Source organism: Notolepis coatsorum, assembly GCF_963971535.1.
Source record: "Notolepis coatsorum genome assembly, chromosome: 14".
Taxonomy (NCBI): domain Eukaryota; kingdom Metazoa; phylum Chordata; class Actinopteri; order Aulopiformes; family Paralepididae; genus Notolepis; species Notolepis coatsorum.
Window position 1 is genome coordinate 99,655,935 of NC_140178.1, and position 72,089 is coordinate 99,728,023.

The window sequence follows — 72,089 nt, forward strand, 5'->3', positions numbered from 1 at the left end:
CAGTTATTGAGACTAAATTTGTTTAAATATGGCCACCAGTGATATTATAGGGGACATTGAATCCTTGTGTTGATTAAAGCTCCATGAAATGATAAGGTAGCAGTCCCTATAAGACAAGGTGTTGCTATTCTTTCATCGACATCATTGCATGGTGCTGTAATTAACACAACACAAGGATTCAATGTCCCCGATGACATCACTGGTGGCCATTCAAACTCATTAACTCTCAATAACTGTCAAACTAAATGCATGTGTGCAAAACCGTTTAGAGTATGTGTGTGTGTGTGTGAGAGAGAGAGAGATTAGTGTGTGAGATCATGTGCAATCAGCATTGATTTTTGGTGAAGTGTCCCTTTAAAAATTGAGAGTTAACACCAAAACTGAAATCGTCAAGAGTCAAATCTGGATGTGGAATTCATCCTCTGCTGCACATATTAAGCAAATGAATCCCGGACTGGCCATCGGGAGCACTCTGAGTTTTCCTGGTGGCCTGGCCGCGTGAATATTTTAGGCAACCAACTTGCGGCTAGCCACGCCCCCGCGGCGACGCGGCAGAACGGAGGCGGAGCCCTGCCGCGGCAGCATTATGCAGTCGTAATTCCCCCTATTTTAACATTGACGGTTAGCTCAACTGGTTCGCCGCCTTGCTGTGTATTCTGCGGTGCTTTGGTAACAAGTTCGAATCCCTTCAATTTTTTTTTAATTTTTTTAACGTGCATTCTTTCGCCGGTTAAGTTTAGGCATTGTTTCGGATTTGGTTAAGGTTAGGGTTAAGGTTAGGCATTGTTTTCGGAGTTGGTTAAGGTTAGAAGGGTTAAGTTTAGGCGCTGTTTCGGAGTTGGTTAAGGTTAGAGTTTGTCGCAGAGAATGGCAATAGAATGCAGCCTATTTCCGCACTGCAGCTCTTTCGCGCTGCCGCGGTCACACGGGCGTAGTGGCCAATCAGAGAAACGCTGAACACAAGTTGGTTGCCTAAAATATTCACGCGGCCTGGCCGCGTGTAGTCTTTTACCAACAAACTTACATTTTTCCGCTATCTAATTGGCCACTGACGTTTCTGGTCATGTGACATCTGCGCCAATCGTGTGACGCCTGTTTCTATCACTGGTTAAGCTTAGGCACTCTTTCGAAGTTGGTTAAGGTTAGAGTTTGTCTTAGAGCAGGGCGATAGAACACCAGCCCTGATTCCAAACTCTAACCTTAACCAACTTCGAAAGAGTCGCCTAAGATTAACCAGTGATAGAACTAGGCGTTAGGAAGTTTGCAGGCTGTTAGAGGCAGAAATAGGCACAGAAACAGGCGTCACACGATTGGCGCAGATGTCACATGACCAGAAATGTCAGTGGCCAATCAGATCGCGGAAAGATGCAAGTTTGTTGGTAAAAAAATAGACGCGGCCTGCTAAGTGGCCTGCAGCTTGTTTGGAAGAGGAGGCAGAACATGACAGAGTTGTGGCAGCAATATAGGCTATATATATATATATATATATATATATCATTCATACAGAAAACATGCAACATCTATTTCTTCAATGAGACATTCTCAAATGAAAACAAAAATACAGTAGAGATATGTCGATAATCAATCCAAAATATTTATTACAACCAACTCATCTGTAACCAATAGGAACGCAGTCAAGAGGGTAATGTTATACAGTCATGGAGCATAATCACTGATGTAGTCAAGAGGGTAATGTTATACAGTTATGGAGCATAATCAATGATGTAGTCAAGAGGGTAATGTTATACAGTTATGGAGCATATCCACTAGCAGAGAGTTATCTGAACCTCAGGGCCAGAAAAGCTATTTTAATAACTGAATGAACAAGCCAACAACGTTACCACTTCCCTATGTTTACATGTGCCTATAAATACCAGTATTTATATTCAAAGAAGTGTATTTTCGGCTCGGTTAGGTCTATACCAATCTGCTGAAGCCTCTGGCTCTCGCCAATAGGTCTGGAGGAATTATCTCTGGGTTTGAATTGTCTCTGGGTTTGAAAGGGGCGGTGTGAGCAACGTCATGACTCAAATAGGTGTCTGGGCCAGAGCATGGCGGACTGGCGGAGAGACACAACCCCTAACCCGAACGTCATGAGTCAAATAGGTGTCTGGGCCAGAGCGGAGAGACACAACCCCTAACCCTAACGTCATGAGTCTGGGACAGAGCATGGCGGAGAGACACAAACCCTAACCCTAACGTCATGAGTCTGGGCCAGAGCATGGCGGAAAGACACAACCCCTAACCCTAACGTCATGAGTCAAATGGGTCTGGGCCAGAGCATGGTGGAGAGACAAAGTGCCTCTCCGGGGGGGCGCGCAAAGCATTGTTCAGACAGCATTTGAACTCCTGTGCCAATCAGACTGCTGCCAACAACTCCCACTGGCACAGTTATCCCAGTTTTTCCTTTTACAAGAATTTCCCCAGACCCCTCAGCAGGAGCCAGAGATGTAGCCAGCGAGATTCGGTCCATAATCGTACTGCCTCCAAACTGATTTTGTTTTTGTTCTATGAGTCATCTTTTTTTTAATCCCAAAATTAAATAGCCCGGCTTGGCTCCGACTCCGACTGGCTTAACAGTGCAGGTTTAAATATGACTGGCTTAACGGTGCAGGTTTAAATATGACTGGCTTAACGGTGCAGGTTTAAATATGACTCGTTCAACAGTGCAAGTTTGAACATGACTGGCTTAACAGTGCAAGTTTGAATATGAATGTCTTAACAGTGCAAGTTTAAATATGGCTGGCTTAACAGGGGTACCCAGTAGTATTCAGTAGTACCATCACCATCTCAGTTATCCCTGTATGTCAGGGCTCACAGCCAGCTACTGCTACGTGTCTCACTGCTGGAGAGACCCTACACCTCAGGGCTCACAGCCAGCTACGTGTCTCACTGCTGGAGAGACCCTACACCTCAGGGCTCACAGCCAGCTACGTGTCTCACTGCTGGAGAGACCCTACACCTCAGGGCTCACAGCCAGCTACTGCTACGTGTCTCACTGCTGGAGAGACCCTACACCTCAGGGCTCACAGCCAGCTACGTGTCTCACTGCTGGAGAGACCCTACACCTCAGGGCTCACAGCCAGCTACGTGTCTCACTGCTGGAGAGACCCTACACCTCAGGGCTCACAGCCAGCTACTGCTACGTGTCTCACTGCTGGAGAGACCCTACACCTCAGGGCTCACAGCCAGCTACTGCTACGTGTCTCACTGCTGGAGAGACCCTACACCTCAGGGCTCACAGCCAGCTACTGCTACGTGTCTCACTGCTGGAGAGACCCTACACCTCAGGGCTCACAGCCAGCTACGTGTCTCACTGCTGGAGAGACCCTACACCTCAGGGCTCACAGCCAGCTACGTGTCTCACTGCTGGAGAGACCCTACACCTCAGGGCTCACAGCCAGCTACGTGTCTCACTGCTGGAGAGACCCTACACCTCAGGGCTCACAGCCAGCTACGTGTCTCATACTGGGGAGACCCCAGGTGCAGGGGTGCGTTGCTCATGGGACGGGGTTGCACGCCGTGCAACCGGCTCTGTGAGCAGAAGCACGCGCACGCACATGCATGGATGTGCACACGCGTGCACACAGGAATGCGCTGCAACCCACCTGGCTACTTTGCATAACAATAGCGCAGGTCGTCGGGTGTGTTCAAATACGTTCTCAGATACATTCACACAAAACTTGTGAATGAAATGTGTTACATTCCATTCGTAGAGGCAATTAGGCATTGTCTTTAGTCTGTGCGTACGCGAGGGAACATTTATGCGCATGCGCGGGAGCGCGTGCACGCGCCCGGGAACGCGCGTCCACGTGGCGTCATTAAAACACCGTGCAACCAGCTTTGAAATCACCAACGCACCCCTGCCCAGGTGGCAATTCATTCAACCTATCAGATGTGTAAGTCTACCATAACTCCAATGTAATGGAGCTGAATGGCATTGGGCTTGTAGCGCTCAAAGTGTTATAAAAAAAAGACATAAAAAAATGTATTTAAAAAAATAAAGATAAATAAATCCAAACAGTGGCGTGTAGATTCTCTGTTGTGTTTGTGCTTTTGGTGCCACAAACCCAATGAATGGATAAACAGCATTCTAGATAAGTGGGAAGTTTTTTGTTTGTTTTGTTTTTATTATTTTGGGTGAACTGCCTCTTTAACCTTGCACTATGGAAGATTGGCACCCTGTGGCTGTTAGAGGTAACTGCACCTTGTTAAATTGCAACAAAAAAGCCTTTCTTCTAGCAGGGTAACTGAGGGCTCCGTTTGTGTCGTTCACATCTCATGCTCTAGAAGTGAGACTGTGTTTATGGGTTTTCCAGCACCGGTCATACCCGACCGGAAGAGAACACATGTTTACTGCATCACTGTTGGGAGGGTTCTGTTCAGCCCAACACAGTGATTTATCTTGATAAAGAGCTCACAGCCAGCTACGTGTCTCACTGCAGGAGAGACCCTACACCTCAGGGCTCTCAGCCAGCTACGTGTCCCAAGAAAAAGTTCCACAGTGCAGGTTTAAATAATAAACAAACGTGTTATAACACAATCGGCATAGCCAGGCTTTGTCTATAGGGCTCACCAGTAGATTCATTGATTTTCATTGATCCAATAATGGTTAATTTTACAGATTAATGGGGGTGACAGTGGCTCAGGAGGTAGAGTGGTCGTCTGGTAATCGGAAGGTTTGCGGTTTGATTCTGGCTCCTCCCGGCAGCATGTTGAAGTGTCCTTGAGCAAGACACTTAACCCCTAACTGCTCCCGATGAGCAGTCTGGCAACTTGCATGGTTGTATCCGCCGTCATGTGTGAATGGGTGAATGTGTTGTAAGGCGCTTTGGATAAAAGCACTATGTAAAGGCATTTACCATTAACAGATGAAGTTGGACCTGCACAATTGGACTACATGTGGTGCTAGGAAATACTGGATACAATCTTAATTTAGGTGTAAGATCACTAATTGAAATGTGTCTTTTGGCACATCCTAGACATACCAGTACATATTATTATTTCAGAGGTTGGAGGCCAGGGTCATCCACAGTGCAGCTTTCCCGGATCAGTTTTGGGGGTTCAGTGCCTTGCTCAAGGGCACTTAGGCAAGAGATAGTGGGCAGCTATAGATGTAATGCCAGCTCAGGTGGAATACACCCTCCCGTCTGTGCCGGGGATCGAACCAACGACCTTTCGGTTTATTTTGCTCATGATCTCTCACACGCCACCAAAGTGCTACACGGTTTTGCACACGTTAATTTAGTTTGACAGTTACAAGTTCGTTTTTTTTTTTTTATTATTATCTTTTTTCCCCCTCCCTTTTCCGATTTTTCTCCCATCCCACTGTTAGTCGTTATGCCAATTCCCAGCCCCCTTCCTGGTTGTTGCGCACTCCCCCCTACTGTTGGTCCGAGAGGCCGGAGACTGTCACATGCTTTCCTCAGACGCATGTGCAGCCAGCCGGCAGCCAGCCTGGCAGCGCAGATTCTCACCGGGAGAGTGTAACGGTAACGTGTGGAAGGTCACACTACCTCCCTCCAGATCCTACCCTCGCTGTGCAGGCGCCCCGACCGAACTGTAGGGGTCGCTGTCCACAACGCCCAGGACCCACCCATCAGCTTTCCCACCCCTAACACTGCCAATTGTGTTAGTATGAACGACCAGCCAAGCTGATAGCAACGCCGAGAGCTGGATTCGAACCCAGTGTCTCCAGCGTTGATGGCGAGCGCCTTGCCCACTACACCACCTAGCCGCCGGTTACGAGTTAGTTAATGAGTATGTCCTCCAGTGATGTCAACTTGGACACGGGATCATTGTGTTGTGTTAATTGCAGCTCAATGCAATGATGTTGATGAAAAAATTAAATACCAATCCGTGTTGCAATCCCCATCACTACTTTTTCCAACTCCATCATTTCAATAAGCTGTTATTAACACAACACAAGGATTCAGTGTCCTCAGATGACATCACTGGAGGAGATATTCCTCACAAACTCATAAAACTCAACTGTCCATGTGTGCAAAACTGGCAATTTTGGGAAATGTGCAACATTGCTCGATTAGCCTATGGCAAAAATCATAATCACGATCATTTTTATTGATATTGAAATCACGGTTATTAAACACGATAACTCACTGATTTGAGAACGTCATACGATGACTGAATTTGTTTTACCTTTCTTCTCAACCAAAGGCTGCCTTTCTCTCATCGTCTACAAGTTACCAAAGATGTTTCAAAATAAGGGGGCTTCAAAATTGCCTGCAGCTTGTAGATGGTAAAATAATGCATGATGTAAATTTAGTGGACTTAAAGGTGCTATAGATAACATTGAGCCACTAGATGTCGCACTAGAGCACCAGCATTTGTCCAATCAGGTGTATTCCACGTGGGGAAATGGGAAGTAGGGAGCAGATTATGGGGGGGGGGGGGGGGGGGGGGGAGAATCATTTAATTCTGCACCTTTTAAAATCTCTGTGGAATCCAGTGTGGATGTATTTTATTTGGTAATGATTAGTCTATACAATTTTGTACCTACTATAGCACCTTGAAAAGAGAAGATATAATATATATATACTGTATAAGAGATACTTCCTAGTTCCAATTACTGCTAGTCATGTATCATGTCTCTAACACGGACAAAAATATTGCCTATAGAGATTCAGAATTAGATTCAGCCTATTATAATGGACACATAGCCTTATTATTATTATTACCGCAGATCACTTGAACACACTGACCCGGTAACGCGGTATTATTCCATTGTTATAGTTAATTGCATTGAAATACATCACTGCGGAACACGAACAATAACGACAACAAAGAAAAACTGTATTGCTGCTCGACCGCGTTGACCTACTGCCTTTTTATTAAACACAATACACTCCAGACCCCCGATTCCGTGGCCTCAGGACTCACAGCGGGGAGTCATCTCTTTGACAATAATAAATACCCCCCCCCCATTGATTTATTACACCGGGCGTGTAAAAAAAAAAAAAAAAACGAGGATGATGATACGTTTGAGCGCGTGCCTGCTCACACACTACAACCGTTTATTACAACCGATTCCGTGATGTGTGAATCCGTGTTCGCGCGCGCGCTCACACACGCACGCAGACCGAACAGAACACTCGAAGCGAATGAACGACGGAAGTACACGCACACACACACACAAGGCAGGAAAGGAGCGAGAAGGAGGGAGGGAGGAAGGCAGCGAAAACGAAGCGGAATTAGTCAATGATAGAGAGAGAGAGAGAGGGGAGGAGAGAGGGAGCGAGGGAAAGAGAGAGAGAGAGAAGGAGAGAATTGAGGCGACACGGTTGTTCTCCCTAGGTGGACGTGGCGGGTCCGGTGATAGAGTTTGAAGTCAGGCAACAACAACTGGCGGAACCGGAGAAGAAGAAGAAGCCATGAAGAAGCGGTCGGCGCGCAGGTAACCGTCGCGCTATGTTGCAACCGTCGCTGCTTTTTTTTTCTCTCGTTGTCGGTTGGTTTCCTTTCCTTTTCCACCTCTTTCTGACAAGCTGTCCTTTCTGACTCGACTGTGCACCGCTGGCCCCGCGGCGGCTGCTGCTGCTGCACAGATTGCATAAGATATTATTTGACACTTTCTTTTGTCTCCAGCTGTGCATGCGTGTTGCATGTAAACCAAGTGTCAAGATGACAGTTGTATCGTCTCTCTGCATCATCTGTTCTTCTTGCTCTCACTTTATATTCGCTTCCCCCTGCGTGCCAGTGGACGCTAGCCGCGGGTAGCTAGCCTCCATGCTAACATGAGCTGGTTTAGCTCAAGGGAATTATAAAAGAAGGAAGGGTCGTCACGTCAGAGACTACCAGCGTTCTATCGTGCTCTGCTTTGGTGTCCGACTTTGGTGCCACACTAGTTCTATATTGAAGTTAATATTCAAAATATACAAGCTATCTGAGGAAATATACATCAACCAATATATAAAACGCTAGCTGTGAATTGAAAATGGGGGACCCTGATGTAAAGGACGAAATTATTTCTCTGGTCTGCATCCCCTTAACGACGTACTGTATTTGTATTGTACCCATTCTGTTCAATAACGTTTTCATTCATTAATTCAGCTAGTAAATACTGTGACAAATTGCAGATGATTCTGACATCTGAGGTAATGACCTGTTTATTAAAATGACAGATCATAAACTAAAACATTATGAATTGAAAATGGGTGGACCCTGATGTAAACAGGACGAAAGTATTTCTCTGGTCTGCATCCCCTTAACAATTGTGTGTATTGTGAGCCGTGCTGTATTTGTACCCATGCTGCAATCTGTTAAAGTTTTCAATCAGATGGCTGGTGCTGGTCAATGTCGGCCGAACTAAACATAGTGACGCCGATGACTCTTCCTTCTCTTTCTAGTCGCCTTGGTCTAGCTAGCAGGCGAGCGGCGGCGGAGCGACGTGAGTGTGATAAACAAGATGGCCACTGGTTAGCCCCGCTAGCTCGACATGGCACCTTGCCCTGTCTTTGTATGCCAGAAAAGCTGTGCTGTAAAATGCAGTTTGTCCCCCATTATACACCTCTCCTCGCTTTCAGCCATGACGGTGGCTACTAAAACTGTCTAAATAAGAAGAAGAGGAGGCCATTTTTAGCCATGCCTAAAAAAAACCTATTCGACTAGAAAAATAAATCACCGCCAGTTCCACTAGAAGTACACGGTTGCTTTGCGTGGCGACTTGAAAAGGCTACCTGGCTGCTAAAACAACCCCGACAGGTATGCATTTGTCCACAAACAACAACGCACGTTTGGTTCAATCTCCACCTTTTTATTTTATTCAAGACTTTATGCAGTCTTTCTGTTTTTTTAGCCCCGTTGGTTCATTTGGGAAGTGGTTTCTTTTTTGGCACAAGTAGTTCTTTTGACGTTATGTCGTCTCTGCCAAGTTGTTATACCAGCCTTCCTGCAAACTTTCCCCGAGAGCTGCGCAGCCAGGAGGCCACTGACTTCTGCACCGCGGCGTCACACACATGGCACTTTATATAAGTTGCTCTGCTCTACTTTTTTGTTGTTGTTGTTGCCGTTTACTTTTTTGAGCTGAATATATATATTGAATATGACCATCGGTGTTATGATACTGATATTGAATAATAGGCCTATAGCCTACTACGTGAGAATAGCCATTTTAAGATACTGGCAGCTCTTTTTTGTAAAGTCGCCTGGTATTTAAAAATGTTTGTGGGGGGGGGGGGGGGGGTGTATCATGTCAGTCTACATTTGTACTGACAAACGGGATAATTGGTGTATTACATTTAGACAATTGGGACAACAACGTAACACAACGTTAAGACAAACGGGATGATGGTAATGGCTGCCACAGTATGCATTAGGAGGACAACGTGACAAATGGCTTAATCACAACAGTAGTAATGAACGGTTATCTCTCTCCGCTCCCCCTCTACTCTAGGCTAGTGCCCGGCAGGTGTGGGTGGTGACCCCGGCTTAAGGTCTTGGAGACCCGGCGTGTCCCGGCCCATCCTGGTTGCCAGCGGCGTGTTCCACCTATCTTCCCCTCACGTCTCTTCATATTGAACTGCCAAAGCCCCCCGCGTTCACAGCAGGGGGAGGGAAGAGGAGAGAAGTGAAAAGCCTCCCGGATTGACTTCTCTCTATGACTGAGTTGGAGGCCGAGTGTTTGACCCTGGGCCTGGGGCCCTCCATGGTCTTCGACTGTGGCTCCCAGCCCGGCTCTCTCGACTCCTCCCTTCAGGAAGTCGACTGCTCCGACTGCTCCGACGACGACGCCACCTCCACCCTGGCCCTCCTCTCGTCCGACTGCCCCACGCCGACGCTCAGCTCCCTGGCCGCGGAGATTGCGGAGCCCCTGGCGATGCTGCCATGCATCAAGACGGAGCCGGAGGACCCGGACCTCGACCCCATCCTCGAGACCATCGACCTGTCGGAGATCCAGCCGCTGTCGACGGCGGAGCTGGGCCGGGATCAGATCAAGATGGAGATCAGTGGCCTGGACTACATCAAGTCTGAGCACCACGGGAGCAGCCTCCACCACCACCTGGGCTTCCATCACACCGACGAAGTCACAGAGCTGGACTACAAGTCCCACTATGAGCCCAGCCTGGTGTTTGACTACATTACCCAGGTAACTTTGTGATTCAGAATCGGCAATCCTTAGTCAAAATACGTCTCTGCACATTGGGCCGGGTGACCAAAATATCATATCACAATATTTCCCAGAGTTTTGACTGTGTAACGGTATAGTTTTCCAGTGCAAATTACAATGTAATATGACTTTTTTAACAACCTTTTATCTTGTAATATAATTGGTCCTGTATCATTCAAATGGTCTTATTTTCTTTTACTTTTTAAATACTGCTGCAAGGAATCTTTTTTTGATTCACTTATAAAAATATACATTTTGGATATATTTTTACAATATCTATCTATATATATATATATATCGCGGACAACGGTATAGTAAAAAAAAACATACCTTTGCATCGATTCATGGCGCCATATTCGGTATGCAGTACATCAAATGTTTTTGACACACTTTCTCATTGAACTGAATGAGAAAGTGTGCCCAAACTTGTGACTGGTACTGCTCCTCCCAGCCCCATCTGTACACCTGTATATCTGTTACACTGGTACTGCTCCTCCCAGCCCCATCTGTACACCTATATATCTGTTACACTGGTACTGCTCCTCCCAGCCCCATCTGTACACCTATATATCTGTTACACTGGTACTGCTCCTCCCAGCCCCATCTGTACACCTATATATCTGTTACACTGGTACTGCTCCTCCCAGCCCCATCTGTACACCTATATATCTGTTACACTGGTACTGCTCCTCCCAGCCCCATCTGTACACCTATATATCTGTTACACTGGTACTGCTCCTCCCAGCCCCATCTGTACACCTGTATATCTGTTACTGCTCCTCCCAGCCCCATCTGCACACCTGTATATCTTACACAGGGGTACGGGAGAGGAATAACTATCACAACTAGACAGGGGTGTAAAGTACTTGAGTAATTGTACTTTGTTACAATACTTAAGTACTGTTTTGTGGGATTTGTACTTTACTCAAGTATTATTAGGTTTGTATACTTGTACTTTTACTCAAATTACATTTCAGAGGGGGAAAAAACATACTTTTTACTCCTTACATTTAAAATGCAGACCTACAAAGTACAAATCTCGCAGGTCCAACTATTTTAATTAGTATATTTGTTTCTCTGGCCGAACTAACGTTAACGTATGCTGATTGGTCCTTGTGCAGGACTAGAAAGCGGGGATCTTTGATTAAACACCTGCTATCAGAAGAATCTAGACAGAAAAAAGTTTTTACCTTTTAGTACTTAAGTACATTTAAAAGTAGAAACTTTTTTACTTTTACTCAAGTGTGTTTTTAGCCAGATACTCTGACTTTTACTTGAGTAAGATTTTGAGACTGTACCCATACTTTCACTTAAGTATAATTTCTGGGTACGTTTTACACCCCTGCACAGGGGTATGGGAGAGGAATAGCTATAGCAACTAGAGAGTAGAGTCCCACACACCGACTTCACCTACAAGCTTTATTAGGTACTGCGTTTAGTTTATGATGACATGCCATAATCGAATGCCAGCTGTGCCGATATCTCTTATCTCTTCCCTTATCGTGCAACAAGTTAACTTGTCAATAATTGTTGTCCAGAATTACCCTGCACAGAAGTAAGAAATGTGTACAAACGTCCACGCTTGTATACACTAGGGCTGGACCGTATGACCTGAAATTCATATCACCCTAACATATACACTAGGGCTGGGCAGTATAGCTGAAAATCATATGACCCCAACATATAGACTAGGGCTGGGCAGTATAGCTGAAAATCATATGACTCCAACATATAGACTAGGGCTGGGCAGTATAGCTGAAAATCATATGACTCCAACATATAGACTAGGGCTGGGCAGTATAGCTGAAAATCATATGACTCCAACATATAGACTAGGGCTGGGCAGTATAGCTGAAAATCATATCACCCTAACATATAGATTAGGGCTGGGCGGTATGATTTAAATTTTTTTTATCTGCCTCAAAATGTAAAATATCGGCCCAATTAATCGTCCGATCAATACTTGGGTGGCGATTCGATATGTATTGTGATTCTACAAATATTTCGATATTACACCTGTCTCTTACAGTCCAAGAGACTGCACATGTTATACACCTGTCTCACAGACCAAGAGACTGCTCATGTGATACACCTGTCTTATAGACCAAGAGACTGCACATGTGATACACCTGTCTCACAGACCAAGAGACTGCTCATGTGATACACCTGTCTTATAGACCAAGAGACTGCTCATGTGATACACCTGTCTTATAGACCAAGAGACTGCTCATGTGATACACCTGTCTTATAGACCAAGAGACTGCACATGTGATACACCTGTCTTATAGACCAAGATACTGCTCATGTGATACACCTGTCTTATAGACCAAGAGACTGCACATTAGGGTTGGGCACCGAAAACCGGTTCTAATAGGAACCGGTTCCTAACTTCCGGTTCTGGAACCGGAAGTAACATATTTGAATTTCGATTCTAAATTTCGATTTTTTTTTTTTTTTTACTTTTTTTTTTTTTCCCTTCTTTAATACCCTATTTACAGTACAGCAACCAAATTAAACTGTATCAAGTCAACTGAAAATGTGAATAGTATGATTTTCTTTTTGAAAAAAAAAAAAAAAAAAAGAATCTCCTTCGAAATAAGCTGTGACCTGTTTTGACCTGCACCTCAAAGAATCGGAATCGAGAATCGTTTAGAACAGGAATCGATATGGAGAATCGGAACCGGAATCGTTCAAATCCAAACGATGCCCAACCCTACTGCACATGTCATACACCTGTCTTATAGACCAAGAGACTGCTCATGTGATACACCTGTCTTACAGACCAAGAGACTGCTCATGTGATACACCTGTCTTACAGACCAATAGCATACACCCGTCTCACATACCAAGAGACTGCTCATGTGATACACCTGTCTTATAGACCAAGAGACTGCACATGTGATACACCTGTGACTGCACATGTGATACACCTGTCTTATAGACCAAGAGACTGCACATGTGATACACCTGTCTTATAGACCAAGAGACTGCACATGTGATACACCTGTCTCACACAGACCAAGAGACTGCACATGTGATACACCTGTCTCACACAGACCACGAGACAGCTCATGTTATACACCTGTCTCACACAGACCAAGAGACTGCACATGCCATACACCTGTCTCACAGACCAAGAGACTGCACATGTGATACACCTGTCTTATAGACCAAGAGACTGCACATGTGATACACCTGTCTTACAGACCAAGAGACTGCACATGTCATACACCGGTCTTATAGACCAAGAGACTGCTCATGTCATACACCTGTCTTATAGACCAAGAGACTGCACATGCCATACACCTGTCTCACAGACCAAGAGACTGCACATGTGATACACCTGTCTTATAGACCAAGAGACTGCACATGTCATACACCTGTCTCACAGACCAAGAGACTGCACATGCCATACACATGTGTCACAAACCAAGAGACTGCACATGTGATACACCTGTCTTACAGACCAAGAGACTGCACATGTCATACACCTGTCTTATAGGCCAAGAGACTACACCTGTCTTATAGACCAAGAGACTGCACATGCCATACACCTGTCTTACAGACCAAGAGACTGCACATGTGATACACCTGTCTCACAGACCAATAGACTGCACATGCCATACACCTGTCTTGTAGACCAGTGTTTCTCAACTGGTGGGTCGCGACCCAAAAGTGGGTCGCAGGGCCATTTTGAGTGTGTAAAAAAAAAAAAAAAAAAATTACAAAAAAAAGTAATTTTTTTTTTTTCACTACCTATCTTTGTGAAAGTGGCTTCTCAGCTCTGGTCCAGCTGAAGACAAAGCGGGGGAACAGATTGGACATTGAGCATGACCTCAGAGTTGCTTTGTCTACCATCACCCCAGACTTTGAGACTCTTGTCAGGAGCAAACATCATCCCCAGTTATCCCATTAGTTCCCTGCATGTTAAGCTAAGAAGTCTGCTAAGAAGGATATATTATTTATTATTATTATTATTTTATTTCATTGTGTTTTTAGCCCTTAGTTGCACTTTTGTTGCAACCCCAGTTATCCCATTAGTTCCCCCAAACGTAGGTCTGTTATGTTAAGCTAAGGCTAAGAAGCATATTATTTATTATTATTTTATTTCATTGGGTTTTTAGCCCTAGTTGCACTTTTATTGCAATCCCAGTTATCTCATTAGTTCCCCCAAACTTAGGTCTGTTATGTTAAGCTAAGAAGTCTGCTAAGAAGCATAATTATTTATTATTATTATTTAATTTCATTGGGTTTTTAGCCCTAGTTGCACTTTTGTTGCAACCCCAGTTATCCCATTAGGGGCGACAGTGGCTCAGGAGGTAGAGCAGTCGTCTGGCAATCCGGAGGTTCCCGGTTCGATTCCTGCTCCTCCCAGGCAGCGTGTCGATGTGTCCTTGAGCAAGACACTTAACCCCTAATTGCTCCCGATGAGCAGGTTGGCACCTTGCATGGTTGCCTCCGCCATCGGTGTGTGAATGGGTAAAATGTGAGTAACAAATTGTAAAGCGCTTTGGATAAAAGCGCTATATAAAAAAGCAGCCATTTACCATTAGTTCCCCCAAACTTAGGTCTGTTATGATAAGCTAAGAAATCTGCTAAGAAGCATATTATTTATTATTATTTTATTTCATTGGGTTTTAGCCCTAGTTGCACTTTTGTTGCAAACTCAGTTATCCCATTAGTTCCCCCAAATTTAGGTCTGTTATGTTAAGCTAAGAAATCTGCTAAGAAGCATATATTATTTATTATTCTTTTATTTCATTTTTAGCAATAGTTGCACTTTTGTTGCACTTTTTTGTGTTTATTTCATGTTTTGAAAGATTGCGTATTACTGCAATTTTTTTTTTACATAAATCATAGTGGTTCAAAATTTTGGGTCACGACTTAATGACTAAGGAAAATGTTGGGTCCCGAGGCTAGACCAGTTGAGAACCACTGTTGTAGACCAAGAGACTGCACATGTGATACACCTGTCTTATAGACCAAGAGACTGCTCATGTGATACACCTGTCTTATAGACCAAGAGACTGCTCATGTCATACACCTGTCTCACAGACCAAGAGACTGCACATGTCATACACCTGTCTTAAAGACCAAGAGACTGCTCATGTCATACACCTGTCTCACAGACCAAGAGACTGCACATGTCATACACCTGTCTTATAGACCAAGAGACTGCACATAATAATAATAATAATCATAATTCATTACATTTATATATCGCTTTTCTAGACACTCAAAGCGCTCCCCACAATGTAGGGTGGAAATTGCCTCCTTCACCACCAATGGTAGCACTAGGGGCCTAGGGCTGTCGCTAACGACTATTTTGTTATCGATTAATCAGTTGATTATTATTTTTTTTGTATCTCTCTTTCTCCGATTTTTTCTCTGTTTTCTCCCCGTCCCAATTTAGTCGTTGTGCCAATTCCCCCCCCCCCTCCCCTACCTGGTTGTTGTGCACATGTTCTCCTACTGGTCGGTACAAGGGAACCCTGAAGTATCCGCACGCTTCCTCCGACACGTGCGGCGACAGCCAGTGGCTCTTTTCTCACCTGGCAGCGAGGGCTCTCATTGGTGAAGTGTAACGCATGGGAGGTCACGCTGCCTTCCTCAAGTCCTGCCTCCGCTGAGCACGCGCCCAGACCTGACCTGTAGGCGTCGCTGTCCACAACGCCAGTTTCCCACCCACAGCTTCCCTCCCCCTAACCCAGCCAAACGAGTTAGTATAGCGATCAGCCCAAGGCAATGCTGACTCCGGGAGTCGAGGCCGCAGCCTCTTGCATTGGTGACGAGCGCAATCTCCGCTACGCCACCTGACTGCCTGTTCATCAGTTGATTATTTAATCTATTAACCATTAATTTACCAGAAAAATCTATTTCAATTGAATATTTCAAAATGTTTAATGAGTATCCTCATCCTTTTTAGCTTTAGATTAAAAAAACGACCAGCCAGAGAGATTATTACCAGCCATAAATGGCTTTTTAGTAGGGATGCCCCGATCACGTTTTTTGCCACCGATCGTCGTGAGCCATATCGGCCGTTACCGATCCGATACCGATCGTTTTTGATTAAAAAGAAATTAAAAATTATTTTATATAATTTTTATTTTTTTTTAATAAAATATATATATTATATAATTAGACTTGTACTTGTATTATCTGCGAGACATCGCCACCACGCAACAAGTCAAAATGCTCGCTATCTGCAAACAGCTCCACTGTCTGTGTGTACTCTAGTAGCCTCCAGCTACCAAAAAGGATTCTCCGGCGCTGCAGCGGGACCCTATTGGTAACGTTACTGTGCGTTGGTCATTTCACATTCAGCAAGCCCTCAGCTCGAATACGCATTCAATCAATGTTATAAGACATTGATATCAGGAGCTATCTGTAGCTACTGCTAGCCGGCTAGATGACGTTAAGACAACTATTTAGTTCAATCGGACATTTCGTTTTGAACAGTGAATTAACGTCAGCTAACGCGAGCTAACGGAGGTATCAACATGCACTACAAGACTTGCTGGAGCATTTGTTGATATCAGGAGCTATCGGTAGCTAGCCGGCTAAATACCGTTAGACAATGCCTACTAAAAGTGAATAGTTGACTGGGTAATTTTGTTTAAACAGTAACGATAGCTAGGTAGCTAACGTTAGCTCAGGTCGAATGCACTATCTAGACTCAGCAGAGGAGGTCCGCCTGTGTTTACAAACTCTACACGGGTACGGGCGGGGCTAGGGAGGAGGAGCAGTTTGCAGGTCCTGTGCGTCTGAGACAAGCGAGTGAGATATCCACTTGATCAGTTTCCGCGATCGGCGAATATGACTAATTATCGGAATTCCCCGATCGCATATTTATACTAATTATCGGCCGATAACGATCGGTGGCCGATCGATCGGGGCATCCCTACTTTTTAGTATATTTCCATGAATTATTCTGCGTTATCTCTCCATTCCACGGTCTGGTAGTGCTTGTGCCAGCACAGGAGATACGATTAAAATGTATTTTTTATATATAGGCTATATACATATTTAAATCAATATCTTCCTTTTGAATAAAATAGGCTCAGGAATCAGGATGGTTAAAGCTAATTAGCTTAATCCATGTGAAAACGAGTAGCATATAGTAAATTGTATGCACACACACACACACAAGAGGGAGAATAGCTTATAGCAGACGTAATGATCTTACACTATTTTTGCTAATGAAGTGAAATATTTATTATCAACTATCAAGTTCGTTTTTATAGTGTACATTTTGGCTACTTCATTGATCATCATTGAACGTACAGAGAGGGAGACCCCCCCCCCTTTCCTCACTATTAGAACTCCATGATGAAACTGAGCTAGCTTAGCTTAGTTAGCACTAGCAGCTAACGTTAGTTAAAAAGGTTTTTAACCGCGACGAGCATACAGTAATGGCGAGGATATAAAGCATGTTAAAGACTCATTTATTGGACCCGTTGCTCGTGATAGAAACTGCGCGACTCCCAAGAGGAGTTATCACAGGCTATAGAACGCAGGGCTGAAGAGCTGCCAAGCTTCTTCTAAACTGTAAAGTGTGGGTATCAGCAAGGCTCAGCTCTCTCTTCCAGCTGGAGCGAGACGCGGAAGTTATGTGACTGTCGAGTCCTGGCTCTAGGAAGAATCACGAATAGTGGTCTAAGAGAAGTTAATTCTATTTTGAACATGATTCACTCCGCATTAGTTAGATTACACGTTGCGCATGTTATGACTTTGAACGTCTTCCATTTCCACCTCAAAAGGCACATTTAACAATACGACGCGTCGATCATGAATATGCAAATCGAAAACATTTACTCGTCGACTAGGTCAACAAATCGTGACAGCCCTAGGTAGCACTAGAGATGTTCCGATACCATTTTTTTCCTTCCCGATCCGATTCCGATACCTAAGCTTTGGGTATCGGCCGATACTGATCCGATACCAGTGCATACATAAAAAAAAATATTATATAAAAGTTTTAAATTTTTTTTTTTTTTTTTTTTTAATACAGCTACTGTTTTATATATACTGTTTTTTAGTAATAACTATAAAATAATGGTATTTATTCAACAACAGGTGATTGTATAGATTAGTATTAGTATCATTAATTGACAACTATCTCAATGAGTTCACCCACGGAATGGTTGTTGGGACATTGATTCCGCACGGACGTTATACGTCTTTGCGCACTTCCTCCTCTCCAGAAGGCTCCGGTTAAGTTAGCTCCTAGCAGAGCCTCTGTTGTGATTTTTAATGCACAATAAATATTCAACATTCTCTTTTGAGACTCCGCCTCAGACTCTTATCATTTGGCACTAAAAGCTAAACATTGTCACCGATATGGCTGTCCGCAACATGTCATTAATTGTGTGCGAGAGGTCGATCAGTTAGCCACATTAGCGTGAGCTAGGTTAGCGTTAGCTAACGTTGGATGGAAATACAAACAATGTAACGTTACTGATGAAAAAGTGATTTACCTTGGAATACTCCTGTGCCAACTTGCTGTACTTTGCTTGCACGTCTGCAGCCATTATTGCTGGATTATGAATAGGGATGGGTATCGTTAGGATTTTATCGATACTACTACTCTTATCGATACTGCTTAACGGTTCGGTACTTTATCGATACTCTTATCGGTTCTTTTTGATTCTTTTGAAAGAAAAAAAAACAATTAATTAGAACAGAATCGACATGCTTTATTATTCTTTTATATAACTATATTAATATAAATTAATATTATTTCTTCAGCAGCAACAGCAGCAGCAATGTTTTAAATGTGTCTGAATTATAGACTTTTTATAATGAACAACAAATGTAAGATAAAAAAGTTGGAGTCATACAATACTATTTCGATTGACAGTCGATCTGCCAATTACGTCACACCGCTTGCACCCACCTCTTCTTCTTACCACCAATCGGAAGCTCTCGTTCGTTTATTTACTTCCGGATTGTCAGCCATTATTCTACTCGGAGCTCAGGCTAATAACGTTAGTTCCCCGCCAGCCACATTGACAAGTACCAGCGCTTATACATTACTGGCAAATGTCTTGTTGCACTTGTGGCAACGAGCGTTGTCCGCATCGACTTTAGTAAAATAGACCCAGACTTTTGAACGTTTCGTTCTGTCCGCCATGATGAGAGCATAATTATCGGGCCAATATCAGCAATTATGACATCATCCCGATAAACCCGATAACGTTATTGATAGCTCCGATAATATATAATACATTTTTTGGTTAAAAGAAATCCGGTGTGGGTGGATTTGGATGAAGGGCGCTTGTTTTTATTATAGCCTCCTCCCATTTTGCCAGTACTGTGGTACGATTGATAGCGTGTGGTTTAGGAACAGGGAGTTTTTCACAAATCCAGCGCTCCCTTTCTTTACAGACATTACTGGCAAATGTCTTGTTGCACTTGTGGCAACGAGTGTTGTCAGCATCGACTTTAGTAAAATAGACCCAGACTTTTGAACGTTTCGTTCTGTCCGCCATGATGAGAGCAGAGCTGTCTGTACTCTGCAGCACCCGTGTGTGTGTGTGTGTGTGTGTGAGTGTGTGTGAGCACAGCCCGCTCCTCGCGCAGGCAGAGACACAGAGGCAGGAGAGATAATGTTATAGAAAACGGCCAACAAGATTAGTTTGCGACGTTTAAATTCCTAATTTCTCGAGTACCGATAGCAGTACCGATGACGTCGGAGCTTATAAATACTAAAAAAAAAAAAATGTGACCAAAAAATAAATATATATACATTAAAAAAAAAATTATAATACAATAAATATCGGATATCGGTTATCGGCTTGAGGAGCATAAAGTTATCGGTATCTGTGTCAAAAAATCAATATCGTGCATCCCTAATTATGAATAGCCCCAACATTAGCCAAGGTAACATTAAAGCTAAAACTAGCTTTCGGTTAGCGCTTCAGCTAATGCTAAATAACACCAGCAAGCGAACCCATCAGAGCTCCCCGTCAACACCCCTCTCTCGGGACGATGGCACTTAAGAAAGTATCTGCTGTTAAAATGACAAACAGCATTGACACTTTAATTCACGGTCGATTAAAAACATGTTTGTTTTATAATGCTAACACTCACCGCAGTGTTGTTGATAAATGACGTCATATGGTATCGGAGGCTAGCCTTTCGGCGTACTCGCCGATACCAGCATTTTAGGCGGTATCGGCGGCATTTCCGATACTGGTATCGGTATTGGAACCAGGGTTTCCGTTAGAAAAAATTGTTGCCGGTCTCAGGGTCCGGTAGATTTTTATCTACCGGTCAAATGAGAGAAATTCCGGTCAGAGTTTATTGAGCTTAAAAACAACAGGCTATATAAAGAATGACATCCTCAAGGCATGTAGATTTATAATATTTTAACTTAAAGCTAGGCTACTTTTGCGTATACAGTCATTATATTCCAAATAAAATAAGTCCAGAGACTCCGTGCTGCTGCCGACTTTAAATCAAATAGACCTGTGTCTGTGGGCAGTCGGCCCGACATTAATAAACAGCAGTCTGTTATAATCACATTTATGAGCTAACGAATTCCGTTATATTGGACATTTGTATTAATTATATCAAGCGAAGAACTGAGAAATTTGGCAGAGAGACGGCAACATTATCGTGGGTTTGCGTGATGTATATCTCCACCTAGTCCCAACGACTTGGTGCTGGTCATAATGTCCGGTGAAAACAACTCCCTCCAAGCACAACTTGACCACCCGAACCGTACCAAAACAGGCCAAAATTAAATAGCCCATGCGACGAACGATTCATTACATTCGTTTCATCGTTGCTCCACCAAGCAGCCGGTCCAACAATATCAGCGCGAGCGCCGCAGTTAGTTTGCAAGAAGCATCCAGCTGCAGACCCGCAGAGCAGCTTTCCAGGTCTGGGGACCGCACTGTGCCAGCAAAGCTGGTGGGTTCTGTGGGTCTGCAGCTGCATGCCTTCCGCAAATCCAGCAGCAAGCTCTCGCTGAGCGAAGCAACGACAACAAACGCAATGATTGTTTCGTTCATCGCATAGGCCACCCAACTCCAGCCCATCCAAATACAATTCAAATAATCAAACTGTGCCCAGAGGGAACTATTTTCACCGGACACTATGACCGGAGAGATTAAATTTGTCGGACTTCAACAGATTTTGCCAGTCAAATACCGGTAATTACCGGCTAACGGAAACGCTGATTGGAACTACTCTAGGTAGCACCCAACCTTGGGCTACGCAGGCTCAATGGCTGCCAAATTCCTATGACAGCCGGTATGTACAACATCCCTGTCGGTGTCCTTGAGCAAGACACTTGACTTGACAGAAACCAGGGGTGCCACAAATGGCTGACCCTGCACTCTTGAGACCTTTGGTAAAATTATGTATGTGTGCCTTAGAGGAAATAAATACAGTCTGTGTAATATGGTAATCGAGCGCTCTGAATTACAAGATTTCGAGAGATTCTCTTCTTATTTCTTTATATACTATTAATGCCATGTGTGAACGATTTAGTTGGCCACAGCTTGACACCATATGTACAGTGCAGGTTTACACAATCGTTCCTACAAATAGGGCTGGAACATGTACCAAATAGGAAGGTATTACTGTCATGGATCAATGTAAAGGTATAGATTTTTACTAATATTTAACCACATCACCTAGCCCTACCTACAAGAGAGGGTGCTCTGACCCCTTAGTCTGACCGTTTGTGATAATGTCTCCTAATTTATATCCCCCTGCAGGGCTGTACGGTAACTTTTTTTGCACATAGCACTGGGTTGGTCGTTTTGTAGCACAGGCCAAAATCTTGTAGCACGAGTATAAAACGTCTCTAAAATCTTTAAAAACAACCACAAGTAGGGCAGTTCATCACTTAAATATGTATGTGACTGGCAAAGGACATGGATCTTGCATACAGGGCACACAAAATCCAAACCAGACAAAACATTTCTTTATTTGCCCATAATGGTAAATTGCAGGGACATAACTGTATACAAGACATCAATATGTTACGCTTCAAATGAGCAGTGTAAATCTGTTTAAATTTGTCATACAATATTTTTTTATTGAGTGTGTAAATCACTAATGGAACAAAAACAACAAACTGTGTGTGCTTGTAGTACTCCTTGAATGAGATTATCACACACACCAGAAGAAGTACAAGGAACTCTGCAAAAAGTGCTTTATAAATTAAATTAATTATTATTACCTTATTTGCATATTGTCTCGTTATTAGATAGATACTTTATTGATCCCCGGAGGGAAATTTAAGTAGCCAGTATTTAAGTATTGAAAAACGTCCTAATAGTGGGCTACGCGGCCTAATGCATGGCTGTGCTCTAGTTCCTGTTGTCCGATCAGCTTGTTCGTTGGCTTTCCATTTATAATGATTCGAACCTAGACCATTTCACATTCTTTGTTAGAAGTGTCCGTGTCCCCGTCAATCACTGAAAGGTAGCGGCTTCCTCCAATTTCCTCCGCCAGGTCCAACTTCATTTCATCGGCTATGGTCTCGGCTATCATTTCTCCACATCGGACGTGGTTGTCATAAGATGTACTGATGGTTGTCAACTTGTCATAAGATGGACTGATATCCGCTCCGTTCTTCTTGCAGAGCAAAATTAGTGGCTTAAATGTATTGAAAGGAAGTTCTTCTTTAGTGATGCAATAGGCCAGGCCACATTTATTTTCATCTTCACTTCACAGAAAGTTTCGTTTAGATTGTTCGCTAGGAATTATGGGATTTGGTGTTTGATGTATGGACTCACTCTACGCAGACAGGGACATGGTTTTTAATCGCACGATACCAAGTAGAATAGCGTGGCCCATCGATTCACTTTACACAGGCTATCGCACGGGTGCTACTGCAGTAAATTCATTCATCGCACAGACCGCTTTTTTCGTAGCACGTAGAGCTGCCGCGGTATTGATATTTTCCTTACCGCACAAATTTGCGAAATATTTCCTACCGCCGCGGTTATTACCGCACAGTGCGCACAAAAAAAAAAAAAGTTTGAATGCATTTTTTTTTTTTTTTAGTAGTCTACTCTTATAGCCTGCCTCTAGTCTAATGGCGCTTTTCCACTGCATAGTACCTACTCGACTCGACCCGCTTTAGGCACCTGGTACTTCGTTCCTTTTCCACTGCAGCCAGGTACTACTCCGTTTGTCTCCGTGTGGGGATGCAGGCGGTGCCGCTCGCTTGTGTACACTGAAAGCTCCGTGGGCATAGCCAATTAGCCATGTCCGAGGGCTTGCAGCAAGCCAGAGTTTAACACAGTTTAAATCAATCAATCAATCAATAACAACATTAACCATACTCTCGTTGCGTCTATTCTGCCAAAGCTAACGTTACCTCTCATTGTGTATTCTACCAAGCAACCCGGGTTTAACGTTACCTCTCGTGTATATCGGCTGGCGGTAGTATTAGGCTAATAACGACAACAAACTTAACACATCAGCGATCTTGTTGTGACACTAAACTCTCCGCTCGGTGGTAAATTGGGTTGATGTCGGTTTTGTTTCATCAATAAATAAGGCAGAATACACAGTGAATCCATTATTTTTTGTTTATTGCACTTGGTTCTGTCGCAAACAAATCCTGAATGAAATGCATCCTTAGCGAGGCAGTAAAGATGGCGGCGTTCTGTTTTTGTTCAGAGCCTCCAAACTGTGACGCGTCTCTCTTCTGACCAGTCAGTGGTCTTTAATGTTTCACATGACTTTTCTGGTACCACTTCTACCCAATAGGGTCGCTTGGAACCGAGTAGGGTATATCTGCAAAGCCGCAAGCCAACTTTATTATTATGATAAAAAACAGCCTAACTCTGCGGTGAGCGTGATGCAACAGCGATACCGCGGTAATGCGGTTATCGCGGCAGCTCTAGTAGCACGTGCAACATGTATGTCGCACTGTACAGCCCTGCCCTGGCATCCTGTGGCAAGCGCAACACACCAAGGTAAAGATGCTGGAGCAGTATTCACACTTGTCTGGGAGAACGAAAGATGAGTCAATATTGTCAGTCGAAACTGAGGGGTATGCCGCATTCCACAGTGTGAATGAGAGCACTTCTGCTGTCAAGAGTTCTGCCAACCTGTACCCTGCATCTGTTATTGGGAATGAATAAATGTCCACAATTTAATAAGATATAACAGTCCATTTAATGTTTTTAAGTGCTGCAACTCAGAAATACAGTTACATTTGACACAATATGCTTCAAATAATATTGTGACAATAAAAATACACATTTCAAGTGTAAACAAGATACAGCTAGCTACTTTTATCACTGTCAGTAGCCTAGCTATATCTATTCTATTGTGATGGAATATAGTCATGCATAATTTATGCACCTTTAGTTTATTTCATTTATAAAGGACAGTGTGTAGGCCTACTGACAATCATTTGCAAATAGATGGGTGCACCAGATTTAGCAAGAAGCTATAATTTCCATAACGTTACATAGCTATTTAAATCATTAGCCTCGCCCTCTAGCTGTATCTATTGTGATCACCAGAGATCATCGTTAGAGAGTTGGTGTGTTTTGGGAAGCACAGTCCTTGTTCCTGACATGGCTTTTGAAGTGATCTTCACACGTGTTTTTGCGGGTCCAGTCCCCACGGTATGTTGACAGAATTTGCAAAACGCCTTATCGACTGAAGCATAAAAGTCATTAGGATACTGCTCTGCTCTGAATTGAGGGCTTATTGCGGAATTTCTTAGCTTCTTGACGGTGTTAACACCGAAGCAGCGAGACGCTTGGACACTGCTGTGTTGTGTGTAACACGCAGCGGTCCCCGCCTCCCCGGTCATGTTTGCTTTGCAACAAACGTTCCACCCAAAAACGGAATTTCAGTCCAGATTAGGCCAAATTCGGCAATATTCCACGTTTTGCAGTTGATTCCATTTTTATTGGTAAATTCCGTGATTCCGGCCGCGATTCCATGAACACTACTCTATGCACGCGAAGTAGCCGGGGAATAAGCAGAATGAGACCGATTTTGCTCCATGACTTGTTTTGTGGGCTGTTTCGGACAAATGAACAAAATGGCGATGCACGCTTTTTATTTTTATTGCCATTCTCTGAGTAGCATTGATGATCAATAAGGAGGATTGAACTAGTGGGTGTTTTGTGCTATGTTGTGAAATTAGTTTGGTCAATTGTAACTTAAGTTCCATGGTTGTGAACATGTAGTGTTTACTTGGCTCCAGTGTCATCATGTCAGAAGATGGAACAGTATTGCACTGCACATGGCGTTTGTTTTGGAAGAGTGGGTGTCTGCGTCATCATTTTCACAGTTTGCGTATGTCCACACTACTAGGCAACCCTGGATTTAGCTAATGAAGACGGGGACTGTACTGTATTGTGGACATGAGTTTCAGTCAGTTTTACAAGTGTTGCTACTAATGATGAGAAAATCAGTTGCCATGCAGTATTTTTGTAGATTTATGAACTATCAAGCAGCATCTCATGGATGATCTCTGTGTGTAGCTGATGTTGTACGAATGTTGTCTGGTAACGTTGGATAGATGTTTGTTGTGTTGAGAGAGATATATAATTAGAATGTAAAATTGTTAGACTGCACACGGAAGACCACTTGGAACCACTTAGAAAGAGAAGAACAAAAACACGGGTAAACTGTTTTCATCCGGTTAATGGCGGCAGATATCAAAATAACCGTTATGCACATGCCTGGTTTTAGCCACCGTGTGAAGGACTTGTTTTAGCTGCTGTGTGGAGGACTTGTGTTTTAGTCACTGTGTGGAGGACTTGTGTTTTAGCTGCTGTGTGGAGGACTTGTGTTTTAGCCACCGTGTGAAGGACTTGTTTTAGCTGCTGTGTGGAGGACTTGTGTTTTAGTCACTGTGTGGAGGACTTGTGTTTTAGCTGCTGTGTGGAGGACTTGTGTTTTAGCTGCTGTGTGGAGGACTTGTGTTTTAGCTGCTGTGTGTCAGGCAGGCTTATACTGTTATATTACCGCCACATGCTGTGATGGTGTTTCCCTTTTAGAATCCTCTTACCATTCGCTAATGCCTGTAAATCTACTTAAAGACATACCCACTTACCTGTCTACAATCTCATGAAAGCCTTAGCTCCCTGAGAGAGATGTATGGCAAGGATGAATTCCATTTCCTCATTTCATCTCACAGTATTTCAACTAGGGATGCCCGATCACGTTTTTTTGCCACCGATAGTTTATGAGTCATATCGACCGATACACTGCCGATACTAGGGGTGGGAATCACCAGAGGCCTCATGATACGATATTATCACGATACTTAAGTCACGATACGATAGTATTGTGATTCAAAATATATTGCGATATGCTGACTGAGTATTGCGATATTAATATTGCGATATATTGTGATTTATTACCTTTTTTCAACTGCAGTGTATCAAGCATCCTTGACTTCCAGGGACAATGATGTAAATAAGTCATTGGCTTTTTCGTTCCTATCCTTGACTAAAGCAAATATGTGATGTAATAATCTGTATATATGTTTTGTTGTCTAAATAAATACCTACCTATAGGGGTGGGACGATACATCGATATATCGATCTATTATCAATAATCAAATGGGATCGATTCAACGTAAAAAGATCGATTCATATTGCGATACTCTTATTGTACAGCAGAGCGAGAGCAGGGCTTCAGAGCGTCTATTTTGCGACCCGAAGTCTGTGCAGTTTTCCCCCTGCAACGGGTCAAATGCATCTAACATGGTTTGCATCGTCGCCATTCCTTTATGCCCACGTCGCGTGGGCAGATCTCAATTAACGTTAGGTTAGCTGCTTAAGCTAACTAAGGCAAGCTAACCGTGAGAGAAGAGGAGAGGGGAAGGAGGAGGGGCGCGGGCATTCTGTGTGTGTGTGTGTAAAGACCAGTGATGCCACAGATTACTTGTAAAAGTAATCTGATTACTGATTACTCCTTTAAAAAGTAATCTTAGTTACTTTACTGATTACTTGATTATCAGAGTAACTTAGTTACTTTGAAAGTAACTAGGTTACGAAGTCGTCGTCCCTGCTGCTGCCACAACATAAGAATGACAAAAAAAATTTAGTAAAATGTACTAATAGGGCAGGTAGGCCTATCTATAGATCTATAGATTTCACAAAAGATAAATGGTCAATAACACCACATGTAGGCTGATATGTAGCCTACCTTTGAGGCCTGCCCTATTCAGATATGATTCTAATGTTCCTAGTGAAACGGGGGAGAGGGGTGAGTAAACCAGTGATTATATCTCAGTAACAGAATCTTCTCAAACCTCTTGTCAGAAAGTCTGTTCCTTCTAGGCGTGAGCACCAACCCTCTCAGACTAAAAAGCCGTTCCACAGGAGCACTTGATGGGTTGGAGTGTTATACTTCAAGAAAATGTTCTTTATGTTTGAAGGTCTATCCAGTATCTGAAGCTCATGCTCTTAAAAAACAGTCTAAACGGTACTGCTCCTCCTATGCTATTATTTATTATTATTGTGTGCTACTGACAACCTACATACTGCAGTATGGTGTTCCATGTTCATGAATAGTGCAATGCAAAAGATGTTTAACTCAAAGGTGGAACATACCTGCACTATGGCATCTGGAAGGCCTGCAGTCGTGTCCTGCAGGGTGTCCTTCAGAGCGAGGGTCTTCTGCATCAGCACTTGTGTGGGTAGTAAAGTTTAAATCCAGTAAAAAAATCCAGTTTTTGCTGTTTGGCTGGTGCACCTCCGAGTCCTGTAGAAGTCGATGCGTCGGCTTCGGGTTTTTTTCTATCCGTTTGGTCGTGCTGTGATGTGATTCCAGATGCGGTAGACAGTATTTGAATGTTTTTTTCACCCGGCTTAGCTGATACAAACGTGAAGTAGACTAGTGACTGAACTTCCAGTGCAAGCGTTACCAGCGTGAGCGTCTCCCTGCTAGTGTTGTCACGATACTGGAATTTCGACTTCGATACGATACCTTGAAAAGTATCTATACTTTCGATACTTTCAATACCAATTTTTTTTTTTTTTTTTTTTTTTTATAATATATATATTTTTTTTAACAAATTTTGCTTTTGTTGCTGGTTGATTCTCCTCAGCTTCTCTCTGGTACTATACGAGAAGATAAATACACTTTTAAAACCCCTTGTTTATCTTTAGATCAGAGAGAGAGAGAGAGAGACTGACGGAGATTTTAGGTCTACTGAGCGCACCTTTCTAGTTATGACCCGAAAACAAGGGTACTAGAGAGAGAGAGAGAGTCTACTGAGCGCACCTTTCTAGTTATGACCCGAAAACAAGGGTACTTGAGAGAGAGAGAGAGAGAGAGAGAGATTTCTCCGGAGCTATGCTCGGAGCATTTATTAACGTTACATTTTCAACAACATTGCTGCTAATTGGACACTTCATGGAGGCAGGGTAATGTTGTGTCGAGTTCATGCGTGTACTGTAGAGCCATATGAAATCCGTTTTATTATTTTCCAAATTCCATTTTATTTTTTCCCAAATTCAATTTTTTCCGTTTTAATATTTCAGAATTCTGTATTTTGCCTTTATGCTCATTTTACCATCAGAAATAGTGTCTAATAAGTGGGAATGAATAAATGTCCACAATTGAATAAGATATAACAGTCCATTTAATGTTTTTAAGTGCTGCAACTCAGAAATACAGTTCAATTTTACACAATATTTTTCAATTAATATTGTGACAAAATAAAAATACATATTTCAAGTGTAAACAATAGATACAGCTAGCTACTACTGACATTATCACAATGACAATGTCAGTAACCTAGCTATATCTATTATATTGTGATGAAATATAGTAATGCATAATTTAGGCACCTTTAGTTTAGTTTATTTCGTTTATAAAGGACAGTGTATAATGGCAATCGTTTGCATTAAACAAATGGATGGGTGCACTAGATTTAGCAAGAAGCTATCATTTCCATCTATAGTCCTATGTACTGTAACGTTTCATAGCTATTTAAGTTTATTTAGATTATAAAGGGCAGTGTATAATGACAATCGTTTGCATTAAACAAATGGATGGGTGCACCAGATTTAGCTAGAACTTCTAGAAGCTATAATTTCCATAGATAGTCCTATAACGTTACATAGCTATTTAAGTGTATTTAGTTTATAAAGGGCAGTGTATAATGACAATCGTTTGCATTAAACAAATGGATGGGTGCACTAGATTTAGCTAGAAGCTAAACGTCCTAACGTTATAGCTATTTAATCACAATAGTGTCGCAAGTGTTTTTGCGGGTCCAGTCCATGGAACGTTGACAGAATTAGCAAAACACCTTATCACCGGAGGCATAAAAGTCATTAGGATACTGTTCTGCTCTGAATTGAGGGCTTATTGTGGAATTGTTTAGCTTCTTGACTATGTTAACACTGAAGCAGCCAGACGCTTGAGCACCGCGGCTGCGCCTCCCCGGTCGCGTGTGCACCAAACGTTCCACCCAAAAACGAAATTTCAGTCCAGATTAGGCCAAATTCTGCAATATTCCACGTTTTGCAGTTGATTCCATTTTTATTGGTTAATTCCGCGATTCCGTCCGCGATTCCGTGAACGCGGATTTCATATGGCTCTAGTGTACTGGTGTAGGATGGGCTCCGGCTCCGCTCGACCTAACGTTGGAAATGGGGTAGTTGTGTCGAGTTCATGAGTGTACTGGTGTAGGATGGGCTCCGGCTGCGCTCGACCTAACGTTGGAAACGGGGTAGTTGTGTCGAGTTCATGCGTGTACTAGTGTAGGATGGGCTCCGGCTCCGCTCGACCTAACGTTGGAAACGGGGTAGTTGTGTCGAGTTCATGCGTGTACTGGTGTAGTGGGCTCGGCTTGACGTTACTCCGTTTCCATGAAGTAATAGGTGGCCAGCTAGCTAGCATTAAGCTAACGGAGGAACGACAGCTAACGTTAGCTAATAATAGCGTTGTTTACAAATTGAAGACAGGGCTGCGCTGCCCGGCTGTGAGGGGGAGGAGGCTGCAGCAGCTTGTGTCTGTTGCTCTGAGCGAGGAGGAGGCGGAAGGGCAAGGCTCTGGCAGCGCGTCTGTCTGTCAACAACTTGCGGGAGCAAGCCAGCTGGTACCGATACTGCAGAAAGTATCGGTACTTCGGGAAATGAGTATCGAAGCCGTTTTAAATATTCAGTATCGATACTTCGATATTTTTGACAACACTACTCCCTGCTAGCTCGCTATGTTTTGCAGCCTGATAATAACAATAACAGCCGCGCCCACCAGCATGGTACAACACGTGAGGTTGCGTGCTGTGACGTCACTCCCAATACAAGGAAAACCATAGGAAAACGGCTCCAAACGTATTTTTGACTGTCGAAAACGAAAGAAAATACTGCATTCCGCCTGCATTATGATGAGATAGTAACGAAATAGTAACGCACAGCCACTTGGACAAGTAACTGCAATCAGATTACTGGCTTGTAAAGATTAACGCGTTAGATTACTATTTTCGGGGAAAAGTAATCAGATTACAGTAACGCGTTAGTGGCATCACTGGTAAAGACCAAATGAAGTCAGGAGTATTATTATATTGATATTATTTACCAGGGCTGCAACTAATGACTAATTTGGTAGTCGACTAATCTGCCGATTATTTTTTCGATTAGTCGACTAATCGAAAACCAATGTAAACAACAACAAAAAAAAATGATTTTTTTTTTTTTTTTTTTTTTTTAATTACCTATCTTTGTGAAAGTGGCTTCTCAGCTCTGGTCCAGCTGAAGACAGAGCAGAGGAACAGATTGGACATTGAGCATGACCTCAGAGTTGCTTGTCTACCATCACCCCAGACTTTGAGACTCTTGTCAGGACCAAACAACAACATCATAACATGATGATCCCATAGCAAATTAAAATAATGACTCATGAAACATTTGAATTTGGATCTTTAAGCCACTTTAAATGAAAATGTATTTGAAGAACAATACAGCAATCACTCATAACAAGATAAATAAATTAAATAATACAAATTAAAGTGGAAGTGTACTTTAAATAACTTTTGTTTGCTGTGTGTGAGAGGAGTCCGTGTGTGTATGTGTGTGTGTCTTACTCTGATCGCTGTGTGAGTGAGAGGAGTGTGTACTGTGTAATTTGTGTATGTGTCTTACTCTGATCGCTGTGTGTGAGTGAGAGGTGTGTACTGTGTAATTTGTGTATGTGTGTGTGTCTTACTCTGATCGCTGTGTGTGAGTGAGAGGAGTGTGAATGTGTGTGTGTCTTACTCTGATCGCTGTGTGTGAGAGAGAGGAGTGAATGTGTGTGTGTCTTACTCTGATCGCTGTGTGTGAGTGAGAGGAGTGTGTATGTGTGTGTTAGGGATGCCCCGATCGATCGGCCACCGATCGTTATCGGCCGATATTCAGTATAAATATGCGATCAGGGAATTCCGATAATGAGTCATATTCGCCGATCGCGGAAACTGATCAAGTGGATATCTCACTCGCTTGTCTCAGACGCACAGGACCTGCAAACTGCTCCTCCTCCCTAGCCCCGCCCGCACCCGAGTAGAGTTTGTAAACACAGAGGAGGCGGCTCCTCTGCTGAGTCTAGATAGTGCATTCGACCTGAGCTAACGTTAGCTACCTAGCTATCGTTACTGTTTTATTTTCTCCGATCGTCAAAACAGATCTCACTCGCTGAGTTCTGTCTCAGACACCGGGAGCTGCACACAGTGCTGCGCGTCTTCTGCTCCTCCTCCAGCTCCTCCTGCACGCATGTAAACACGGGTCTAGTCTAGTCTAGTGGGACGGGACCTCCATGAGCTAACGTTAGCTACCGCTACAAAATGACCCAGTCAACTATTCACTTTTAGTTTAATACATGATGAGGCATTGTCTAACTGAACGGTATCTAGCCGGCTAGCTACTGATAGCTCCTGATATCAACAAATGCTCCAGCAATAGTCTAGTTATCTAGTACTAGTGTATGTTACCTCTGTTAGCTCACGTTAGCTTAGCTCACTGTTCAAAACGAAATGTCCCATTCAACTAAATAGTTCACTGAGGCGTTGTCTTAACGTTATATTTCCGGCTAGCAGTAGCTACAGACAGCTCCTGATATCAATGTCTTATAACACTCATTCGATGCATATTCGAAGCCCGGCTTGCGTCGCAGTCATTAACGGGGATAGCTGAGGGAGTAGGGTATATCTGCAGAGCCTAGGGTAAATCTGCAGAGCCGAATGTGATTTGATCAAAGCAGAGTATGTACACACAGACAGTGGAGATAGCGAGCATTTTGACTTGTTGCATGGTGGCGATGTCTCGCAGATAATACAAGTACAAGTCTAATTATATAATATATATATTTTATATAAAAAAAAAAAAAAAAAAAAATTTATATAAAATAATTTTTAATTTCTTTTTAATCAAAAACGATCGGTATCGGATCGGTATCGGCCGATATGGCTCACGACGATCGGTGATCGGTATCGGTGGCAAAAAACGTGATCGGGGCATCCCTAGTGTGTGTGTCTTACTCTGATCGCTGTGTGTGAGTGAGAGGAGTGTGTATGTGTGTGTCTTACTCTGATCGCTGTGTGTGAGTGAGAGGAGTGCGTGTGTAATGTATTGTGTGTCTAGTCTGATCATCATCTCCTGCAGGGGAACAATGTTTTCAATGTCCAAAATTTGCTATGGGATCATCATGTTATGATGTTGTCTGGAACCCTGAGAAGCCACTCTCACAAAGATAGGTAGTGCTTTTTTTTTTTTTTTTTTAATGACTAATCGACGCAACAATTTCTCGTCAACGATTTTTTTATAATCGACGTCGTCGATTATGTCGACTAATCGTTGCAGCCCTATTATTTACTGAGGATGGACAGATAATGAATACATAATAAATGTATTCATGATCATCATGCAACATAAAACAATTGTAGGAACGGTTTGGGAGAGGAAGGGGTTTTAGCTTGCGTGTTGTGAGTTCCAAAACATTTTACTTAAACTTTAAAGCTCAATATATAAAAACGTGGCACTTTACAGTGAACAGGAGGTCTATTTGTATTAAAAACAATAGATTGTTTTTCATTTATGTCGAAGAGCTAAAAAATTTAAACGTCAATTGATATTTCCGTAGCCTTTTTTTAGTTGATCTAAATGTGACTGATTGTGTTAAATGGGCATATAATATCGTCTCATATCGATCGCAGGCACCTGAATCGAATCGTATCGTGGCAGACTTTGTGATATCGGCAAATATTGTATCGTTGTCCAACGAATCTATATCGTATCGTGATGAAACTGGTGATTCCCACCCCTACCTACCTACCTAACGTTCATTCATAAAAACTGACATCACTGACATGACATTCATATTATGACATTACTACTTGCACGTTATTCATGATGTCGTAACTTGCGTGTCTCCTATCCGCTATGCAGCGCATTCGGGCCCACACCCACAATATATATACAAGTCGATTATTAATTTGAATATAGAATATTCCAGGGCTGTACGCTAAGCTTTTTCACTAGGGGCACACTTGCCCCTAAATGAGAAATTTAGGGGCAAATAATATTTTTTAGGGGAACATTTTTAAATAACTATTTTACCATTATAGTAGGGCTGGGCGATATGGCCTCTAAATGATATTGCGATATTTTTTGGCCATATCACGATACACAATATATATCGCAATATTTTGACATTTCCTAAAGCACTTAAAAATGCTTGATTTAACCCTTTGATGCATACAGTCACGCCAATATGATGATTATAATAAGTCCCTGCAACATATGTTTGCATTATTAAACCATGAAGATGCTTTAAAAAATAATTTAATGAAAATGTACTAAGAGTAGTCTACTGACACACTAATAATAAAAATTATTTACATCTAAGACTATTTATATAAAAACTCTTGGGTGCCCTTTTTTTGCACAGTACTGTGTTTTCTATCCACTTTAGCCAAACACACACACACATATATATATATATATATATATATATATATACTACTGTGAGAAAATAATAATTACACACAAAGGGATAATGGCTTATAGCAGACTTAATGATTTTAGAATATTTCAGATAATGAAATTAAATGTTTATCATCAACTATCCAGTTAGTATTTATACTGTCTGTAACGTTTGGCTACTTTAAATCATTGAATGTAGAGAGAGAGCGAGAGAGAGAGAGGGGGCGAGAACGCACAAGAGAGCCAGCCCCCCCCCCCCCCCCGGGTTTTGTTCTAGGTTCGCGTTTTGATCGTCTAAGCTGCCGTAGGTGATGACGTCACACTCGAATGTAAACAGGAAGAGTCTAACACGGAGATGGAAAGTCACAGTGGATGATATACAGAAACGAATAACTAATAAATATGAAGTTATGTTTAAACTTCTGTTGTCAAGCGTTGTCACTTGTCAATATAACCCACCCCCTTTCCTCACTTTTCCACCGTCCCTGCTTCACTCGGGACCACCAGCTAACGTTAGCCTATAGCTCCGCCGTCCCTGCTTCACTCGGGACCACCAGCTAACGTTAGCCCATTGCTCGTGTCAATTAAATTGCATGTTATTAAATGTCCGCGCTGGTCTGTCTAATGAAATTACAACCGCAACATTATGTCGCCTGTACAGCCCTGGTTGTAGGCTAATGTTAGTGTAGTGAAATGCGAATGAAGAGGTGAAATCACTATTCGCAAGCTTGCGAGTAGATATAATTTTTCATTCGCACCGGCCAAATTAGGGGGCAATTTGCGACGATCTCGTCGCAGCGTACAGGCCTGAATATTCATTGACAGCCCTACTTAACAGTTACTGCATCACCCCTGAGTGTAACATGGAAAGCCAAATAAATACATTTAAACTTAAACTTTCCCCCACTGTACCGAAAACCCGTACCGAACCGTGACTTCAAAACCGAGGTATGTACCGTTACACCCCTAATGTATGTATTGCAACGTAATTGCATCATGTTTGGGCAAAATGTACTATTTAAATTACAACTAACTACAAGATGGAATATGGAAGACACTGTGTGAAATACCCTCTAATAATCTCTTGTCTCGTTGGCCATGTGATCCCTGTACCCATATGGCTGTTTCCAGGGTAGCTAACATGCTCGGGTAGCAACTCTCTGGCACTGGAAACACGGAAGTTGCCCCCTAAGGCGCCTCCAGCCTAGCTTTTCCTTATGTACTTAGCTTGTAGTTCCTAGTACCTCTGCCGCCAGAGCTCCTCTGGCTCCATGTTCCCTTTGTGCAGCAGAGCACAGCTTTTCACCTGCTACACCACACGCTCTGTGTCTGGCCAGTTGTGACAGAAAACTCACTGGAAGGGTCGAAAGGAGAGGGCAGCCATGTTGTTGCACATGAAAATAGCATAGAATAGAATCTCTTTATTGACATATATATATTAGAGCTGGGCCGTTAACACTTTCACTGCCACTCACGAGTTTTCTCGGAATTATTAATATCTCGTTGAAAGCCACTCACGAGATTTCTCGGAATTTTAAATTTAATTTTTTTTTAGCGATCTGAAATCATATTGCATCACACAAGCCTACCCTAGTCTACCCGAGAGCCGCCGGCGATCAGATGTGGAAAAAAGCGCCCCCTATCGTCTCCCAGATGACATAAGGGATTTTGGAATGTACTCAATGAAAATGGATGGGGAAAAAAATCCTGTACTCCACATTTTCCAGTCCACTGATGCAGCCGGGTTATCAGAGTTCATTCTGGAGCCTCTGAGCCCTGCGGAATCATGTACTGCACTGTACACACGTTGGATTTATACACTTATCGATTTTTTCGAATGGTGATCAGGAATTGGAATATACCAGTTGGATACCATTTGATGTCAGGTAAGGAATCTGTTATCAGTGTTAGGATAATCTGACTCATTTTGATGAAGATATAAGCTGTTTTGTGAAATGTCCTCTTTCGGTTTCACTGTAAAAATCCAAGAGGAAATGAACACAGCGATTATCCGTGCGCGGCTCGAATGGGCGTGTACCAGGGTTTCCGTTAGAAAAAATTGTTGCCGGTCTCCGTGACCTGCAAGATTTCAATCTACCGGACAAATGAGATTAATTCCGGTCATAGTTTATTGAGCTTTAAAACAATTGATAGGCAGGCAATATAAAGAATGTCATCCTCAAGGCATGTAGATTTATAATATTATTACTTAAAACTAGGCTACTTTTGCGTATACAGTCATTAATTAATATATTCCAAATAAAATAAGTCCCTCGATACTCCGTGCTGCTGCTGACTTGAACTAAAATAGACCGCGTATGTGGGCAGTCGGTCCGACACTAAACAGCAGTCTGTTATAATCACATTTTTATGAGCTAACGAATTCCGTTATATTGGACATTTGTATTAATTATATCAAGCGAAGAACTGAGAAAGCAGAGAGACGGCAACTTTATCGTGGTTTGCGTGACGACTCTCTCCACCTCGCAACGACTTATTTGCAAAGAGTATGGCGCTGCAGAGAAGCTGATTTAGCTGTTATTGGCTCTTTTCTGGGAACCGCACAGCAGCGCCCCCCACCCAACATTGGCTGAAAATGGCCAAATTGGAGTACTGCTGGAATACTGCATTGTGCCGTTGCCTCTCTGGCTCTGCAGCTTCACACAAAAGTCCGCACACCAGCACTAAGCTCTCGCCGACAACGTCGTTGTCATTATTAGAAGCAACGAGGAAACAAATGTAATGATCGTTTCGTTCATCGCATAGGCTATTTAATTTTAGCCTATTTTAATACAATTCAAATAATCAAATTGTGCTTAGACTCAGGGAATTATTTTCACCGGACATTAAGACCGGAGATATTAAATAAGTCGGACTTCAACAGATTTTGCCGGTCAAAAACCGGTAATTACCGGCTAACGGAAACGCTGGCGTGTACGTATAATATTGATCATCTAGCGTTTATTTGAAAACGATTCATAAATAGGCCGACAAATATCAACGTTCTGGAATATTCCAGTAAAAGACGATTATCATAGAATGGCCCAGAATAGGCTGTTTTTTACCTCAAAACGGGTGCTTTTCAAAATGATCTCAAACGGAAATCAAGCGATAAAAAACCAATCTGTCTTGACAGCACTGACTGGAAAAGGATTCTTTGATAAGCGACGGGCAGATTAGACACATAGCCATAATCTAAAACATAGATTAGGCGATATTAACGCTAACATTAAAGTGGATGATGGCATTCAAGCGCTAACTCTGGCGCCACCTCGTGGCACTGAAAGTGTTAACGGCGTTAACGTGCTGCGTTAACGCGAGACTAGTATCGCGCGATACTATAATTGACGCCGTTAATCTTTTTCTCAACGTTGGGTCTGTATTGTCCTTAAATACTTGCCGTAGTTCCCAGCTGTGGTACCAGGAAGTGATTGCACTACCGGAGCTGTAGTCAGAATAATGTGTTAAACTAAAGTAGTGGTCCGGTAATCATTTATACAGGTGAGGTTAAGTGTCTAAATGTCCTCAGGATATAACACAATTCGGCAATGAGGACGTCTGAATCTGTGCAATGCAAGAAAGAAGAAGTCCGTTGCAAGCTTTGTTTACATTATTAACGTTCGCGATTTAGCATGTTAGCTCACGTTGGTCGGGCGGCACTTGTAAACATCTACAAGAGGAGGAAATCCACTTTACACACTAAAGGAAGGATCGACTGGACTATCGTGAGTGTTTACAACAGAAATGGCTTGGGTTATTGGAAATATTGGACCGTTTGATGACAATATGTAGCCCCTTTCGTGACTGTGATGCACAGAGTGAATCCACAGTCACTTGCTCCTCAATGGGAAACCAACCTAGATTTACCATGAAGGACTGGTTCTGGCCGAGCCGTTCGTTATACAAGAATCACAGAGACGTTTCAAAGGTGCTCACAGTTGCACAAGGGTTTTGGACAGAGATACGGGATGGTTTGAAAGCTCTGCGTTGCTAATAAACATTTTAAATAATTTTTATAAACTGCTCAAAACGGCATTATTTCCGCCGTTGGGTGATCACAGCGCATGCGCACCATCCTGTATCTCTGTCCGAAACCCTCGTGCAACTGTGAGTACCTTTGTAATTTCTCTGCGATACTTGTATAACGAACGGTAAAAAAATTACGATAAATCTGGTTTTAAAAGAAACACTGGAAATTACAAAAAGAAGAGACATGTTCATGCTGTTGAACAAGGAGATAGAACAGCTAGTGACTCCTCAGATGAAGAGGAGAGGATACATCTCCTCCTCTGGTCATTATTTGGGTAGAACACACCTATTTTGAATGCCTTCGGCAGATTTTTATTTTATTTTTAGCCATTTTAATCTAGATTAATTCCAGGTAGATTAATCTAGATTAAAAAATGTAATCTATGCCCAGCTCTAATATATATATATATATATATATTTTTTTTTATACATGTACCAGGAACATTTAATCCATCCTAACTATTTAGGAGCTGGTCAGCAACAGTCCTGTGCCTGGGTTTACCTGCCTTGCTCATGGGCTCATTTAGCGGTGGGTATTGAGGGAGAGGGTTATTCATTCACCCCCCCCCCTGCCCTGATCTTTCCTGCCGGCTACTAGCCTGCTTCTCTACCTGCTAGGCCAGCGCTGCTTCCTAATAGATGTCTAGTGTAAATGGAGTAGTAGGTTTGCAATGAACGGTCTTCATGAAGAAGCACCTCATTGATTTTTCTAGCAGGGAATCGACCCGGCGTTGTGCACATGCAACATGACCAGTGGAGCGTCCCTGATATACTCTCCAGTTCTGCCCAAGATGCTTTTCATTTATTTGGCAAGAAAGTTAAAGGTGCTATAGATAACCTTCAGCCTCTAGATGTCACACTAGAGCACCAGCATGTAATTTATCCAATCGGGTGCATTCCACGTGGGGGAAATGAGAAGTGGGGAGGGTATACATGCACGCAACATGTAAACAACATTCATTTTGTATTTTTATTAAAAAAGAATTTAATTTTTTTTATCAATTATTTGGGGGAAAAGCAATACCTTTATTCCGCACCTTTCTAAAAGCTCTGTGAATGTATTATTTAAAAGAATTAAATACATTTTTTAAAGATTACTCTACATAAACATTTTATCTATAGCACCTTTAAATTCAGCAATATTGTCTCATTTGTCATTATTCTATTGTTCTGTTATTATTATTTTTTTTTTTATTGAACTTTTTCCCCCTCCATTTTTTCCTCCGATTTTCTCCCATCCCAATGTTAGTCGTATGCCAATTCCCAATCCCCTTCCTGGTCGCTGCGCACTTACCCCCCACAGTCAGATCATCTGGGAGAGTGGAGGCTATCACGTGCTTCCTCCGACACACGTCCAGCCAATCAACCGCTTCTTTTCACCTGGCAGCGCGGATTCTCATTGAGAGGGCGTAGCGTGTGGAAGGATCACACTATCCCACTCAAGTCCTATCCGCGCTTAGCAGGCGCCCCGACCGAACTGTAGGAGTCGCTGTTTACAACGACCCGGACCCACCCCGCCAGCTTCTCCCACCCTCTAATACTGCCAATTGTATTAGTGTGAACGGCCAGCCAAGCTGGTGACAACCCCGGAGCTGTGAGCTGGATTCGAACAGGCTGGTTGGTGACGAACGCAATCTCCGCTACGCCACCTAACCGCCCCTTTGTTCTGTTATTATTAAATAGTATTTAAATTTTAAAGGGGAACTATCTTATAAATGGCCTTTTTGAGTGTTTAGCATTGTTTCCTAGCTATGTGAACTTATATTAATATGATCTATGTCTCAAAATTCTCATATTGGCGCATTCTTCCAATTCTCCTCTCACAATATTCACCCTCACTGAACTGAGTCGTTTGAAAATGTGCCTATATGTGATGTCATATAGTCACTGCTGCATGTTAATGTGGCTCCTCAGGCACCAGCACCTGCACCCCAGTCCACATCAGCTCAAAACGGCTCGAGATCTTGAGGTAGAAAAATGCTGTTTTTGAGTACTTGATTAGAAATACAAAACAATGAATAAAAAATATATATATATTACAGAGGTGTTCCATAGACTCACAGGAATTGTGTAAAAGTGCCCAAATAGTGAAAGAAATAGTAAAATAGTTCCCCTTTAAGATGCAAAAAAAATCATTATCGGTTAATCACTAATATAAAGGACAGTAATGCATAAAATGGATATTTTCTATTTTTCCCAAATCACATAATGATTTTTCTTCCTTGTAGATACCATTGAATCTGTTTCCATGTCTTAATAATACAATGAGAAATATATAAAAAAAATATCCAACAACTATTTTATAGCAGCAAAGAGGGGAAAGGTTTCCTTCTTCCAACTTCCTTCAACCTAACTTAAGAAAAGTAGATTTATAGGCAGTGACCAGATGGCCAATAAGAGTCAACAGTGTATCGGCCCACTGGCAATAAATGTTAAGGTCACTTCCAAAAACCTTGGTGTAATTTTTCGCCCTCATATGTAATCAGCATCATGTCAGCATGTTGACTAAATCTGGCCTTTTCCAACTGAGGACTATTGCCAAACTGAGAACAGTTGTGTCTTTTCAGGATTTAGATTATCCATGCGTTTGTATCTTCACGCTTGGACTACTCTAATGCCTCATTCACATGCCCTACTGTATTAGTTCAGAATGCTGCTGCGGGGCCCACATCACTCCAGTGTTTGCTACCTATCATCTGACCCGGTTAGTGATTTCCAGGTCGAAGTCTTCTGACCAGGGCCAGTTAACCTCTTAACTATCAAGTTTTTGACGACTGCATACTTTATTTTTGCAAAGGTTAGCTTTATACTTTATACTTATAGCACATGCATGAGCCTGGTCTCTTTTGAAAGGTAACATTCTGAAATTGCTAAAGCAAAAAAGAAGAATCACTTTGAGTGCTAATGAAATAGAGTAACAGAGGTTTAAACACGCTCAAGTAAAATTTGTTTGTACTCTCATTTCTGTTTAGTGGTTGCCAGATTCCTGTTCTTAAGTTCCAGCATAGAGGTATGAGCTGGAAAACACCACGGTTCCATAGCCTGAATTCTTATGTAGTACAGGTCCAAATTTGATAAAAATCCATAAAAAAATTAGCACTTCAATTAATTCTGACGCTCGAGTCACAACAACTTCTTCGTGAACTTCCACCACCTTCCCCCACTCTCACCCGTTCGGCTGCAGTCTCTTTCGTAGAGCCATATGAAATCCGTTTTAATGTCAATGTCAGTAGCCTAGCTATATTATATTGTGATGAAATATATACATAGTAATGCATAATTTAGGCACCTTTAGTTAAGTTTATTTCGTTTATAAAGAACAGTGTGTACTGACAATCATTTGCATTAAACAAATGGATGGGTGCACCAGATTTAGCAAGAAGCTATCATTTCCATCTATAGTCCTATGTAGGGATGTCCCGATCACGTTTTTTTGCTCCAGATCCGATCCGATCATGTGATTTTGAGTATCTACCGATACCAGGGCTGTACGTTAACTTTTTTTGCACATAGCACTGGTGCTACAGAGGTTGATAGTTTTGTAGCACAGGCCAAAATCTTGTAGCACAAGTATAAAACGTGTTATATTTGTAACAGTCACAAATGTGCCTATTGTATTTGTGTTATTTAGTTGCAGTGCCATGTTTGGCTGTCATTTAGTATATCGCCATGTGTTATTATTACTATAATAGTAATACTCTCATATGCTATTTTCAATTAATATCATAAACAACATAAGGAATATTAGCATAATTTTGAGTGGACTGAAGGAATGAGTCAGCGTTAATAGTTTTAAATGCAAATAATTTATTGAAACATAGAAGTGGGGTCGGTTGGGACACACACACACAATGGGGGACCCTGATGTAAACAAGACAAACGTCTTTCTCTGGTCTGCATCCCCTTAACAATTGTGTGTATTGAGCCGTACTGTACTGTACCCATTCTGCAATCTGTTAAATAAAGTTTACATTCATTCATTCACACACACTGTTTCAACTCACCACCCCCGCATCATATTGTAGTCTAGTCTTCAAACTTCCACTCCTCTCGAAATTTTTTATATTTGAATATCAACATTATATGTCCATCCTCAGTTTACTATAATATACTCCTGTCCTGAGTCCTGACTAGTGACTTCATCGTCTTTCCAAACGCACGCACGCACACACACACACAGGGAAGGGGAGAGAGTGCCCCCCATTTCCCTTTCCACACTGTGTCTGCTGGCTCTGCCTGATCAGGATTAGCTTGTTAGCTTGCTAACGTTGTAGTGATTGTAATGGTACATAAACGTTAATTTCGGGCGATGTGCGCATAAAGGAATGGCGACGGTGCAAAGCATGTAGATGCATTTGACCCGTTGCGAGAGAAAAAAAACACACCGGACTTATTTCGGGACGTGTAGGCGCACTGCTGTGTGCGCACCAACACGCTGCTCTGCTTGCAAGCACGGATAGGGCGGATATGACTCGTCGAGTTGTCACGGAGTTTTTTCAAAATAAGAGTATCATATGCACCTGAATGTTGCTAGCTGTCGATCCTAGTTATTATAGCTGGAGCTGCGCGTGGGCAGAAATGAGACCCGCTACAGGATTTTCAAAATAAGAGTATCTATATGAACCCAATCCCTATCGCACCAGTGCTAGTGAAGTAAATCCATCCATCGCACAGACAGCTGTTGCTGTAGCACGTGCGAGATATATGTCGCACTGTACACCCCTGACCGATACCGATATTTCCCGATCCGATAAAAAATAATAATAATGTAAATTTTATTATTTTTTTTACCCTTTTTTTTTATTCAACAAACATGACCATGTTCACGTCTTAAACTCATACTGAGGCCTTAGTTTTGGTTTTAAATTGCATATCATCATTCATTTATTTATTGTCACACAGAGCAGAAGAATTTTGCCAAAACAAACCAATAGTATCCAGCTGCAGAACGGCAGACCAGTCACACTCTCAGACCCAAACGCATTTCCTTTGATTTAATTATACATCAAATGATTTATGTCAAGGATTGCAATGCCTCGCTTGAATGAAGTTAACTTTTCACCTGGATAACGTCAACATTCAGTGTCAATGTAATGTGAGAAATTGGGATAAAAAAAATAATAATGTATTTGGGTCTGAGAGTGTGGCTGGTCTGCCGTTCTGCAGCTGGATACTTACTATTGGTTTGTTTTGGCAAAATTATTCTGCTCTGTGTGACAATAAATAAATGAATGATATGCTATTTAAAACCAAAACTAAGGCCTCAGTATGAGTTTAAGACGTGAACATGGTCATGTTTGTTGAATAAAAAAAAGTTTAAAAAAAAAATCATTTTTTTTGCCAATCCCGATCTTCGGAAAATCACGTGGATCGGCCCAGATCACGTGATCGGATCGGGACATCCCTAGTCCTATGTACTGTAACGTTACATAGCTACCGTAATTCCTCTAATAGTAACCGGGTCTCAAATACAAGCCGGGTCTCTATTAATGGCCGGGTGCGCTCTTGAGCTAAGCAATTATAAGCCGGCCTCCTAATACAAGCCGGGTTACTAATATACTGAGCTGCATACTGAGCTAGTTACTTGATTTCACTTTGAAAACGTTGAAATGACCAGTGACCACCTGTAATTGCACCGTTTACTATTTCATACAGTACTTGGTTTCAATAAATGAACCCAGTACATTTTACTGGGTTCAAACTGACACAAAATGTTGATTTATTCATTATGATCCGTTTGAAAATTTGAAATATAGGCCTCCCTCTTATACAGGCCTCCTCCTAATACAAGCCTGGTACCCACTACAGTTGAAACAAATACAAGCCGGGGTTACTATTAGAGGAATTACGGTATTTAAGTTTATTTCGTTTATAAAGGACAGTGTGTAATGACAATCGTTTGCATTAAACAAATGGATTGGTGCACCAGATTTAGCAAGAAGCTATCATTTCCATCTATAGTCCTATGTACTGTAACGTTACATAGCTATTTAATCACAATAGTCTCGCACATGTTTTTGCGATTCCAGTCCACGGTACGTTGACAGAATTTGCAACACCTTATCGCCGGAGGCATAAAAGTCATTAGGATACTGCTCTGCTCTGAATTTAGGGCTTATTATGGAATTTCTTAGCTTCTTGACGACGTTAACACCGAAGCAGCCAGACGGCAGATGCTTGGACACTGCTGCGTGTTGTGTGTAACACGCAGCGGTCCCCGGTCAACGTTGGCTTTGTACCAAACGTTCCATCTCCTCCCGAAAATGGAATTTCAGTCCAGATTAGGCCAAATTCTGCAATATTCCACGTTTTGAAGTTGATTCCATTTTTATTGGTCAATTCCGCGATTTCATATGGCTCTACTCTTTCGGAGCGAACCCTCGTTGGCTACAATGGTGATCAATTATTTTCGCCATCAGTGGTGATTGGTCAGTTCTAGACCGTTCTGCCTCCTCAGTACCAGCTTTTAAACTTAAAAAAAATATATATTTTCTCATTCTGTTTTTGTGTTGGTTTTTCATTTTGTTGTCTGTTGTTGATACATTGTTTCTTATTGTTAAACATTAATATTTTCTACTCGTGAAGCACCCTGTTTGTTACGACCTGTATTGAAAGAGGTGAAGCTTCATCAAGCACCAAATGCCGGTAAAATTTGTCTTTCGCACATGAATCAACTAGGATCATTACTGCACTGGCTGGCTTGATATATCTCGATAATTTTTGTCCAATAACTCCAAATTAAAAGGAGCTGTATTTATATTAGGGGTGTAACAATGCATCGATCCTAAGGTTGAATCGCATCGAATCATGGTCAAGAGATTTCATGATGCATTGAATCGTTGCCTGAAGAATCGTAATCGAATCTAATCGTTGTGGGGTCAAATGTTTACACTCCTATTATTGACCTATAGTCCATTCATGCTGAGTGATAGGGGTGGGAATCACCAGTTTCATCACGATACGATATCGATTCTTTGGACAACGATATGATATTTTCCAATATCACAAAGTCTGCCACGATACGAGGTGCCTGCGATCGATATGAGACTTTATTACATGGCGTTTTCACATTCGCCGAAATGCTTGCTTGTGATTGGTCAATAGCGCGCGTCAGAGGTCAGTTATCAGACAATAATGACCGCTGTGGGACAATAATGACCGCTGTGCGCAGCTGTTCGCAATCAAGCCCACAATAATGACCGCTGTGCGCAGCTGTTCGCAATCAAGCCCACTGACATCAGTGCAAACTGCCGGCTGCCGGGGAAGCTGCTGGGGGGCGGAGCGACGAGCACTCAGCGGAGCCAGAACCAGTGTTACTGTTGCGAGTCGATGTAAAATGAATTAGGTATATTGTTAGTAAGTTAGCCATGTAATAAGCGGGATAATGTATAGCTATACTCGATCATTGTCGCAAAATAATTGACCTTCACTGACGTTTAAAACACCTCGCCGAGGTGGCTCGGTATTTTAAACTCTGTCGGTCAATTATTTTGCGACAATGACCTCGTAGCTATACATTATCCCTTACATATTATATGCCCATTTAACACAATCGGTAACATTTAAATCAACAAAAAAAAGGCAATGGAAATATCATTTGACATTTTAATGAGCTCTTCCAGACATTTAAATGAAAAACAATCTATTGTTTTTAATACAAATAGACCTCATGTTCACTATTTTTGGTTTGTTCTTTTTTTTCCCCGATATTAATATCCTATTCACTGTCACAGAGCTGTATTTTGGCTGGAAAAGGCAATATGCCGAAGAGTCCGAAGGTACAGTAACGGCCAGATCCTGGTAGTGGCGCTGTCTCGAGAATGCAGTAACCGCCCTCCTTCCCAGTCCCCACTGGGTTAGCTTGTTGTTAGCTTACGCTAACGTAACGTTAATTTCGATATTTAACGTAGGGCTGGGCTATATAACGATAATTATCGCGATATATTTTAATAATCGATATCGGGGAGATTTTTTTTTTCTTTTTTTTTTTGACCTGCAACAGGGCAGTTTTAAAACCAGAGACAGTGGACATACTTGTCTTTCTTGCCTGCAACTTAAAGTAATGGCTTTGCTTGTCCAAATGACAATACTGACCAAATTGAGATTTCTTTTTCTAGTGTCCATTTATTTTGTTTGCTTTCTAATTTAAAATACAGTTTGAAACCGTCTGTACACAGTAGGCTATGTGTGCTAGCAGAGCTAGACTCCAGTCACGGTGCACATGTGCAGTGGTTTGTCCACCAAAAAAGCGCCAAAAGATAGAAAAGAAACTAGCAGAGCCAGAACTGTTCAACTCCCCTGGAGCCACAGCCAGCAGAGAAGCCGGTTTACTTTCGCTTTTAAACCAGCTGCAGCCTGAGAACTGGAGTGTGAGGGGATGTAACACTAAAGATGGCGGCAACGACAAAGAATTGCTGCAAAATAAACATACATCTGTTTTTTCTTTTTTCTTTTTTATATACTTATAACAATTTCGATAATTATCGATATCGAGTGATATAACATTATCATATCGTTATCGCGATATCATTTTTTGCCATATCGCCCAGCCCTAATTTAACGCGACGTGGGCATAATGGAATGGCGAGGATTGCAAAGCAGGTTAGATGCATTTGACCCGTTGCGGAATAAAACAGCAGGGACTTGTTTTGGGTCGCAGAATAGGCACACTAGCCTTGCTCTAGTGACGCTCTAGACCAGTGTTTCTCAACTGGTGTGTCGTGACCCAAAAGTGGGTCGCAGGGCAATTTTGAGTGGGTCGCGGATGTGTGTGTAAAAAAAGTATAAAAAAATAAATAATAATTTTTTTTGCACTATCTATCGTTGTGAAAAGTGGCTTCTCAGCTCTGGTCCAGCTGAAGACAAAGCGGAGGAACAGATTGGACATTGAGCATGACCTCAGAGTTGCTTTGTCTACCATCACCCCAGACTTTAAGACTCTTGTCGGGAGCAAACAACATCCCCAGTTATCCCATTAGTTCCCTAGGCTAAGCTAAGAAGTCTGCTAAGAAGGATATATTATTTATTATTATTATTTTATTTCATTGTGTTTTTAGCCCTTAGTTGCACTTTTGTTGCAACCCCAGTTATCCCATTAGTCCCCCCAAACTTACTGTAGGTCTGTTGTGTTAAGCTAAGAAATCTGCTAAGAAGCATATTATTTATTATTATTTTATTGCATTGGGTTTTTAGCCCTAGTTGCACGTTTGTTGCAACCCCAGTTATCCCATTAGTTCCCCCAAATTTAGGTCTGTTATGTTAACCCATTCTTTGCCGGAGCTTATATCCATCCTTGTAGCCTCTCTGCCAGCTCTATTTGTCTATGGAGATGTTCACCTTCTTTGCAGGGCTATAACTTTTTAAATTGTATTGCTAAATTGACATTACTATGGCCCATTCAACATCAATTATCTATCGTTCAGGATGTAGGAACTTTTAACTTTTTCATTCACACATTCATACAATAATACGGTCTAGAGTATAAATATGTTTTTATCGTTTTCTGCAGTATTTCATAGAACGTGATATATAGCCATAAATGCATATATTAGATCATCAAATGCAGTTTGATACCGATCCATGCTATATTAAAAATGTCAACTGTACACGGTCCTAGACGTGTTGACTGATCATCTGCGGTTGACCGGAGGGGGGGGGGGGTTGTTTATAATTCAATGACCGACGTTAAATGATTTATGTAGTATGGGTGATATATAGATCAGAGCAGTTTGTATCGAAAATGGTAAAGAAAATCGGTGAAACTCACCCCAGTCTCCTCTTACCGTTGGGTGATGAGCGTGGAGCAAAAAGATCGCTATTATGGGATGTTGATCTAGGTGATCCAGTTCTGGTTTGTATAATACTAATACACGTCCAATCATGTTGTTTATTGAGTTATGGCAACGGATCGATATGCACGGTGTCTGGATAGAGTCCGTGCATAGGGGACGGACTAAGCACTTCCGGTGACCTCCGGTTTTGGCAACTCGCCGATCGGCCACCAGGTGGCGGTATTGACGCGTTGGAGAGTTGAGCGGAGTCCTACAACACCAGCAAAGACTCCGTGGGTGAAATGTGAATACCATGACGAAAATATGAAATATTGATCTCAAAGACGCTGTAAGACGTCATTGGCAGATTACGCATGGCGGAGAATGACATCTTAACACCACGTCATCGGCGGAGAAAGGGTTAAGCTAAGAAATCTGCTAAGAAGCATAATATGATTTATTATTATTTTATTTCATTGGGTTTTTAGCAATAGTTGCACTTTTGTTGCACTTTTTTGTGTTTATTTCATGTTTTGAAAGATTGCGTACTACTGGATTTTTTTTTTACATAAATCATAGTGGTTCAAAATTTTGGGTCGCGACTTAATGACTAAGGAACATGTTGGGTCCCGAGGCTAGACCAGTTGAGAACCACTGCTCTAGACGCTACTGCTGTGTGCTCTTGATCCGAGCCGAGCGGATACGACACTCCATGGGATTTTCAAAATAAGAGTATCGCAATATGAATCGATCTTTTTACGTTGCATCGATCCTATTTGATTATTTATAATAGATCGATATATCGATCTGGATCAATGTATCGTCCCACCCCTACTGAGTGAATCAGTTCCCCCAGCCACATTTGTGTATTCAAAAATGTTTGGGGAAAATGTATCCAATCGAATCATGGTCAAATGAAGAGATTTCACGGTGCTTTGAATCGTAATCGAATCGTTTTGGGGTCAAATATTTACACTTCTAATTTCTATTGTTGGGGTTAACTTATGGAACAATGCTGATGTAAATCTAAATGTGTAATACACTTTTAGTTTATATATATGAAAAGAAAAATGGTTTAACTATTTCTGAGGGTTACAACTGTCAATCATTTTTATTCAGTTTTTTGCTTCAGCCTGTACCTTTTCATTCACTGCCAAAACAAAGACCGTTGACCTTATGTTCAGTCATGGAATGATTGTATTGTGTGTGATGACTGAATAAAATTACTACGAACCACTGTACACTCTCGCTGACCGTGAGCAAATAAAAGCAAAGCAATTGCTCTGTATCTCAAGTAGGGCTGCAACTAATGATTATTTTGTTATTGATTATTTTGTCGATTAATCGAAACGATTAATTTACCAGAAAAAACATCAATTGATCACATGGGTATTGCTCATGCATTAAAGCATTCCGTCTCCAGACGGATTTCCGTCAATTTGATTGGGGAGATCCGTCCATTTGATTCGCAGTCTGACGGAAGTATTTGCATGATTTGTAGATGCATACAGATTGAAACAAAATTGAGCCAATCAGAGACGCCAAATATGGAAAAGGGCTTTTTTTTCCTATCGCGCCAAGCAGTCATCATCACTCAGCGACTCGAGAGACAGGTCGCCTTTTTTGCAGCCTCACGCGTCAACTGCTTGTTTACCAACGTCACAGCCACCACGCTGCTTGCACTCGCTGCTATATACCGATTAGCTAACGTTAGCTTAATAGCGTCTGTTAAATGGAAGGAGTAAGCCGGCCACTAAAAAGAGAACCCACCGCGGGGTTCTCAGATGAAAAGGATCAGCGGGACCACCTAACAAAAAGTTTCGAGAGGAGAGGACGTTTGAAGAGACTGGCTAGGCAGCGCTACTGGGGGCTGTAGTGGTGAGTTAACTTGTTCCGTGTGCCGCAACGATGTCAAAAAGAAAAACAGAAACAACACGTTTGTCATTGTCGTGTTACTTCACAGTACAATATGTGAGTCCCCTGCTGTGGTTGTGAGTATACGTTTATTAGCTTAACTCCGTAGCAACATCACACAGGTGTATCTAGACAGTCTCCTCCCCACCGTATATATTCTCTCTGTCAGGATCTATGGGTAACATTACTGTATATTTGCATATCGTATATGTCACAAATGTAACAGTACTATATACCTGTAGTATGTCCCTATGCCATAAATGTCATGATGTCAATGTCATAAATGTCACTGAATTGAAAATGGGGGACCCTGATGATGTAAACAAGACAAACGTCTTTCTCTGGTCTGCATCCCCTTAACAATTGTGTGTATTGAGCCATACTGTATTGTACCCATTCTGCAATCGGTTAAATATTGATTGATTGTTATAACGGATTGCAGAATGGGTACAATACAGTACAGCTCAATACACACAATTGTCAAGGGGTTGCAGACCAGAGAAAGACTTTCCTCTTTACATCAGGGTCCCCCATTTTCAATTCATCATAACATATATGACATACATGACATACAGATAGATAATACTGCTACATCTATACATTTATGACGTACCAGATTTACACAGTATTGTTTGTGATACAATAAGTCTAAAAAAGAGAGCATATACATTTGACGAAGAAACTGTACATTGGAGGAGGTTGGGTGGAGGGGGGGGGGGACTGTACATTGGAGGTGGTTGGGGAGGGAAGGGTTGGGTAGGCGGGGTGGGGGGGTAACTGTACATTGGATTATCAACGAAACCGAAACAAGTAGGCTCCCTTAAAACGCCAACGCTATTAAAAAGAAATACAGTGGAGGTTAAAATAAGAATATGACTTGGCCTGAAAAAAATTTCAGTCAGGAGATTTTTTTTTGCTTTAATCCCTGGTATTGCTTCTCTGACACCACCTACTGAATGAAGTTTATTTATGTCTGTAAATGCTGTGTAGTGTGGATGCCTGCTCTACATGAGTAGGGCGGGTAACCTACATGCTATTACTGCTTTTTATCTATTTAACTCATAGCTACTACATTGTTTATCTGTATCATTGTTTTCCTGTAACTAAATGCTGAAAAATGGGGAACAAACACTTTATTTATATTTTGAACATGATTCATTCATTGCATTTATTAGTTGGATAACATGTTATAAGTAATGACGCGTCGGTCATGAATATGCAAATTGACAAAATGTCCTGGTCAACGTTATCGACGACGTCTACTCATCGTTTCAGCCCTAATCTCAAGAGGTTTGTGATTGGCTGGCTGCCTGTAGTGTCAAAACTCCTGTTTCTCTGCTACCTGTACGCCGGTTAACTTGATGAACTGTTGTCTTCTTTTTGTCCTCCACCAGGGAGTCTGGCCTTCTGTATTACGTCCATGTTTTTATTTTACTCTTTATTATTTTAATCTGCTTTGTTGATGTTGTTTATGAATAATAATGATACATCTTGTCCTGTTTTTGTCCCAGGTGTCTGACACGTTGGAGTACATCAAGTCGGACCATCACGCTGACCTCCAGTGTTACTATACCACAGAGCTGGGCTCTATGAAAATGGAGTACCCAGAACACAACCTCATGTCCAGCCACCTGCAGCGCTCAGATATGCACCCTAACGGCCTGGAGTCCATCCACATGGCCGAGCTCCGCACTGAGCTCAATAAGCTCCGACCCGACGTGCTGATGGACAGCATGGGGAAACTGGACCCTGAGTTCGGGGCCGGAGGGGGGTTGTATGAGCTTATCCAGGAGGGTGGGCAGAAGATCACCTCAAAGAGTCACAACCCCACGGCGAGGAGACCCCGCAACATGCAGGGGGAGAAGCCCTACTCTTGTACTCAGTGTAGGAAGAACTTCAGCACTCTAGGCAACCTGAAGACCCACCAGCGCATCCACACGGGGGAACGGCCCTACACCTGCTCCCAGTGTGGCAAGAGCTTCGGCCAGGCGGGGAACCTCAAGAGGCACCAGCTGATCCACACCGGCCAGAAACCCTACGTCTGCGCTCACTGCCCCAAGGGCTTCACCAAAGCGGACGACCTCCGGTCCCACCAGCGCCTGCACACGGGCGAGCGTCCCTTCTGCTGCCTGACGTGCGGCAAGAGCTTTGGCCAGTCGAAGGAGCTGAAGGCTCACCAGCTGAGCCACACGGGCGAGAGGCCGTTCTGCTGCCAGCACTGCGGCAAGAGTTTCACCAAGGAGATGAGCTACCGCAACCACCTGCAGATCCACGTGGGCGAGAAGCCTTTCAGCTGCTCACAGTGCGGCAAGACTTTCAGCAACTCCGGCGTCCTCAGGACTCACGAGAGGATCCACTCGGGGGTGAGGCCGTTTGGGTGCACGCAGTGCGGGAAGAGCTTTGGGCGCCTGGGGCACCTTAAAGCCCACCAGCAGATCCACACGGGGGAGAGGCCCTTCGCGTGCCCGCAGTGCGCAAAGACTTTTAGCCAATCGGGTCACCTCAAAGCACACGAGCAGATCCACAAACGGGAGAGTGTGGACACAGGAAGCACCAGCAGTAATGGCAGCAGCAGTCCCATGGAAAATGACAGTAGCTAAAAGAAAAAAATCACACACAGAAAACAATACCCTTTAACCTCTTGGAAAGAAAAGTATTATTCCCTTTTTTTTTTTTTTTGTTTTTTTTTTTTTTTTTATAAATACTATATATATATATATATATATAAATATATATGTTTTTTCCTTACAGCTACTTTTTTCGTAATTTTTCATACCTTTTGTGCTCTTTTTTGCATTTTTTTGCATTATGTACTTGGGAAGGGTCGACTTTGTGACAGATTTGCTCTTATGCAATTGTCTGTGTGTGTGTGTGTGTATGTATGTATGTATGTAATCTTTATAACTGGTCTCTGGTCTGTTTGTACTTTAGTGAGTGTAGCGGTGCACCGATACCGTTTACGTTTCCTGACCAAGTATGAGTCCCGGAGATTGAGTCCTTGGCTGATACTGAGCTGCGAGCTCATATCTTTTTGCTGACCAAGTATAAGTACTTAATCTTGAGTACTTGCTGACTGACGCAGAGTACTGATCTTTTGTTGACAAATTACAAGTACTTATATTTTGAATGACATGCTGATGGCAGAGTTCCAGGCTTTAGTACCTAATTTTGAAAACTTGATGTGACCAGAGGACACGTTTTTCTTTTTTCTGACCAAGTTCAATGTAGAGTACCGGTACTTACTGTAACCATGTGCCACTCTTTTATGGACAACATGCAAGTTATGAATCTTAAGTACTGGCTGAGTACCAGGCAGAGTACTTTTTATTGACAGTTTTTGGTTAAAACTATAAAAAAAAATGGGGGGGGGGGGGGGGGTGAATGAGAACTTTTTCATTTAAGATTTTTAACAAAAAATTGTCAAATGGCATTCCTTTATTTTTGTAACCAATCAAAACATTCCAGTCTCTTCAAAATAGCATGGTACTATTTGCCTTGGTATCTGTGGTATCGGCAGTACCAGGCATTAGTATCGACGCCTGCTATTGACCCGATAGCTGTTGTAGGTATCGGTGCACCACTGAGTGCCATTCCAGTCTGCCCCCCCCCCCCGTCCAATGATCGCCCACTGTGGACATCTTCTATTGATAACGTGTAATTCCTAAACAAACGATGCTTCATCATATACTGGAAAAAAATAATTATTAAAGAAACTAATGGCACGCCTTGTTCTGTTTTTGTTTTGTGTGTGTGTGTGTGTGTGTATACTGGTAGTGAAGTATACTTGGTTTTAATTCATAATGGTCAAGATTGTCGTTGGGGTTGTAAAGTAATGCATTACATATTGTTAGTTCTTGCTGTTGGGGCCTGGTGGTATAAAGAAAATAACTTTATATTGAATCATATTTGCTTATGGATAATCACATCACAATATAATGCATTTAGGCAACACAATTGACAACTCATTATTTCTGTATAATTTTGTGAGAGATTTTACTTAATATTAGGTTTTATTTTTTATTTTAATTTAGACTACAACATTTTGCATAATTAATCAAAAACCCACTTACTATAAACATTGATATATTGGCCTGTGGGGGCTTCTGCGCCCTGGCTGCCATCTTTCAGAGGCTGTAGTGGGATACTGGTATACTGGCATCCCTTGAAAATGGGTTGTTCAAAAGAAAAAAAGGATTCTGAAATCGGAGTGGATTACGTAATCCAATCTTGGTTTTGATCCGGATCAAACCTTCAGTATGCGTTGTTCAAAAACTTTTAGTAGGATTAGGATCACTTTGATAAAAAAAAAACAGGATAAAACTGATCCCAGTACAACGGTGGATTCAGGGTGGATTTCAGTCGCACAATGTAATGAAATTTTTATCCAATATTTGGATTATACAGTATATACATTTATTCATAAGATCTTCACTTAATTTGTTCATCCGCTACAGTGATCAAATATATAAAGTAGACATTATGTTACGTATTCAGCCTTTAAGTACAGCAAATTCAAAAGATTTTGGCCTCATAAAATAATCCCCCAAACAGCTGTCAGTATTGAACACATAATATATAAATTATAAACTGTCACTTATCACTGTATATTAATCACACTGACATGGTCATCAGTCATTTGACTTTGACTTGTGTTCAATTAAGGCAATCATAACAAAGGCCTATAAATGATTAACTATGTTCACTACACCAAAGCGATGGAACCATGGACTCAAAAGGCCCTAATTTCACTGTTGCCGAAACCTGCGCTACTAGAGGGTGTTGGGTGCCCTTTTGACTCAATAGTAGGGAGCTTTAGTTCTGCTAAGGGTGGATAACTTACCGACAAAAAGAAAAAATGTATTTGGGTAGAAATCACCCAGAATGTGAATGCCATGGGGTCTGGCCAGAAGAGGACCACAGAGCAAGTGAAAGCTAGATGGAAGAATTTTAGGGCCAGGGCAACAAAGGACCATGCTGAAGCCAAAAACACCCAAACAGGCAACAAGCCGTTTAAGAGGGGTGATTACACATGTGTGGTACTTGACATTATTGGAGGTGAGACATCACAAACTGCATGGGATTCAAGGTGTTGTAGAGCAGTGGTTCCCAAAGTCGGGGTCGCGACCCAAAGGTGGGCCGCGAGCAGCCACGGGTGGGCCGTGAGATGATTTAAAAAAAAAAAAAAAATCTTTTTTTTATTTATTTTTTTTATTTTATTTTTTTTGTCAGGCCACTGAACTTAGAAGCAGGCCAGGACAGTGTTTCTAGTTGTATTCTAAAATTCTATTCTATTGTATTCTAAAATGTGACTATATGGTTTTATATTAACTTAAAAATTAAAACAACCGAAGCAACAATAGTATTTTAATGAGGCTATTATTATTATCATTATTATTGTGCAACAAGTTAGCCCTCTCATAAATAGCACATACAGTATAAATGAATAACTAACTTGAACTAACTTAATAGGATTGAAGTGATATTTGGCTTAAAAAATCGGTCGCCTGGCAAAAAACAAAAAAAAAGCCAGACGATGTGCATTGGGCCGCGGCTCTCTGACGCCTTATTTTCTGGGCCCTGGCCTGAAAAGTTTGGGAACCCCTGTTGTAGAGGATGGTGAGCCTGTGATTGGAGAGGAAATTGAGCCAGTTCCTCCTGATCCAGAGGACACATTTATTTTGGATCTCAGCCCCATCATTGAGGAAGAAGATGGATTGTCACTGGTAGAGCCAGTAGTCTCCACAGGAGCTCAGAAAAGAGGCTTGAAGTGTCTTTTGGCAAACGGAGATGGTGATTATAAGGCACTTCTGCAAAGAGAGACTGAAAGGGCGGAAGTACAGACTTGTCTGGCAGAGGAACAACTGACTCTTACATGACTACAGCAAAGCAAGGCTAGACTTGAGATCCACCTGCTAAAAGCCAAGCTTGTACAAGCTGGGCTCTCCACAGCAGATGATGAAGAACTCTGAAGTTATTTATTTTTGGTAAGTATTGGACATTTAGCCTTTTTATTCAAAAATATCCACAATGTACAGTATTTGTGAGTAATGTATATTTTAATTTATTTGTTGTAGGTCTCGGATGAGCGGACTGCCGGTTTCCAAAAATATATTTTTATTTTTTTTATTGTGTTTTCTGTAAAAATAAATAAATAAAACACTTGAAGGTTCCCAGATTTCAGATGACGTCATGCACCACATCTATCTACTGTTGACCTGCTATCTCCCCCTAAAGAAGACAAACCTGTCTATGGTGGGTCTCAGTTTTTATGTTACACACTGCAGGATTACTGTTTGCCACTAGGGGGGCCCTGAGCCAGAAAGTGCTATATGGGCTCCACTGTCGGGTAACGCTTAACTATGGGTGTGTAGGGGCATTCTCCCCAGGAAGAAAACTAAAATAACAGCTCTGTAATATTAATTAATTCTAGGGCCTTTGATAAAGGATTAAACATTAACCCTTTCACTAGCACACTACAGATGTGGATAAAATAGCGACCCCTCCCCCTTTCTTATTTTGCCTGACTGATTGATAATAGCTTCTATCACCGTTGTTGCACAAGTAATATTGTTTTGCCAGGTGACAGGTCTCGAACAAGAACATGCATTGCAAGTTTTCTTTCTAGTTATCTGATCATTGATTAACCATCTAAAGCCTACATAGACAAAGGTTTGCCTGGACATAATGTTATATGTTTTTCAATTCGGAGCTTGTTTTTTGAGTCAGTCTGTAGCGGCCTCTGCCTGGGTCCGCTTCCAATGGTAGTCGGGGAGTGATTCCGTACGCGCTCCATCCAAATAATCGTCTCCACACCTTGAGTTCCGTTATCAGATACCAACGTGATATCCGATTTATTTAGAAAATGTATGGGTTACATGGGAGAGGTGATCAAAGCGATCCTATTTCCTATAATGGTTCAGAGACTATCTAAAATGTTCTAAACGATCCTAAGCGTCCTAAAGTGGTCAGAAAATTATATGCTTTCCCCGTGGCTACACCCCCACAGCTGATTCCTATCACCCATTTAATGATCTCCGCCGCGCTGTGGCTGATCCACCTGACAGGTGCAGGTGATCCACCCACAGTATAACAGAGTCCACCCAACTGGTTACACAAATAATCATAACATTCCCATAAATCATATCCTTCTATTGAAAATAATAATAATGATAATAATAATACTAATAATAATAATCTATAACAAAAACACTCATTCAGCCTTTACACCGGCCCCTAATTGTGCCTACACAATTACAAAACAAATAACATGGTCGGGTGAGTGTTCATTATAGCTGGCAATCCTCCTTTGACTCCAGTAGTAGGCAAAGCTTCGTGATTGGCCTCTGTAGCACATTGGTCTTGATCTTCACCCTGACACTTCGTACCAGGCCCTTGTTATCCGGAAAGGTTTCCAGGATCCGTCCAAGCGGCCAGGAATTCCTGGGCGCTGTGTTGTCCACTATGACCACCAAGTCACCAGGGGCGAAGTTCTCTTTCTGGGTCTGCCACTTGCATCTTTCCTGCATTATGGGCAAGCACTCCCTCACCCAGCGTTTCCAGAAGATGTCGGCCAGGTATTGTGCCTGTTTCCACCTTCTACGGGTGTATATCCTCCTTCTCAAATACACCCGGAGGCATAACAGGTTGTCCCTTCAAGAGGAGTAGGTGGTTTGGTGTAAGGGGTTCTAAATCTTTGGGGTCGTTGGACACCGTGGTAAGTGAGCGATCGTTCATAATTGCCTATTTATGTTATCAGCTGCGCCGTGGCAGATTCACCTGTCACGTGAACCACCACAATACAACTGAGAACATTCCTCGTCACAAAATAACAAATCTTCAAGTTGATCCACAATCCACTTCACTCCAGAGTTTGCCATGGTGGTGCCTTGGAATGACGATGTGAATCAAACATCACTCATGTTCTTTCCACTTTCTTTCTTTCTTTTGTGATACACCCTGTGATGGGGTATGTAGCAGACACAGCCATCTTTCCTTGGTTCTTGAAGAGGTACCTTCTCTGTGGTCTTAGATATTCCATCCTCTTTCCTCTTCGATCTTACAGTCTTCTCTCTGCTCTTAGATCTTCCTGTCTTCTTTTGCAGGCTCATGGCTCGTTGTGTCGCCACCTGTCTGTACTCTGCATGGTACCCTTCATCCTTCCTGAGCTTCTTTTGCAGGTGCATGGCTCGTGTCGCCACCTGTCTGTTGTTGGGCGTCATCACATCTCCTTTTCGAAAGGAGAGTGGCAAGTTATACTGACCATCTTTTAAGTTTATCGAACTGTTGGTGATGGCTTTGGGTCTTCTTGTCACATCCACCGCGTCGATGTTCAGTGGACCATAGACCGCACATCCCAAGAGTGACCTTACGGCATATGGTCCGTCATCCTGGCTGTTCACGATCTGCCGAGGCTCCATGGCTCTCGGAGTATTGACACCAATCAGAAGTTCCACATCTGCGTCAATGTAAGTGATGTGAACATCCTTCAGGTATGGCCATTCTTTCAGTTCCTCTTGAGTAAGGATGTTTTCTTTTGACACTGGGATTGCTGGTTGAGTGTATAGCGTAGGCAGTGCAATAAATGTGTCGTCATTGATGTTGCCTACCTCTAGGCCTGAGATCTCATATGCTGGGACATGTTTCTCTTGTGCCATTGTTTTAAGGAGAATTGATGTTTTCCGGCCCTTAGCATTCAGCTTACTCATGAGGCTCTCTGTGCAAAAGGATGCCGAGCTGCCATGGTCCAAGAAGGCATATGTCGTTACATACCTACTTCCGCCAGCCTGCTTCACCTTAACTGGCACGATGGGTAAAGCACAGTCCTTACCGGCCCCATTATCTTTACCGAGCCTCACCAGAGCACTACCCACAGTCTTATCGGTTAGGGATGCTGTCCTCTCCTGTTGAGGTGATTTCCATTCCATTGACCCGACTGTTCCTTTTTGCTCGTTTGGTCCTTCCTTGTCATCTGTTTCCATGTGTAGCAGAGTCGGGTGTTTTTTCTGGCAATGCTGACACCTCATCCGCTGGCTACAGTTCCTACTGAGATGTCTCTTGGTGAGACAACCAAAACAAAGTCCTTTCACCTTTAAGAACTCTATTTTGTTCAAATGTTTCTGAGCTCTTATCCTCCTGCAGGCTTCAAGTGAATGATCGCCTGCACAGTACAAGCAAGGAGTTCTAAAAGCTTCAGAGCCATCTGCCTTGGATCCTACATTACTGACGGTTGGCGGTATGTTTGTGACTGGTGTCACTGTCGTGACGAAGCTGCTTCTCTCCTTAACCGGTGCAGCCGCTGTTCCTGCTCTTGTTTGCCATACAGAGGCTGCAGTCTTGAGGTACCTTGGGGCAGCTCTGTCAGGACTGTAATCCTGAATACTACCGAACAATGGGTCGGAGGCGATTTTAGCTTGTCTCTCCAGATAAGCCACAAGATCCTTCAATTTGGCTCTTTGCCCAGTGCGCTCCTGGATGTCGTAGGCTGTTGACCTCCACCTTTCTCTGATCCTAAAGGGTATCTTGGATAAGATCAGTCGTAGGTTAGATGGATTGTCCAGCTCATCCATATAGTGAAGCTCCTGCATTGCATTACTGCATCCTCTCAGGTAGAGGGCGTAGGCGCGCAAAGCTTGACTATCCTCCGGTTTGATGCTGGACCAGTCCAAGGCCTTCTTTATATAAGCATTTGTTATTCTTATTTCATCACCGAAATTCTCTTTAAGTAGTCTTTTGGCTTCCACATATCCATCCTGTGGATGCATGTGTAGGCAGCTCCGCACAAGATCTTTAGGTTGATCTGTGGTGTATTGTTCCAAAAAGTAGAGTCTATCTTGATCGCTGGTGGTTCTATTTTCTATGCCGTACTCGAAGGCTCGCATGAATGACCTAAAGTTCATAGGATCTCCGTCAAACATGGGAATCTCCCTGGTTGGGAGTAGCGCCAGATTCTGCTGTGTGACAAGTATATCTGTAATGTCATTCTGTCTTGCCATGACATTTGATAGAACCTGGTCTGTTTGGGTTTGACCCTGTTGTCCTGCTGTAGCTCCAGATGGTTGTAGCTGAAGCTGCACAGGGTGCTGATGCTGATATGGTGCATGTGGTTGTTGCCAAGGTTGTGGCTGAGGTAGCACATATGGTGGTGGTCGATACTGTACAGGTGGTAGTGGCTGTATATATGGCTGTTTGGGTCTCACTGCTCACTGCACTGCTGTTGTTGTTGTTGCTGCTGTTGCTGCTGTTGCTGCTGCTGCTGCTGCTGCTGCTGCTGTTGTTGTTGCTGTTGCTGCTGCCGCTGTGGTGGTTGTTGTTGTTGTTGCTGTTGTGGTTGTTGCTGTTGTTGTTGCTGTTGTTGTTGCTGTTGTGGTTGTTGCTGTTGTTGTTGTTGTGGTTGTTGCTGTTGTTGTTGCTGCTGCTGTTGTTGTTGTTGCAGCTGCTGTTGTTGTTGTTGTTGTGGTGTGTGCGCCCATGCATACTGGTCCAAGAGCTGTCTTTGCACAGGGGTCTTTAGAACAGTATTTATGGATGCATACTCAACCGGTGATTGCAATATCGGTAGTCCTTCTGAGGTATCTAGAGCATGTGCTCGGTCAACATATTCATTCATACCATCCCCTCTAGGTTGCATCTTGTCCACATATCCATCCTCTTGAGAGGGTGGCTGGTTAATTTGAGATGGATACCTCATGGTTCTAGATGAGTTGGTTTGCGATGATGTCTCATCATCCAGTATCTTGAGTTTGGCCGTTGATACAGCCATGTCTGTGTCAAAGTCAAGTTTATCCTTCTCAGCCTTTAATTTAGCCCTGGCTTTAGCCTCCTGCAGACTTAATTCAGCCTTGGCTTTAGCCTCCTGCAGACTTAATTCAGCTTGTGATTTAGCCTTGTTTAGATTTAATTCAGCCTCTAATTCAGCTTCCTTTAGGCTTAGAGATTGTCTGGCTGAAAGTGCAGTGGCTTTTGCCTGAATGATGGCCCTCTCAGTGTCAGCCCTTCGACGGGAGGCAGATAACCTGGATGAATGGCTTCCACCTGATCTTGATGATTTTGATGGGGCCCTGGAAATGCTATCCTCTGGGCCTATTGTAGCCTGAAGGTCCGTTTCCAGCTTATCTTGAGTCTCTACTGGAGACTCTTGGATCACAGACTCAATTGGACTTTGGGCTGGAGTTTGCCTTTTCTTATACTCCTCCATCAACCATTCTTCAATATCGTTAACCCATGTATTAAATTCATCTATTTTTGGTTTATACCATTGTGTTTCATCATCATCATCATCATCCTGTAAATACAACTGTACAGACTCATTTGCGATCTTAAAAGCACTGAGTGTCTTATTGAACAATGCCATGTACGTTTTTACTCCTTCTTCATCCTTTGATATCATCATCAGTTTAATCTCATTTTGTTTGCGGGTGCATGCTGCAAGCCTCCCTTTACGTGATGCTATTAATTGTCTCAGTTCAATTTCCGCGACCGTCAAATCCATGTTATCCGTTTCAGAAGCTGACATCTTGTTTATATTTATCCGCCAATTCTTAAGACAACTTTATAATTATTTTATATTCCACAGCGCCGTGTGCGCGCGCCACGTACGTAGTAGTCTGTATTTCATTCATAAATTCTACTCACGAACGTTCCATTGATGTCCTCGGGAATCGGGATCATTCACTGTGGCTTGGCTGTGGTTGATCAATTCCTTCCGTTCTTCCTGGTGTCATTTGTTGAAGCGCACCTCTAGCCTGGGTGGCTCTAACAACCTGACGAGTCCTTTTATCACTCTATCGAAGCGCGCCTCTCCTTGGGTGGCCTCAATAACAGCAATTTTCTGACTTAATGTAGCGGCCTCTGCCTGGGTCCGCTTCCAATGGTAGTCGGGGAGTGATTCCATACGCGCTCCATCCAAATAATCGTCTCCACACCTTGAGTTCCGTTATCAGATACCAACGTGATATCCGATTTATTTAGAAAATGTATGGGTTACATGGGAGAGGTGATCAAAGCGACCCTATTTCCTATAATGGTTCAGAGACTATCTAAAATGTTCTAAACGATCCTAAGCGTCCTAAAGCGGTCAGAAAATTATATGCTTTCCCCGTGGCTACAACCCCACAGCTGATTCCTATCACCCATTTAATGATCTCCGCCGCGCTGTGGCTGATCCACCTGACAGGTGCAGGTGATCCACCCACAGTATAACAGAGTCCACCCAACTGGTTACACAGATAATCATAACATTCCCATAAATCATATCCTTCTATTGAAAATAATAATAACAATAATGATAATAATAATACTAATAATAATAATAATAATAATAATAATAATAATAATAATAATAATAATAATAATAATAATAATAATAATCTATAACAAAAACACTCATTCGGCCTTTACACAGTCAATGGATTAGATGCAGTCTGCATTCATAACAGAAAACGACCAATCTAGATATTTCAAGATTCTATGCCTATGCTGGCACTGCCAGCCAGCCTGTGGGCAACAGAGAGATACACTTTAAATTTTGATGGAGAGAGGAGAATATCCCAATTCAGATACAAAGATACAATAAAGCAAGTCTTTATCACAAACGGTTACAAAGATATTTAATGTTTTGCAAAACATGTCTAGTGTCACGTGGGCCAGGGGGTTAACCCAAATATTATGGCACTTAACACTTTGAGCGCCACTCATGGCTAATCTCGGGTTGACGATTGTGACGTTGAAAGCCACGTCACGGCTTTTCTCTGGATTTATTTTGTATTTTTTTATTAGCGATCTGAAATCATATTGCATCACGCGAGCCTACCGTTGGAGATCCAGGGGCCGCCGGCGATCAGATGTGAAAAAAGCGCCCCCTATCGTCTCCCAGATGGTAAATCACCCTTTTGGAATGGACTCAATGAAAATGGATGGGGGAAAAAAATATTCCAGTCCACATTTTCCAGTCCACTGATGCAGCCGGAGTTACCAGAGTTCATTCTGGAGCCTCTGAGCCGCGGCGATCATGGGTTATACTGTACACACGATGGATCAATATACTTATCGATTTTTTCGAATGGTGATCAGGAATTGGAATATACCATTTGGATACCATCTGATGTCAGGTAAGGAATCTATGTTATCAGTGTTAGGATAATCAGACTCGTTTTCATGGAGATATAAGCGTTTCCACTACATGTGATATGGCTGTTTCACTGTAAAAGCCATGAGGAAATAATAGCCGCGATTATCAGCGCACAGCACGAGCGTGCGTGCGTACACATATACTATCGACTATCTAGCGTTTATTTGAAAACGATTCATAAATAGACCGACAAATGATAACGTTCTGGAATATTCCAGTAAAAGGTGATTATCATGGAATGTGTTGTTTTTTCTTCGAAACAGAGTGGTTTTCAAAATGCTATAAAAAGGAAATGAAGCGATAAAAACACAATCTGCTTTGCCAATGTTGACTGGAAAATGATTCTTTGATAAGCGATGGGCAGATTAGACACATAGCATAATTTAAAACATAGATTAGGCGATATTAACGTTACATGGGCCGTGGACCGTGGCATCAACGGGGTAAAAAGGAAAACACGGCCTGGCACTGAAAGTGTTAAGGGGAGGTTTTCAGGTGTAGTATAACAACCATCAAAGTCTGTTGTGAATAACGCTGGTGCCGGCCACTCTTCTCAGTAGTAGGGCAGGTTCAGTCCACCTGGAGAACTAAATCAGTGGCGTGTTTGTGCAAGGCTTTACACCCAAAAGCATATACTGTATAGTATACATATAACATACATATAACAGGGGAGAAGGAGTGTTACGACCAGTAGCGGCCGGTGTGAACTACATTTGGGTGGGCGCGACTTACCAACGTTAAGTCGACTAGTACACGTATGATCAATGCAATAATGAACACATATATATATATCTTGACATTTTAAACAAGTTACCATTCATTCATTCATTATGCGTCACCGGCGGCGAAATCAACAACAATAACACGCTGTGAGAGAGAGAGAGAGACCGAATTAACTCACTGTTTACGTGGTCGAGGAGGGCTTGATAAAGTGTATAATTATGTCCACTGTTGTCCCACAGTCCCAGACTGTTGATGTATATCCACTCTGTCCAGACTGCATCCAGCTATTAGCTTGTTAGCACAACAGTACTGTGATGAATGAATGAATGAGTCTGTCTTTGCCCATTTCCGCGTCGAACAGCCTGCAAACTACCTGGCGTTCTATCGCCATGCTCTAAGACAAACTCTAACCTTAACCAACTTTGAAAGAGTGCCTAAGCTTAACCGTTGAAAGAACTTGCCGTCACGCTCTAAGACAAACTCTAACGTTACCTTACCTACTTCGAATGAAGAGTGGCTATGCTTTCCCAGTGTAGAAACTGGTGTCGGCCAATCAGAGAGCGTCTCCGCGAAATGCGGCTACGGAAAAAACTCGCGTCGGCCAATCAGAGAGCGTCTCCGAGAAATGCGGCTACGGAAATTATAGACGCTGCTTGCTTAGATCGCTTTAAAACGCGCCCGGCTTCCATCATAATACATCATATTTCAACGCACAGCGCGTTATGCACTGATTGGCTGCGACGGATACAGCGATGAAACCAGTGCACGGCGTGCACGCCCACTGTAAGCGCTATTGCGTCTAGCCCGAGAGAAATGCGGCTACGGCTAGCCCGAGAGAAATGCGGCTACGGAACGTATTCTCTATCAGACAGTCACTTGCTGTTCATGAAAACAATTATTTATATTTGATATATTAACGTTATATTGTGCATTGGAAACACAAACATACTTAAAATGAGTAAATATTATTCATTTTAAACATGTTTATATTATTTATAGGGCTATAAAAAAAATTATAATAATAATATTTCTTCTCTCTTTTAACAGGGAGGGCGGCGCTCTAGCGCCCCCATTGACCAGCCGCCACTGGTTACGACCCTCAAAGGGACGCAACATAAGTGCAAACAGACACCAATGCCTGTGTTTAAATCAAAAGACTACTCTAACAATGAATACTAGCACAAACTAAAGGATGGTATCCAATCAGCAGCAATCAGCTAATTAGCAGCCATCACCTGCCTGCACAGTGACACAGGAGTAATCAAGCTCATGGTAAATAACATCTCCCCCACCAAAATGGTTGCCCAGGAGGCAACCACTACACATCAAACCCGTAAACAAAAAATATTGTTACCCATTAATTGTCAGGGCCACTACCACAACAGCGATAACGGGCCGGCCCCTGTCGAACATGACCATCAACCTTGTCGCATGCTCCCCACTGTGGAACATTCGCCAATGCTGTTTAAAACAAAAAACAACGCTGTCCCGACTCTCGGGCAAGCTAGACCTCACAAAAGGTTCCTCCACTGCGGTATATGGCTGGAGTGGGGCAGGCTCCTCCTCCACTGAGGCGTAAGGCTTAGGACCCCATTGACAAACCAAGACCTTATCACATATGAGCTCCATTTCAACAGGCCCCTCCACCGATACCGACCTGTCAAAAAGAGACTGCAAACCAAAAACAATATGAGAGCTAAGCTCACTGCGCTCAACAGGACAGAACACAGAAAAACTAAAATCATAGATCTCTGATACCACCACAGCGCCCATATCCATCCCACCTGGCACTGGCAGTTCAGGATACTGCAAACCGTGAACATCCAGAGTAGGATGCACCGCCTCAGGTACAGCCCCACCGTCCCTGGAACATGGCAATACATCAGTCACAAAAGCGTCTGGAATACCATCCAAAATGGCGTCACACAAAATAACATTGTCCTGATCAAAATGGTTGCCACTCATCAGACCAGGTCGTGAAGGCGGCTCCTGCTGTACAGGACACAGGTAACTAGGTTGACTAGCACACCTAGTGCGTGGCAGAGAGTCAGTGTGGACACGTGAATCAATGTCAGAATCATCAACTGACATACTGGGACCATCCCTGCCCACAAGTGAAACATCATGAACAATAGCGCTACTGTGGGAAGGCTGGCAGCCTAAGCCAGGCCTTGTAGCCTCTTCAACTAGAACGGTGTCACATGAATCAACAGCATCTCTCATAGCATCCTTCCCACACTCATCCTCCAATTCGTTCGTGGCCTCAGCCACCGTACAGGCTGGGAAGACCTTGATACACTGCGCTGCCAGATCATCTCCTGCCACATGCATATCCGGCACGCATGTCACCTTTGGTTCCACCACCGGACCTGACACAAAGGCACAATCAAGAAAATCATTATGCAGAGGTACATCCACAGTGTGCTTTCCAAAATTCTCAACAGGTTCACTTTTCAATTCAACAAAGAATGTGTCACTAAGTGTAATGTCACAAGTTGAAGTATCAACAACATCACCTTTGTCCTTTGATATTGCCCGTGTCACAGCACACACAGGGAACACTCCTGGATGTTTCTGTGCCAGCTCATCAGGGACCTCAGAAACCACAGGAATGGGAATTACAACTGGAGTAGCCAGCACTTTGTCACCAGCCAAATCATTCCCTAGAATGAAGGACACCCCTCTTATGGGAATGTGAGAACATACCCCCACAACAACATTGCCTGATACTAAGGGAGAGTTGAGTGTGACCTCATGCAAAGGTGCATCCACAAATCCACCTCCAAAGCCACGAACAACGACACTGGAATGCAAAGACTTTTCTGAAAACGGCAAAATCCCCTCCAGAATGAGGGACTGAAAAGCTCCGGTATCTCTCCAAACGATATAACCAGGCTCTTTACAGTAGAAACATATAATCCCCTCTGGGAATGCACTAGTAGAACCACCCCACCTAGGAGGTGAAGTAAACTGACCAGCAGACACAGGTTTTGGGACACGGCCCCCCTGGAAAGGACGCCTACCCCTGGACTCAACACGGTATTCCTCCACTAAGACGGACTTGTGTGTCAACACAAACTCATCAGCGAAGACAGCGGCGTCGCCTATCTTCACTACCCTACGCTCGTTTAGATGAGTGGAAACGGTATCAGGAACACATCTTTTAAATTCCTCTAGGAGAATCAACTCTCTAAGCTGCTCTCTTGACTCTGCTTTCTGAGAGGTGCACCACCTGTCAAACAGGTTCTCCTTCTCTTTTCCAAATTCAACATACGACTGTCCCTCCGACCTGCGATAGCCTCTAAAAGCTGACGATAGGCCTCGGGGACCAACTCATAAGCCCTCAATATGGAAGCCTTAACAAGCTCATAGTCAGCACTTTGGTCAAGGGACAGAGCAGTATACGCTTCTTGTGCCTTACCAACAAGAACACACTGCAGCAGCAGCGTCCAGGCCGTATCAGGCCACTTCAACGTGGTTGCCACCCGTTCAAAAAGGGAAAAATACTTATCCACATCCTTCTCAAAAAAAGGAGGCACCATCCTAATATTCTTGCCTACATCAAAACCAAAACGCGACTCTGAAGGCAGAGTACCCGCCTGCAAGGCAGCATGCTTATAATCAAGCTCCTTCTGCGCATGCTCGCGCTCATGCTCCTCTCTCCTCTCTCTCTCCTTAAGCTCACTCTCCTTCTGCGCACGCTCGTGCTCCAGCAACATTTGTCTCTCCTTAAGCTCACGCTCCTTCTGCGCACGCTCGTGCTCCAGCAACATTCTCCTCTCCTCTTGCTGTAGCTGTTTTTCCTTAAACTCTAAGCCTCCACTCACCCTCCGCCACCCCAGATAGTAGTGGAGACACGTCAGAAACAAGAGGCTCCTCCACCCTTGCCACAAGCACCTGCTCCCTAATGAGTAAAACCCTCAAAGCACTCAAGGCAGTTGGTTTCAAACACTTCTCACTGGCAGTAAGCTCTACCCTGTAGTGCACAGCAAGCTCCAGAAGCTGTTCTTTGGAAAACCTATCCAACATCTCATGAGAAGGGTGATCAACAAAATCCTTAATGGAAGCCATCCTTACTGCACCAGCGCCACAAACTGCTCACACAAACTGCTAACTTTAGAGTTACCAAAATATGCCACAAGCACGCTAGCATACACACAATTTACCTGAAGAACCACTAAAGAACCACTGAAGAGCCACTAAAGAACCACTGAAGAACCACTGAAGAACCATAAAGAACCACTGAAGAAACACTAAAGAACCACTAAAGAGCTACTAAAGAACCACTGAAGAACCACCGAAGCACCCCTTGTTAGTGTCAACACGCTACTGCTAATACTACTAACTATAAGGAGAGCAGTCAGCCTTTGTGCCTGTCCGCCTGTGTGATTGGCGTGCGACGTGGTGGAGATGTGTGCTCTACTGAGCGTACCTTTCTAATTTGCAAATAAAATTATAATAAACAACCACCCTGAAATAAGTAGATGTGTAGTACACGCAGGAGGTCATGTGCTAATAGGTAGGCTATCCAAACACTGAGTTACACTCAAAACAAAAAATTAAATACAACAAACAAATTCAACCAGGTGCCCCTTGTAACCTGACATGACTACTTACAGCTTCTACATCTAAACTGCAGTCAAACGGCCCACCACATGTCTATCCTAAAAAAAAACCTACATCAGGCCCTACCACACTACCTGTATTTTCTGGCACCCTAACCTACCTACCCTTAAGCTAACTGTAGACCTAACCCTCTTCAACCACACCTGCTACCAGCCAAAGATCATATTGACCATCCACCCATCAAGCACATGGTACAAGACAAGTAGATGGTACTAATCACTTCTCTGACTGCCCCAGGAGTAAGTGGTACACAGGAAGCTGACAAACAACCAGAAAATAATGACCCTACCTACCTGTGGTGTCCACTAAACTATATATTTTAACAGCATATAAGTAGTCAAATCAAATTACAAAAAAAAATAAGGGCATACTCACCTGTTTGAAGCTCGGCTCAAGCCCCCACGTTACACAACATGTAACGATCACTACCCACACTACAGCACCACGACACCCCATGCAAAACAAAAAAAAACACCAAACAAATTCTAGGGGTATTTGTTTCCAAATTCACTCCCGGACGAGCGCCCAACTGTTACGACCCTGGCTCAAAGGGACGCAACATAAGTGCAAACAGACACCAATGCCTGTGTTTAAATCAAAAGACTACTCTAACAATGAATACTAGCACAAACTAAAGATCAAAGAATGGTGGAACGTGAAAAGACTCTGTTTCCACAATCTCCTCTAGCAACTGTCAGGCTGCATGTGTGATTGAGGAACTGGCTTTAAGCTGCCAGGATGGTATCCAATCAGCAGCAATCAGCTAATTAGCAGCCATCACCTGCCTGCACAGTGACACAGGAGTAATCAAGCTCATGGTACATAACAAGGAGCATTACTTAACTTGGAGAAGACAACATGGAGATGGTCCATATTGTGTGTCGCGAACGGAGAATGACAGTGGACCCCGCCCTGGGGAAGGGAGGTTAGCCCTGAGGTAGGGACAGAATATGGGTGTTGGAGAGGGTGGTGGAAGAGTGAGAGAGTGACAGCGAAGAGTGTATGTAGACATAAACACTGTTTACATAGCATTGATGGCGTGGGTATAGGAGGGGCTTGCAGGGAAAATATATAAAGCAAACCTGAATGATAAGTGAACTGTAAGCAATGCCCTAGTAAGAAAACTAATGCTAATAGTTCAATAGAGAGAGGGAAAATGCTAAAAGGCCAGAAACTAGGGGCTCTGGAAAGACCAATGGAAAGAAGTCATATGGCCAGAGGACTTCCGAGTTTCAAATTGTTCCCTCAGGGTACCTGGAACCAAATAACCATTTCCAGAGGGACCAACAACGTCGAGCTGGAAGGGCCGGAGTCTGGCAAACCAGGAGCTGTGCCACTCAGAGAACGACGAGGCGGATGGAAGCGGCTTTCCCCTCTGGAGTCTGGGTGATTTTCACCCCCCCCCCTTTCTGGGGATTTTCACATTTGTCTTTTTTTACATAATAAGAAACTACAGGTTCATACCTTCAAAATAAGCCATCAGCTTCCAGTCTGAGGCCTTTGTTATTCCAATGACCCAAGAGGCCCAGAGAGAGTTGTTGATAAAGCTAGTGTGACACACACGCATAATAATAAATGTTTCCTTTCCACTAGTCTGAAGGAAGACATGTTATGGAAGCAAAGAAAAGTTCCACAGATATAGATATAGTAGTATAGTAACTAGTAAGAGTAGCTGTGATGCATGTGATGTCTTGGGCATTATCACATTAGCCTAGTGTTAGATGTTTCTGTCCTGCGTTGTGTTTGTATCAACCCCTGTTAGTACATCCATTAGTCATAAGAAACGACACAGCAACGTGATCTCTTTCCTTAGATCCTCATGTTTATTTTCATAAACATATCCTCGTAATCAGATGTAACCCATTCTGTATTGTCCGTGTTCAGTCTTAATTCTCTTTAATCCAATGGTTCTCTCTCTCTCGTCGCACCATTTCTTGTTAGCCGAAGCTAGTGATGATGTGTCACTATTTCCCCTCCCCCACCCAGCGATCTGATCAACGCGTCCGCTCTTCTGTGCTTCGTATCTCAGTCTAACCTTACCCGGAAGAAACTCACATCATAACTTCTTCCCCCTAACAACAGGCCCGCCCCCTCTCCTCGTTACTATGTGACGCACTGCCATGGCAACTGATCTTCACCTTTAGCATGGTTCTATTGATGTCAAACTCTCCATAGTTCTCTCTGACCAATCCTGCCTGCTCTCAGTCCTTATCAGTGTTTATGTTAAACAAGCTGCCGAACGACCTCGGAGCCATGGGCTCTGTATATTAGTCTGCTGCTAACACACTGACTGCTTGCTACTTTTAACCTGTTAACCTGCAATGAGTCTCCTGGCCATTTTTGTTTTTGTTTTTGAAGACTGCATACTTTTTTTGCAAACCAAAACAACATACTTTATTCTTATAGCACATGTGTTGTGAAGGGCCAGATTAAACCGAATATATATATTTATTTATATATATATATTTAATTGTATTTGTATATTCTCTAATATTCCCTGATATCCCTTGTATATTCCTTGTACAATATGCATTGAATATCCATTCTAGCCTACTGAACATCCCATAATAGTCTCCATTCTACTATTGGTCGAGACCTTGGTGCCAGGCTGCCATACCCCTCAGACCCAGTTCAAACGTACCGCTCGACATGTACGAACAAGTCCTAGTTCCGCGTAGGAATTTGGCTACCGCACCACTAATGGGACTATTTGTTCATAGTGCGTATATATACTGCGCTACTAAAGTAGGACTTTCTTTTCAGTCCAGTTTCTTACCCCCCAATAGAGTCACAGACGTAAAGCCTCCCCGCGACGCCACGTGTGGGAGTAAGGCCAAGTTCGCCTACCATCGGTATTGAGACATCGTGTATATTAATATTTGAATAGTCATATTTGGCACTATATCGTCGAGTTGGACGTAGTCTATTAAGCTAATAATAGTCTGTTAATATATAGTGCTTCGTGCGGTGAGAATACTACCGTAGTCAGTACCCCATCGTTTCGGGCAGAGAACTGGCTGCTTACCCAGGGTGGTTGACCCTATGTGAAGCTGCACCCGAGGAGCCCCAGAGCCGACGAGCGAGTGGACCTGTATACCGGATTATTCTACCGACGACAGCCCGCCTTCCCAGGCACGGATTATGCTTTGGATACTTTGATTATTACATGGATAAAGACCCCCGACACTGCCGTGTGTTGGAACCCCCCCCCTGGAGAGGACGCAAGGTGAGGAGACGCTCTGCAAGACGAGGTCGCTTCACGTCTCTCCCCCGTGGACCGGAGAGAGCCGGCCCACAAAGAGTCCACCTGCTTTCATCTGTGGTCCAAGGATCGCCGGCGCATTGAACGGTACTACAGTGGGTTCACCTGGGATACCCTTGGCCGGACGAGGCAGCCGGATTCTACCCCCCCCCCCCTCCTACTCCTGTCGGCTTACAAGCGACCGGATTAACCCCCTCTAGTGTATCTAGTATAATCATTAAAGTATCATTGCTGTTATTCCTTAACTATTCCAGGTCGTATATTTACCACCTGCGCCTTCAGAGATTGGACATTCTCTATTGATATACCGACGAATACTCCTTGCCATTGAAGTGGATTTCCCAAGCTATTCCGGTTCTGCTCTGATCAGTAACCGGGTTGCTGGTACTCTGCGTTGTGATTCAATACCTTAAAGCTCTGGGAATCACTTCTGTTCAAACTGAGCAGTGCAGGCAGAAGGAATTAGGAGGAAAAAGGTTATATAGCAGTTGTTTAATCAAAGTTTAAGAGTGTATACAAATTACAATAAGAAAATGCTATAGTTGTGATCACAAACACTATGCCGTGAGTGATAACAACCAGACTAATATTACAGTATAAA

At 42.8% G+C, this 72,089-nt stretch overlaps 1 protein-coding gene across 1 annotated transcript; it reads left to right on the plus strand.

The window, feature by feature from the left end:
- The first annotated feature begins 7,231 nt into the window (after positions 1-7,231).
- LOC311240283 (uncharacterized protein) lies at positions 7,232-53,462 on the plus strand. The gene is made up of 3 exons (XM_084328841.1): positions 7,232-7,414; positions 9,413-10,105; positions 51,263-53,462. The coding sequence occupies exons 2-3, from the start codon at positions 9,617-9,619 to the stop codon at positions 52,349-52,351; spliced, it is 1,578 nt and encodes a 525-aa protein (XP_084184967.1). The 5' UTR covers positions 7,232-7,414; positions 9,413-9,616; the 3' UTR covers positions 52,352-53,462.
- Positions 53,463-72,089: the final 18,627 nt, after the last annotated feature.

Coding starts and splice junctions, on each gene's coding strand:
- LOC311240283 (XM_084328841.1), top strand. CDS start 9,617: ATGACTGAGTTGGAGGCCGAGTGTTTGACCCTGGGCCTGGGGCCCTCC. Junction 10,106..51,262: donor TGTTTGACTACATTACCCAG/GTAACTTTGTGA, acceptor TTTTTGTCCCAG/GTGTCTGACACGTTGGAGTA.